This window comes from Olea europaea, chromosome 13 (genome assembly GCF_002742605.1).
Source record: "Olea europaea var. sylvestris chromosome 13, O_europaea_v1, whole genome shotgun sequence".
NCBI lineage: Eukaryota > Viridiplantae > Streptophyta > Magnoliopsida > Lamiales > Oleaceae > Olea > Olea europaea.
Genome location: NC_036249.1, coordinates 20,323,020 through 20,395,108, shown reverse-complemented (window position 1 = coordinate 20,395,108; position 72,089 = coordinate 20,323,020). Strand labels below are relative to the sequence as shown.

Genomic DNA, 72,089 nt, shown 5'->3' with positions numbered 1-72,089 from the left:
AGATAACTAAAATTTGATAGTATAATTGATTTATTGTCTAGGTTAAAATAATGGTTATCAATCCAAAATGTTGCATTTACTCATTAGCCAAATAAAACGGACAAATTCTTACTAAGAAAGGTTCAAAGTGAAAGTTACCTATTCTAATGTATTATCTTTTAGTGGCACTTTTTTCATCTTCCTTAAACTTATCGACTTCTTCCATTCAATTGGGGAATTGTTAGAATTAATTGGGTCATTTATTTGGGACAAGGCATTAAATTAAATTAGTTAACGCGGTGGGCTATTAATGTTAATTGGGGGGAAAATTCAGAAGTCAGGGGTTAACTATCACAAAATCAATTTTCAGGTGGCAAGTTTCAAAATGCAAAATTCAGCTATTAACTAATTAATTAAAAATATTTATTGATTAAATTTAATAATATCACAATTATACAATTAATGGTCACATATACATAATTATATGTCACAAATTTTTTGCTGGTCACATATTGTCAAATTAATTGGTCACAAATTATTTGAGGTCACATATCAAAAAATTTGCAGGTCACAGATTATTTCGAGGTCACAAATAAGAACTTTTCTAGGTCACAGTATATCTATTGGTCATAGGTTTTCAAATTTGTTGATCACAAATTATATTTCAGTCATAAGTTATCAAATTTTAAATTTTCAGTTTATCCACCGCCATCTACTTGCGACCACCCTCACCCTGCTTCCGTCGGCAGCACCACAACACTACCACCACCACCATCGTACCATCGCCATCGTCAACTGCCTCCACCACCATTGACTGCCAACAACACCACCACCATCAATATCTCCACCTACACCACCACACAAAAATCGTCGCCTGATCTACATTGTACCATCACCGCCAGTAGCTCCACCACCACTTATATCGCCGCTGCATCTTGCTCCAACAACCACCCACCACATCCAAATCGACTACTATGCATCCCCAGCCACAACACCACCACAATCAATGCCAACAACAACAAATATCAACCACTACCACACAATCGTCGCCCGTACCATGCCACCAACAACAAAAAAAGACCATAGCCACCTGCACCACACCACCAACAAAAACTACCATAACCATCGCTAACAACAACAAAATCAACCACCGCCATACAATCGCCCAAAATCGACCACCACCACCATCACTCCTACACCACACCACCACATCCACCAACAATTATGGGCATGTAAAGGACGATGTTTGGTAGTGTCATGTGAAGGGCCACCACCTCTTCTTATGACCACAACCACCAAATCTGCCAAACAATCCTTAAACTGTCGCCGTCACCACCGCTACATGATACAATTGCCCATTCCAATGATCACCACAACCTCTTTAGATCAGAAAGAGAGGAAAAACCCCCCAAACCGTTGTGACGCTGTGTTGACGAACTGCAAAAATTAGTTAGCGTCGAAGCTCATTCATTGAGTTCTCAATCGGCAAGCGAAGCTTCTTTGTCATAGGTTGTTGGAGTTTGAATGGGTTGTCGGCGTAGAAAAGACAAAACAGAGAGAAAAGAAGACTGAAAAAGGAGAGAAGTAGATAGGAAGGAGAAGAAAAATGATTTAGCGTTAGGGTTTTTATTATATTAATACCTGATTTGTGAATAAATAAAACTTCATCTGTGAATTTTGAATTGTCATCGTTAAATCCCCTCGAAATTATGTAATTTCCACTTAATTGGGTGAATTGGAAAAGTCTTTAATAAGAAAGTCCATTAGATATTGAAGCCCAATAGATTTTTTTTAAGTGTAAAAGAATAATATTGAATCCCACATTAAATTATGGAATGCCTTTATAATTAGTAATTGGGAAAGTTGCAGCAGGGGCTCCAAACCTTTAAAACATTAGCAGACTTTTCACAAACCTTTAATTTGTTGCAACTGTCACCCCAAACCTTTCAAAACGTTGCGACGGAGACCCTTTTGGACAGTTTTCATCCAAATGTCTGTTAATTGACTAAGAATTTTGACTTTGGCCATATTTTTAATACTTTTGAAAGGGTAAAATAGTAACTTCCATTTATTACATTAACATAAGTGAGAAATTAAATTAGCAATAAAATAGAAAAAAAAAGAATCCAATCCTCTTCTTCTTCTTCCCACCCCACCCCCACCCCATCTATAAGAATTAATAATTTGAAGGGAAAATTGCAGTAGAGGACCAAAACCTTTAAAATATTAACAAACTTTCCCCAAACATTTAATTTGTTACAACCGTCACCCCAAACATTTCAAAACGTTGCGAAAGAGGCTCTCTTGGACAGTTTTCATCCAAATGTTTGTTAGTTGACTAAGAATTTTGACTTTGACCATATTTTTAATATTTCTGAAAGGGTAAAATAGTAACTTCCATTTATTACATTAAAATAAGTGAGAAATTAAATTAGAAAAAAATAGAATTAAAAAAAAAAAGAATCCAGTCGTCTTCTTCCTCCCACCCCACCCCCACGCCACCAACCCCAAACCCAGATCCAAACCCAAAATCAATTTCCGACACCTCTACCCCCGCCTTAACAGAATTTATTATTAGAATAAAGATTTAAATTTCGTATATTGTTTTAATTTTCGTCTTCTATATGAAATCTGAATAAAAAATTTGTTTGTGCAATATTCTATATGAGCAGAGGATTTAGAGAATGGAGAAGCACAGACATGTTGATGATGAACTGGAATGTAAGCAGTTGGCTGCGTGTGGGGATTAGTCCATGCCCTCCACTATCATCATTGGCATTCCAATGGCCGAAAAATGACCAATCACCAAAAATATGAAGATAAAAGATAGTCAAAATGTAAGCCGTTTTCATTTGCATTTCTTGATTTTTGTTCCAATATCACTCTGAGTTTGGAGATTATAAATTTGACGGAAGTACTTTATCTCTGTCTGTAAGAATTTATCTCAATGTTCTCAATTTTTTCTGCGCTCAATTTTTGCTGCATATGGAAGTTCAAAAACAAAATTGTTTGAATCTGGCGAAGTAGAAAAGCTTTTAAACGATCGAGATAGCAAATTCTGTTAATCAATTCTGTTAAGGTGGAGGTGGAGGAAATTGATTTTGGGTTTGGATCTGGGTTTGGGGTGGGATGGCGTAGGGGTAGGGTGGGAAGAAGAAGACGACTGGATTATTTTTTTTCCATTTTATTTCTAATTTAATTTCTCACTTATTTTAATGTAATAAATGGAAGTTACTATTTTACCCTTTCAAAAATATTTAAAATATGGTCAAAGTCAAAATTCTTAGTCAACTAACAAATATTTGGATGAAAATCATCCAAAAGGGCCTCCGTCGCAATGTTTCGAAAGGTTTAGGTTGAGGGTTGCAACAAATTAAAGGTTTGGGGAAATTTGGGTAATATTTTAAAGGTTTGGGACCTCTACTGCAATTTTCCCTTAGTAATTTGATACTACAGCTCACCTATACCATGACATACCACTAATACCTTTAGGCAATTGCTCATGCCTAGTACCCGCGACCTCGGCCATGGCATTGGAAGCTTTAGATGCATATTATACACTTCGTATGTACACAATGTCGCTAGGAGCTAAGAGCCTTGAGTTTTTCCGAAACATAACCTTAGTTTGATGACATGGCATGTAGCTTGGTGAGGTAGCATCTATGTGATAGTGACAATGTAGTACATGGCGTTTACATGGTCGGAGGAGTGTGGACATGCTTATTCCTGTGCAACGTGTGTACGAAAAAGAGTCATTGACCATTGCGGAGGGTTGCAATCAGATCCACACAATCTGAAGTGGTGTAATTTAAGGACTCAAACTAGCTCGGACCAAATTAATGTGTATCCATTCACTTAAACCACTTGAAAAATATCTATTAAGGAAGAATAATGATTGAATAGGGTTAAAAACAGGAAAAGTGTGGATGGGCTGAGTTGGCAGCATTTGATTGGTTTTTCTTTAAAAAAATTTCAAATTGTTCATTCATGCTTAGACACTTGTCTCCCTTGTTTTTGACCCTGTTTTTGTAGTATTTCTCATTAAGCGACGCCTACTCCATTAAATCTTAAGCAAATCAATTCAAGTTAAAATTGATTACTAATTCTCTCATCTTTTAAATTTTTTTTATTAAAATTACTTTCGGCAACAAAATTTCGTCCAATTAATTCATGTCTATTCCATTTGAGAAGAATACTGTCAATAATTGGTACGACTGTCGAGTTGGAGTAGTGCATTACCGACTTTGGAAGAAATGTTGTGTCTTGCGAGACATATGTTCAATAATCATGTTGTCACCAGTGCAAGGGAAAAATGTTGTTAGGAACAACAACACTCCCAAGAATGCCCAAGATCAAACAAACTTGAAATGTGAAAAAAAAATCCCAAACCACTTCAAAGATAAGAAATTGGGAAAGAAATGATTTTCAATATATATGAATGATGAACAATGGATTTGGATTATTTGAACAAGCCTCAAATTAATCTCAAAGAAAGAAAAATGACTTTAAATTTATACCCAAGAAGAACAACCTCTTACTTGATAAATTCTATCCAAGCCCTTCTCTCTTTTTCTCTTCTCTAAAATCGGGTTCTATGTCATCTATAAAATGGAAGGAAACACCAGCTATATATAGCTGTATCGGGATGCCTAGGGGCCATGTTGCTACTTCTGATCTGCATTGGCCTAGGCGCCCTGCTTCCTCTCCATTTCTCACAATTCTCCACCTCGTACATCATTTGATAAACCTCAAATTTTGGACGAACACAAGAAGAAGCAGTAAGCGCCAAACTCGGCTGCATCATTCAAAACATGGTTGCCTATGTACCCAAAACTCGGAATTAAGCCTCCGTAGTTCACCTCCACCTTCATATATTCTTCACCTCATTTCGACCCCGCCCCGAAGGGCCATGCCCACTCGGGCATATCAACACGGACTAATGTGAAGCAAGTCCAAGCAATGCTGAAACTTGCTACCCGTTACCACTTTGGTTAACATGTCTGCTGGGTTCTCATTTGTGTGTACCTTCAAGAGTGAAATATCACCTTCCTCTATGACATCATGCACAAAATGATACCTGACGTCGATATGCTTGGTTAGAAAGAGCCACTATAGCCTGTAACATCGATCGCCAACTAACTGGGGCACCATGTATGCAAAATACATATCCAGTAGTAGATCGTCGTCTGTCTAGATCACCCGCATAATCCGAGTCCACAAACCCACTTATATGACATGTATCTCCACCAAAACATTAACCCATATCCGCGATACCTTTTAAGTACCTCAGGATCCACTTCACAGCTTCCCAGTGTGCCTTCCCCGGATTCGTCATGAATCTACTGACCACACTAACCGCCTGTGAAATATATGGGCGTGTACACACCATGGCATACATCAAACTGCCAACTGCACTAGCATAAGGTACACGATCCATGCGTACCTTTTCTTCCGTTGTAGTAGGAGACTGTTTACCAAAGAGCCTGAAATGTGGAGCCAATGGAGTCACCACCGACTTTGCACCTTGCAACCTGAACCTAGCAATAACCCGTTCAATGTAGCCTTTCTGACTCAAGAACATTCGTCGGTTCGTCCTCTCTCTTCTAATCTCCATACCCACTATTTTTCTAGCATCCCCCATATCCTTCTTCTCAAACTCTTTACCAAGTTGAGATTTCAACCTATCTATCTTCACCTTGCTTTTTGAAGCGATAAGCATGTTGTCCACATACAAAAGAAGATAGATATAGTTACCTTCTCGAAGTTTTCGAATATAAACACAATAGTCATACTCACTTCTGGAGAAACCATGCTTTAGCATGAAGGAGTCAAATCGCTTGTACCACTGCCGAAGAGATTGCTTCTATCCATATAGTGATTTTCTCAAGCGACATACTTGACGTTCCTTATCCTCAACCTTGTAGCCCTCAGATTGATGTATATAGATTTCCTCATCCAAGTCCCCGTGCAAGAAGGCAGTTTTGACATCGAGTTGTTCCAGCTCAAGATCATGATGAGCAACAATACTCAATAGCACCCGAATAGAAGTGTGCTTGACCACCGGAGAAAAGATCTCATTGTAGTCAACTCCTCTCTTTGTGCAAACCCCTTAGCCACTAACCTTGCTTTGAATCTTGTACCATCGAGCTTGGTAGGATCCTCTTTCTTTTTATACAACCACTTGCAACCAATAGCTTTCTTACCTATGGGCAATGGGACAACCTTCCATGTTTGGTTCTTGTGAAGTGATTCCATCTCTTCTTCCATCGCTACCAACCAACTCTCACTATTGTTGTTTAAAATAGCTTCCTTGAAAGTGGCAGGCTCATCATCCTCCACCGAGAGTGCATGCTCAACCAAATTTGTCTACCCATAGTGCCTCAAAGGCTCGTCTGACCCCAACTTTAGAACTTGCATGCAAGTACGGCGTGGCCTAGAGGAAGCCAAGTTATTTGCAAGCTGCTGTTGTTGCTGTGCCTGTACATTCTTTTGCTGAACCGCTTCTTGTTCAAGCCCATCATCACTCTCATCTTGAGTGTCTGCATGATGCTCCTCTTGAACATGCCTAGAGCCAGGTTGATCTCTAGGTTCTATGTCAACAATTTGAGACTTTGTAGTCTCAACATCATCACCACCGGGCACTGTAGCTTTCAACGAAGCTATCATGGAGTTCTCATCAAAAGTAACATCTCTGCTGATTATGAACTTAGAATCCTCTACACACCATAGGCGATAGCCTTTTACACCTGCCGCATACCCCAAGAATATAGCCTTCTTGACCCTCGCATCAAGCTTTCCCTCGTTGACGTGATAGTAGATTGTGCATCCGAATATTCTGAGTTTCTCATAATCTGCATATTCTCCTATCAATACCCTGTAAGGTACATCTCTATCTAACCTTGAATGTGGAGACCGGTTCACTATGTAGCAAGCATTTGCAATCGACTCTGTCCACCATTCTCTGCCCAAACCAGCATAGGATCGCATACACATCGATTTCTCTCGAAATGTGCGATTCAGTCTTTTCGCGACCCCATTCTGTTGCGGTGTATTTCTAACTGTCCAGTGTCTCGCAATGCCTTCCTTACCACAGAACTCCTTGAAAGCATCATCTGTATACTCAGTACCGTTATCAGATCGCAGTGTCTTCAATTTCTTTCCTGTTCTATTTTCAACCATTGCTTTCCACTTCTTGAAAGTGTCGAATACCTCATTCTTATTCTTCAAAAAATAAATCCAAGCATATCTAGAATAATCATCAACAAATGTAACAAAATACCCGGAACCGCCTTTGGAAGTGACAGAAGCCGGACCCCATACATCCGTGTGCACATAGTCTAGAATACCTCTGCTTCTATGTTTGCTTGGCTGGAACTGAACTCGGTGTGCTTTACCGTACACGCAATGCTCGCAAAAATCCATGCAAGGCTTCTTCAAGTTCTTTAGCAAACCTTTCTTGACTAGCAGATCTAGCCCCTTTTCAGACATATGCCAAGCCTCCTATGCCATAGCTGAGTGCACTCACATGGGTCTCCACTACTTCCACTTGTTCCAACCGCTACATCTTCTGTAACTGTAGTACCCTGAAGAGCATAGAGATTGCCTTCACGAATACCCTTCATCACAATCAAAGAACCACGAACAACCTTCTTTACTCCATTCCATGTTACAATCTTGCAACCACTGGAGTCTAAAGCACCAACAGAGATAAGGTTCTTCCGTAAATCAGGAACATGTCTAACATCCATCAATGTTCTAACCACTCCATCAAACATCTTGATTCTAATTGAACCGAGCCCCACTGTTTTACAGGAATGGTTATTACCCATCAACATGGTTCCACCATCAGTGTTTCTATAGGTAGTAAACCACTTCCTATTTGGACACATATGGTAAGAGCATCCAGAGTCAAGAATCCACTTACCGGAGATCTCTTCATCACAAGAGATGGTGTAGCACTCATCGCTTTCTCCTCTTTCTGAGGCGTAACTAACCTCTTACTTGACTTGTACCTTCCCATTGTTGTTGTTCTTATTGTTCTTCTTCCAACCCCTTTTGTTAGTACAATTCGTCTTGAAATGCCCAAGTTCGCCGCATTTGAAACAAGGCCTTTCCGCAAGAGGTCTAGAACTCGGATCTGCATCGGGGCACCTAGACACCCATGAGTGGCGCCTAGGTGCCAAGTTTCTGCTCATTTTTCTCCGGCCAGCGCCTAGGCGCCCTACTTCCTCTCCATTTCTCACAAATGTATCTCTAGGAAATTTGTTACAGCATACATCATTTCATATTTACTTCTATTTTTCTTTCTTTTGATTGTACTGATCGTCAAGTCAACAACATTGAGACGACAACATGTTTATCTAAGCTTAACAAATTTACTTACAAGTAATTAAGTCTTTGAACTGAGATTTAGAGAGTGGGTGGTTTCTGTTCCACTTGAGATGGTTTAAAAGTTCGGATTGCCACTTCAGATGAGCAGCCAGAGGTTGATATAAATGTTTGATGAATTTCTACAGCTTGATCGTCATAAATGAAGAAATTTATATTTAAAGGTTTCTTCTTTGAAATACACAATTTTATGTCCGCTTGACCAATATTGCTGGTTCGTAGATAATAATAGAAAATAATATATAACTAAGAAGTACATAATTTATATATAAGTGTACTTTGAGAAGTTTTGTCATTGTCTACTATACAATCTTTTTTGAGAATCTAAATGGAGTTATGGTCTCGACAGCTTCATTCCTTCTTGTTAATTTGCGTTAGATATCGAAATAAAGAAGCCAATATGAGGATAAAAACAAGAGAAAGCAAAATCATTGAAAAAAAAAAAAAAAAAAGGAAAGGAAGATGTGCTGGAGACTATGGTGTAAGTAAAAATTAAAGAGAAAAATTTATGTAGTTTTATTTATACCCATTTTATTAAATAAAAAAAATATTTAAAAGTGTGGTGTAACCAAAAAATAAAAGTATGTTGACATGAAAAAATTGTAATACATCTTCCAAAACCCCTCTCCACCTGCCCCCTCTGACCTGCGCTAACCTTCACTTTGCAAACCATTACCACCATCATCTCCTCCCACCATAGCTACCCCATTAGCCCCCAACCTCATTTATCAGTTTGCCTTCTCGAACAAAAGCACCTCTTCGTTCAATAGGCCCAAAAAAGGAAAGTCGCATAAATAATAGTCGTGTAGTGAAAAAATCTATTATAAGCAATACATAAGATGTTTGGAATCAAAATTCACTTGTAAGTTTGGATGTCCATAATAATGCTTAAATAGAGTGAATTACCTAAATGGTCATTAAACTTTGCAAAAAGTTTCTACGGGTTACTGAACTTTAAAAATCACACCATTCATCATTGAACTTTGCAATAAAAATCACATAATTCATAAAGAAACTTTGCAAAATATTTCCACAGGATCACTAAACTTTAAAAATCACCCCATTCATCACTAAACTTTGTAAAAGATTTTCACGATGTCACTGAACTTTGCAAAAGGTTTCCTAGGGGCCACTAAATTTAGTGACCTCTGGAAAATCTTTTGCAAAGTTTAGAGATGAATTTGGTAATTTTAAAATTTAATGATCTCTTGAAAATCTTTTGCAAAGTTCAGTTATCCCGTGGAAACCTTTTACAAAATTCAGTGATCATTTAGGTAATTCACTCCCCTTAAACAACATCATATTACAGTACAAGAAATACGAGTTTTGCCGACCCAAAAATTGGTCGCTAAAAATTCAATATTAGTGAATAAAGTCAATCCCCAACTAGAAAATGTTGGTCAGCCGTTGGTCGCCAAAAGCTAGCCGGCAAATATTTTATCCGACTGGACAACAATTTAGTCGGGAAAGATAATGGTTTTTCCTGACCATATTTTGGGTTGGAAAATGTCAAAAGTTAGTCGACAATACTACTTGACAAGAAGTAGTGAATGATAATAGTGAACATCAGCTGCCCATAGTAGTCGGTCGGCAAAAATCTCCATTCGCTGACCAAGAAAAAATGCCGTTGGTAAATATGTTTTTAAATTTATGAAATAATCAAAAATACAAAACATATTAAGAGTCCCAATTATAAGAAACTATGTATACAGAATCCACGTGTTACTGATGTCTTGTGTCTCATTTCCATCCTCAGAATCCACGACAAACTACAAGTTCACAAAGGACATGGAAGAGTACTAAAAAATTTTAATAGTTTTTCGAATTCGACTTCTGGAACTCATCTTCCTCAATCTGTTCATCAATTATGATTCGAAATATGCCACCAGAATTTTTAGAAGTTTCAAAGACTTCTATTTCGTTAATCTCAAACTACTAGGTGAACTCAAGGACGGTCAAAGATTTAGTCCCTGTTTGATAGGGATTAAAATAAAATTTTTAGTAGATTTTGATAGAAGTTGATAAAATGTGTAGTTTTTAAGTTGTGAGACTTATGAAATACATGGTTAAAATTAATTGTTGACTTTGAATTAAATTAAAATTTGAATTTTAATCGGTACCAAATAGGGGCTTAGTGTATTCATCAAGTTCATTGTTGTTTGCATTATCTTCCGGTGAAGAAGAACCTTGCTCCCTCTATTGCATCCTGATACAAAGCTCAGCCTCATCAGGTGGGAACCAGTAATTTTTAAGCTGCATAGGATAATAGAGGTTTTCTAAATTTAATTTGACAAAAAAAAAAACGTGAGAAGCTTATATCCTATCCTTTCTGCTGTAATAAACGTAGATGATTGATCATTAGACAGACGAACAATATTTATAGCAATCCAAAAACATATATTGTAATATGGAACTGAAAGTTAAAAGTTACAGTAAAACAACAAAAACTAGCTCAGGATATATATTAGCAGGAAATGGACAGAATAATAAATTTAAAGAAACATCTGCAAACCTTAAAAAACATTGGTCGTTTAGTTAAGTAAGCAGAAACTTTACCAGTGGAAGCTGCTCGAGCTCATTTTCCATGTAAATCTTTAATGTGCAAAGCCAACTTTGAACAATTTGACAATTGATTAAAGTCATTGACAAACATTTGAATGACAATTTTTTTCCTTGCCAATTGCTGCTTTGATCAATTTTCAATCCCTATCTTGTAAAATTTTCTTAGGATGATCTACTTGACAATTGCTGCTTTTATTATTTTCTTGTGCTATAGTGTGATTGAGTATAGGAGAGAATATGAATAGGAGAACAGAAGATGTAGAGCAGATGGCTGAATGGATTGAAGAAAATTTGGATCAGAAGGGAAAAAATGTAATGGTGCAGGTGTTGCAGTCCTACACCGATTTGATCCCATACTACCATTCCGAAAAGAGAATGATGAGAGGAGTAATATTCACCACTTTTCCACGACACACGAGGGATTTTGGTCATCCAAGTTTGTTTAGGACTTGAAAAATGCTTTTAAAATTTTAGTGTTATTTTTTTCATTTAGTTTACTTCGAATTCTTTTCAATTTTAGTTTGTTTAGACTAGGTTTTCATGTAAACCCTTTTAAATAAAGGGTTAATTCATCGTTTTCCATCATCTTACACTAATAAAATTTTGTAAGTTTATTTTTTTCATAATTTGGTGGATTCTAAAATTGTGTTCATAAAGTTTTTGCTTGAATTCCTTGTTTTGCACTGTGTCAAATGATCTCAGAGCTGACTTTTTCGTTTAGACTAGGTTTTCATGTAAACCCTTATAAATAAAAGGTTAATTCATCGTTTTCCATCATCTTACACTAATAAAAAATCGTAAGTTTATTTTTTTTATAATTTGGTGGATGCAAAAATTGCGTTCTTAAAGTTTTCGCTCGAATTCCTTATTTTGCACTGTGTCAAATGATATCAGAGCTTGCTTTTTTGCCTTTATATCTTTGATTCATAACCATGGGTGATGTACCAATTATTGGAAAAATAGACGATCTTACTACTCAGATCGAATAGATCCGTCAACAGTTGTTGTAGGTTCATTTTCAAATTGTTCTTAATAAGTAAATAAAGAAACAAAGTCATCAGAGTTATATCTGGTAGAGGGTCTATCTGCTTCCTTTCTCTATCTCTTGTGAATTGACATTCATCAAGGGAAAGAGCCGTAGGATCAGATTGGTTGATTATTTTCAGTTTTAGAATAAGTGTTATTTTCATTAAGACAACTTTCCTCTATAGCAGGCATAGAAGTATTTTGCTTGTTATGAGAAGACTCGACCTTAATTTGAACATATTTTTCTATTTAAAAATTTTATTTTCCTTCTAAACATGGCATTAAAGATTCATTAAAAATAACATCTTTTCTAACAATGACCCTATAAACTTTTTCACATTTTACTCATAATCTGTAACTTTTAACATTTTCATTATAACCCAATAAAACACATTCAAGCGATCAATGTTATAATTTAACAATATTTTGATGAGCATATGCAGTACAACCAAATACTTTCAAGTGAGAATAATTTACAGAATTATTGGACCAAACAGATTCAAGAACCTCAAAATCCAGAGCACTAGTAAGACTTCTATTAACAATATATGTAGCAATTTTGACAATTTCATCCCAAAACAATTTAGGTAAATTAGAACTTAAAAGCACGCATGTAACTTTTTTTTAATAAAGTCCTATTCTTTCTTTCAGATATGCCATTTTGTTGAGGTGTATAGGTGACAATTTTGTGTTTCAAAATACCATATTCTCTACAAAAATTATTGAATTCATAATTGTAAAATTCTAAACCATTATTAGTGCTTAAAGTTTTTATTTTGTGATCAGTTTGATTTTCAACTTGAGTTTTCTAGTTCTTAAAAACAAAAATGGTCCCATCTTTAGCTTTTAATAAGAAAATTCAAATTTTTCTTGAAAGGTTATCAATGATCAACGAATAATATTTGAAACCACATAAAGTGCACATAGCAGCAAGATCCCACAAATCAACATGTAAGTATTCAAGTATTTGTTTGGATTTATGAATTTCAATTGCAAAAGGTAATTTCACTTGTTTTCCTTAACAAATTGTTCACAAAAACCAAAATTACTAAGATTTAATTTTCCAAAAACTTCTTTTGTTTGTAAAGAGTTCAAACTCTTTTTGCTAACATTGCCAAGTATTTCATGCCACAGTTTTGCCATTGTAAAATTCTTAGATAAAGCAAAAGCGGTCAAACCAAGTAAGGGTTTAGTTTTCAAAAAATAGAGGCCATGTCTCTTTGGGATTTCATGATTAAATCATTGCATCTAAGAATTTTAATGTGTCATTCACCCAAATTTATGTTTAACTTTATGTCATTTAACATATCTAAGGACACCAGATTCATCTTCAAATCAGGAACATACCTTGTTCATTTCAAAAATAGGACATCACCATTATCTAATAATAGTTTTATAGTCCATATTCCACTAACTTTACAAGTAATATTGTTACTCATTATAACTTGCCCACTAACAATTTTTTCAAAATCAAGAAATCAGTTTTTATTTGGGCACATGTGGAAAGAACGTTCTGAGTCAAGTATGTATTCATCACTAAGTTTCTTCTCCGTATTAACAAGAACTAAACCATTTTCAGTCTTAGCTATTTTATTTGCTAATACAGCACTCCCATCATCAACTCTCTTTTCTTTGGACTCAATTTTCATTTTATAGCAGTCTTTGGCAAAATGTCAAAGTTTTCGACAATAATAACAATTCTTGCCGTTAGCAGTATTTTTGGACCTATTCTTATCACTCCATTAGTTTTTATTTTCAGTAAAAGACTTAGAATGATAATTAGATTTATAAATAAAAAAAAAACTTTTTCTTTTGCTAACAAATTATCTCCATTTTGACTATTAATGGACTTAGCTTTTATCTCGGGAGTCTTTTTTCAAGTTCGGATTTCTTTTCAAGAATCTTGTACACACACACACACAATTTAGTGTCAATCGAATCACAATAGTACAAAAAGTAATAAAAGATTTCAAAAGTTTTGTAAATTTCAAGCACATGCAGGCCAAAACCAAAAAGAAAACACAATAATGGAGATCACCGAACTATGTTTCAGAGATTCCTCCTACAAGATCCTTCCAGTACACACATGGACTTGGTTTATCTAAGATTCCCAAGACGTCATAAGAGCTTTTGGACGAAGATTGGTCTCATGGAGGTTTCAACGTATGGAGAGAGAAAAAAAAACCTAATTTCTGAAAAAGAAACTTTACAAAAATTAAATATCTCACCCAGCGACTTTATATAAACTCATTTTCTTTTAATTTTGCTTAAAAGTAGTTCAAAAGATTTCAGATCTGCAGTAGATCAAACACTTTTTTCTCAAATCCAGGTATCTTGCTCCTAAGTAATGTCTCTAATACTACTATAAGGCTAGGTTCACACAATATTAACATCGTGAAACAAAATAAAATGATTTTATAGAAGTAAATGTGCAAAAATTAAAGATTGAAAATAAGAGAATTATTTTAGCGTAAGCCCTAAAGGTTTGGCAACCACTTCTAGCACTTACATCCCTTGTTGAGCATCTAATAAAGTGGATTATGATCAGTTGCACTAAATAGCCCAAAATGGCTACAAAGGTTACAACATTTTAACCAATACATGGTGATAGCACAAGAACATTTATCTCTCAAGAACAAACAGTCGAGCTATGAAGAATCGTCAAGAATCTTTTGAAAACCCCACTGAAAATAATAACTCGGAAGAACCCTTTCGTTCTTACAAATATTCACTATGAATATTAAAAAACAGAGGCTAAACATTACAAGCCACAGTTTCTCAAACTGAAATTTAAAAAACAAGAAACAAATATGGAAATAGAGATTCTCTCTCTCTCTCTCTCTCTCTAAAACCAACAGCCACGAGAAAATGAATCAATCGGATGCCAAAAGAAACGGCATACAAGAGATAAAGCCCAAGAATCATCCAAAAGCAACAACCAGCGATCAAGATTGAAGTCACGTGTCTCAGTCTAGTAAAAACCTTCTTCACTAATAAAGTCTCATTTTACAAATGTGATTTCAACTTAATTTGTAGAAGCACACATTCAGAGTTTGAATCCAACAAAAATTAAAATTGCAAATGATTCTCACATTTTTAACTTTTGGTGGACAAAAAAGGGAATATAGGTATAACATTAAAAGGACAAAACACCCTTGTTGAATGGGATCAAAGTAAGAAAGTTGCTGAAATAATAATTCATTACAATTAAAATAATTTATTTTTATTTTTATTTTTTATTTTTTTACTTAAAAGTGATTACAAAGCTTATTACAAGCTCAAGTGCACAACCTATGATGTTTGGAATCAAATTTACTTCTAAGTGTAGATTCATATCTTTTATGTACCTAAATTGAACATAAAAATCATATATTTCCTTATTTTCTCAAATAGAAAAGCGAGAAATTATGTAATAATCATCAAAAAAGTTGTACAATTTGTTTTTTTGAAAATATTATTAATAATATTTTATACAATAATCATCTTTCTGGAATAAGTTCTCGATAATTAAGTTCCAAAAATTTGTTTTAACAAAAACATCAAAAAAAAAAAAAAGAGAGTATAAAATGATCCTATGCATAGAATCATTATCAATATTGAACTTAAGTGACATTAAATATGATAAATGGAAGCTTCCAATTGGTAGGAATAAAACCCTACAAAATTCACAGTCAAATCTCCACTTCTATATTCCTTCTCGAAGACAAATTTCTAAATTTATCTCCCTCGCAAACTATACATCCTCAAATAATTGGGCATTTTCCGTTTCGAAAATTGACCTTGTAGTGAGATCATAAAATTTGTAGCCCATTGACCTCTAAAAGTAGCTAATGAAATAACAATTAACAGTTTTGGAGTCTAGTTTCTTATCATTAAGGCTTGCCTGAGCTGAACAACTCCAAATGCGTAAGTGCTTCAAACTATGTACGTACTTACCTGTCCAAAGCTCATAAGGGATTCTAACGGTTGCTTTATTTGGAACTCATTCTTTGTGTCATCTCATCAACACAAAAATAAGAATCATATATGAATTAAAAACCATATCCCTACATATAGTTTTCATACATATTTCGGTCCATCATTAAATACAACCACAATAGACTCGTTCTCTACACATATTAGGCCCATACTTTATTTAGATGCCAAAATCTCAATAACTTCTTTTTGTTAAAAATAAAAATAAAAAAATAAAGGATTAACGATTAACGATTAAAATTTGGTACTAAAATTTCTTTCGGATTACTTATTTTTCGAAATAGATTAGTTGAAACAACATGTTACCTAAGTAACATCTCTTGTCTAAATTAATTTGTTTGGAATATTAGGATGGTTGTTTGTATATAATTCGTGCAGATATTGATCGGTCCAAAGGAAGGTAAATATTTTGCAGAATTACATGCATATATGTGGTAATAAATATGTGATAATTATAAAGTTTTTTTATGTGATTAATAAATCGGCTCAAAGATAGGTTTATTGTTTGACATTGTTTATTGTTAATATTTGATTACTACACAAAGAGTGACACTTACAAGTTAGTATTTGTGTTCAAAGACTAAATATCAATATTATGCCTCGTCTCTTATAATATGGTCTACCATTATTTAAATTAATTAATTGTTTAATATGAATTCTTGTGTGAGTATATTTTTTTTCTCTATTCAATAAACTCTTCTGCTTCTTCAATATCTACCAACATCAACTCCATTCGTATGTGCTTAATAGAACCAACTTTAAGGACTGAAAAAGAAAACGTTCAAATCATTCTTGGATGCACGGATTTAAACATTGCGTTAAGACTGAACATCTTGTTGCACTTACGGATAATAGTCTAATGAAAATGAGACTTTGATAAGAGTGTTCATTCAAACCACATGAGTCTTATCATCATAAAGTGTGAAATTCTAGTCTCATTTAGGGCGATGCATCCGATAAGGTAACCAATGCTAGGAAATTTCTTAATAAAATTGGAAAACACTTTACGAAAATCGATAAGGCCGAATCTAGTACACTTTTGACAAACATGGTTTCACTAAAATATAAGGATAAATGAAACATTTGAGAGAATATCATGGAGATGTCTTATATTGCTTCAAAACTAAAGGCACTAAATCTTGAGCTATCTAATGATTTGCTCATGCATTTAGTTTTGATTTCTCTTCCTTTTCTCAATTCAGTCAATTTAAGGTCAATTGTAATTGTCAAAATAAGAAGTGGACTCTTAATGAGCTCTTTTAATACTGTGTGCAAAAGAAGAAATGTTGAAGTGAGATAGAACAGAAAGTGCTCACTTGGATTGTACCTCTAAGGACAAGTTCAAAGAAAGAAAGAATAGGGAAAATACATCCAGTCCAACTCAAAAGAAATACAAAAGCTTGAAAGTAATGAATCATCTGGCTATTATTTTTGTAGAATTCGGTACACTTGAAGAGAGATTGTACCAAATATCACGTTTGAAGTGTAAAGAAGGGTATGTTGCTTACTTTTGTTTGTTCTAAGGTAAAATTAGTTTTAGAACCTAAACATACTGGTTGGATTAATTTCAATGCCACTACTCATATAAGCATGTCTATGTAGGATTGCCTAAACAATTGAAAATCAAATGATGCTCAAAGATTCAACTTTGTAGGCGTCAGTAAATCAGTTGATGTTGAAGCTATAGGGACATTTAGATTATTATTAAGGACTGATTTTTATTTAAATTTTAAAGAAACTTTTGTGGTATCCTCTTTTGGATGAAATTTGGTTTCTATTTCTATATTAAACACATTCAATTATTCTTATTCATTTTAAAATAATTAGTTTAGTCTTTTCCTTGATTCAAATCTTGTGGAAACCAATTCTTTATCAGTACATGATAATCTATATTTTCTTAATTTAATTGTCTCTTATAATGAAACATTGCATGTGAATTCACGTGATACTAAACGTAAATTAACCAATTAGAATTTCGCTTCATTATGGCATAAACATTAGGTCACATCTCTTAAAAGAGAATCAAAAAGCTTGTGTCAAAGGGATTTTTGATCCCCTTGATTTTCCATACTTTAATGTTTGTGTTAGTTGCATAAAGAAGAAACTAAAAAACATAAGGAAATAGATGACAATAGGACTTCGGAATTCACGTTCATAAATGATTTTTCTTCTTATGGCTACATGTACCTCATTAATGAGAAATCCAGCTAGATATGTTCAAGGCAGCTGAAACTAAAAATCAACTTTACAAAAGAATAAAATATGTTTGATATGACCATGGTGATGAATACTATGACAGATGTGACCGATCAAAAAAACAACATCTAGGGCCTTTTACTAAATTTCCATAGAAATGTGGAATCATCCTATAGTATACCATGTCAAGTTCTCCTAGCAAGAAATAATGTTGTTGAAAGACGAAATAAAACATTTAAGAACATGGTAAAGAATATGTTTAGTCATTTCACTTTGCTAGAATCTTTCTAGGGAATGACATTAAAAACTGCAGCTTTTATTCTCAATAGAGTTGTAAGTAAAGCAACTGTCAAAACCCTTTATGAGCTTTGGACGTGCAAGAAGCCTAGTTTGAAGCACTTGCATATATGGGGTTGTCTAGATAAGGCAATGCCTTATAGGCCTAATAAAAAGAAATTGGACTCCGGAACTGCCAGTTGTTATTCCATTAGATACTCTGAGAAGTCAAAGGATTAGAAATTGTATGATCCTACCAAGGTCAATTTTTGAAATGGGAAATGCTCGGTCCTTTGAGGATTTTGTGGAAGAGATAAGGTTAAGAATTTTGTCTTCGAGGAGAAATATTTGAATATCCCTTCTTTTGCAATTGATAATGATCAACACCAAGGACAAATTCTTGTTGTAGTAAACGCAAATTCGGATCAAGTCAATACTCTAGAATCCCCTATACACAATCAAGAGATTGTTCTAGAAGAACAAAGTCAACAACCTTATGAACAAATGTCATTAAGGAGATCTACTAGAGAAACGAAAAATGCAATTCCGATTGAATTTACAATATTTCTCCAAGAACATGGGGATGACATTGAATTGATAGAAGAAGATCTAATCAACTTTCATTGAGTAATACAAAAGGATAATTCTCAAATGTGGATTGATGTCATGAATGAGAAAATAAAGTCTATGAAAGACAATGACATTTGTGAACTTGTCTCTTTGCTTGAAGTTACGAAGCTCATTGATTGCAAATGGATATTTAAAATCAAGAGGGATTCGAATGGTGATGTGAAAATATATAAAGCTCGTCATGTTACAAAGGACTTTACTCAAAGGAAATGTATTGATTACAAAAAGGCTTTCTCTCTGATTTCAACGAAAGGCTATTTCAGGATCATTATGGTACTTGTTGTACATTTTGATCTCGAGTCACATCAGATGGATATAAAGGTGACAGTTTTCAATGGTAACATAAAGAGACGATTTATATGGTGCCATAAGAAAACTTTGTGTCAGGAGATCCAAAGAAATGGTTTGCAAATTAAAGAAATCTATCTATAAGCCAAAGCAAGCTTCTCGTTAATGGTATCACAAATTTCATCAAATAATTATCTCGTTTGGTTTTGAAATAAATGTGGTTGATGATTATATATATCATGAGTTCAGTTGGAATAAGTTTATTTTTCTGGTATTGTATGTCAATAACATACTACTTGTATGCAATGATATATGATTATTGCATGAAACTACGAAATTTCTATCAATGAATTTTGAAATGAAAGATTTTAGTGATGCCTTTTTTACATTAGGGATACAGATACACAGGAATCGTTCTCGGGGTATTCTTGGATTCACAAAAAGGCTATATTGATAAAATATTTAAGAGATTTAGGATGCAAGACTGCAAACTAATAGATATTCCTATTGCTAAGGGAGACAAGTTTTGTCTCAATCAATGTCCTAAGAATGACGTTGAAGAAAAGGAAATGCAAAAAATTTCATATGCTTCAGTCGTTAGGATTTTGATGTATGTTCATGCATTCACAAATCCGGATATGGCTTTCATTGCTGGGGTGGTAGGCTAATATTTAAGTAACCTTGTGTTGATCACCGAAAAGCAGCTAAGCGGGTTATGCAATATATATAGAGAACAAAGGATTACATACTCACATACAAAAAATGGGACCAAGTGGAGATCATTAGTTATTCTGATTCTGATTTTGTTGTGTGCTAAGATAGTAGGAGACCTACATTAGGCTATAACTTTTTGCTTATTAGAGGATCTATATCTTGGAGAGGTGCTAAGCACACACTCATAGCTCCTTCAACCATGGCAATGGATTTTGTAGCACCTTATGTGGTATCTAATCAAGGGATATGGGTGCGAAACTTTGTCACTAGGTTGCGAATTCTAGATGAACTGAAATACCACTTTAGTTATTTTGTAACAATAAATCAACAATATTGTATTCAAACAACAGTAGGAGTTCCACAATCTAAATTTATAGACATCAAATTCCTAATCGTTAAAGAAATAGTTTAGAATGATATGGTTACTATAAAATATATTAGGACAAACTCAATAATAACAGATTTATTTGCTAAAGGGCTACCACCCAATGTCTTTCATGAGCACATTGCTCACATGGGCGTTTTATATTTTGATGATATGCTGGTTTAGTAGGAGATCATAATTTAATTGAAATTTCTTTAGACACATGATTTTATTTGTGTACATTCAAGTTTATTTCGGAAATATAATATGCAATTATTTTCACTCTAATTAAAGTTTATGTTTTGATCTCATTAAATAATAACGCAGGACCAGTTCGAAATAGGTATATTTGGATCACATTACATGTAATTTTCATGCTATACATATATATTTGATCTATATCATTTGATTGTGTTGATATATATTATCACTGATAGGTTTAGTTATGATATTTGTAATGAAGACCGTTTTAATTCTATATTGATATAATTGATGGATGAGATTATTCGGAGATGCTTTTCGTTATGATAGCATAAATTTTGAGCTCATAAAGTTATGCACATTTGTAAGGTAACATATGTGGCCCAAATGAAAAATTGTTAGATTTTAATTTGTCATATGAACCTACATAGATAATTAATTGTGTATAAAAGTTATCTTAAAGTTAAGTCCGTTTAAAGTGGTCTAATAAAGAATTAAAATTATTGATTTTTGTGCATCTAGATAAAATGTGGGCCTAATTATGTGTAGAAATCGGATTCATTAGGGTTGTATTTCATGATTGACCGAAATCCATATGAAAACTATATATAGAGTTATGGTCCACAATTTATATGTTATAAATATTTTTTGTGCCATCCCATCAACACGAGAATATAAAAGAAAACATATTGATATTCGGATCCACAATCAAGATCGATAGTCGAGAACAAAATATTGAGAATCAAGAAAAAGGATTGAGGCAATCAAAATTAAAGAACAAGAAGTCAAGATTAAAGAGATTATAAATTGATCTTCAAGATTCAAAACAATGGATCAAGGTAGGTTCCACATTAATTAATTCTATCAGTAATTTGCCGTGGAAATCTTGACAATCCACAAAGTTTAAGTTTTATAAATATTCAACATTTTGTTGATTGGCAGTTAATCAATTGCTCTCTAAGAAGCTGTTTGATTATCATTTTTTTTTAAAATACATTTTTCCCTCTCATTTTTTCAATAACATATTCCTCATTAAAATAATATTATACGCAAATAAAAAAGATTTCCTCTTTTTAACCACGCATTCTCCATCAATCAATTATTCCAAAATGCATTATTTAAGTAGAATATGGCTCAAACACACCCTAAATATTGAAGTCATATTTTAGCTTCTATTGGTGTAATTTAAAATCAGATTTTTAGTAGATTTTGATAAAATTTAATGAAACGTGTAGTTAAAAAGTTGTGGATCTCATAAAACATGTAAATAAATTAGTTATTGACTTTTACTTAAAAATTTTATCAACTTTTATTCTCCTCAAACATGGGCTTAATAGATTTTTGAATGTTTAATGTCTTTCACATTATTGATTAATTGGTGAAGAATTCACATGTTAAGTACTAAGTAGTGAAGTCATGCCTTTTTAGCAAAAACAACCATCATTTTGAGAGTCGATAACATGTTAATTAAGAGCAAATCGAATTTATAATTTGACCAAGAAAATCGCTTTTTTTCCTTTAATTTCTTTGTTCTATTCTAAGAAACTACGAAGAATTCTTGGAACTAAAAGGAAATCCAATTAATCCCAGTTTGGTTCTACTGAAGTCATGAAGAATCAAAGCCCTAAGCACAATGTCGATGAGTCCAAGAAAGATGAACAAAACGGCACATGGACACCCAGTAAACGCCTAAAGACTTCAAGAAATGGAGATGATGAAATCCTACAGCAGAACAACTTGAAAAAACATAGGGTTTCTATAATAGCCACATGCAACACCAAAACTGAATCGAAAGTTGACTTTATGAAAAATTTTGTCACCCATTTTTCTTCGTTAATCGTGTTCATTCCAGAATATACCAAAATACCCTTTTATATATGAACTGGGATTTTGCCTCAACCATAGTATCGTTGCATAGTCTCTTCGTCTTGCCAAGTGGGAGGTAACAGGTATATACATATATGAATTAGTCAACATCTTAGACACCATGCATTTTACCCCCTTCATTCACCAAAATAAACACTTATATTGAAACAAATTGTTTAAGGATATTTGTATTCTCCGATATTTGTTATATTTTTTAGGTGCATAGATGCATACCCGGTTCCTCTACCTCGGCATCGGAGTCTCAGCCATCTCCTCTACTAGTATTAATCTCACTGGATTCAACTTCAATTCCAAAAACAACTTACTATTTTCCTTGAGTTTCCATCTCGGACCATGCTAGAAGTACAAAATAGGATACAAAATCGTTTACAAAATCCACAAGTGGGCCAGCCACCCCTCCAATAGGGAGGCGCCACTTGTGAATTTCGTAAACCATTTTGTACATGATTTTGTACAATAAGAATAATCCTTCCATCTCAACTTCCCAATCACACCCACCGTTTTTCTTGAACTTGCCAAAGCTAAACTCAACTTTCCAATCACACCACCGTTTTTCTTGACCTTGCCAAACCTAATATTAACACTCGGCATAATAAATAACCTTCAACCTTATTTTCTGCTATGTCGTCATCTTCTTTGATGTGTCTCAACTTTCATCAACGTCATCTTCTTCGTCTCGACTTCAAAGCCAACACCCTAAATGTACCATGGAATACATAATTCCATAGCCAATCAGCGGCAATTTCTCCTGAAGTACAGAATATGCATGTGATTACTGATCAAATTTCTATATTATTTAACCTTATTTTTCAAGATAAATCAAACATATCCTAAGCACGACCCGATCCTATTTATAGTTTGAAATTATATGCGATTAAATCAAATGATTATCTCACAAAATTGCACACACCACAAATGTTATCTCTAACGCCTATTGTTTTTGTGGCAATTATGTAGTGTTCTAGACCTAATGTGAGTTTTGCAATACTATAATAAGTAACTAGTTATCTAATTGGTACCTAAACAATCAAATAACAATATAAGCATGCATAACCAATCAAGAATACAAGAATTTACTAAACTACTTATACTTAGAATTAAAAATACATGTCGAATGGTTTCATCATCATCCAATATAATAGAGAATATATCCTAACATGTTCATATCTAAACTACACAAAAAGTTAAGAAAAGATATCATCCAAATCAAATAATAAAGGTAGAAGCTTTATTAATCAATTTCTTGAACTTCTTCCTTCAATTTGAGTCTTGAATCTTCCACTACTTGTGTTGCTTTGTCTTGTAAACTTTTGCTACTCTCTTGTATGATTAAAAAAAAAAAAAAAAAAAACTTGGTAAACAGTTGTAGACGGCCCCCCTTACATTAAAAAGGTGTTAAGAAATCATTTTATACATAATTGGATCAAATTAAGAGAAACGGATTTTTTCGTCTTTGAGACATCCATGCATGGGCGGATGCATGCGCATGGTTTAACTTTTCGGGATCAAACTTGTAATTTTCTCCTAGAATTTGTTCACGAGTACATTTTGGTCCTCCTTCATTCATTTTCATCTCGTTGTCTTCAGTTGCTGTTCAATTGACTTCTAGCACTCTCAAATCTTTATCATGAGGTCTGATACGACTTTAGAGTATTCACTTAATTTCTTGCAATTTACCCCTTGCTTAGCCCTTTTCCTCCAATTCCATTAGTTTCATCAATATTTACCTGAAACACAATATACATAGAATTAAGACAAAATTCATAAGACATCCAACAGATATTCTAATTTAGAGACCTAAATAAATGTTCTATTAATATTTGATTATCTTTCTTGAATAAGTCTTAATACTTAGCCAGCCGAAGTAATTATCACTCTTATTCTATTTTATTAAGGATGACCTAACCGGATCGAATTTGTACAATTACTGAATGTTTAAGAAGACATCAAAAAATATTAACATGATTCTATAAATACAATTATGATCCATATTAAACTCAAGCGATGACATTAAAGGACGATAAACGAAATCCTCCCGTTGGAAGGAAGAAAGCACCACAAAATTCACATCAAATCTCCACTAAGTAAATCTCATGTTACAATGAATTGCTAATAAAAAACTATCAAGTAAAAACTATACAAAAAATTGATGTCCCGTCATTGAGATCAGTTTCTTGCTTTTCTCGATTGGATTAATGGCACAAAGAAGATTTGGTTCACGTCTAGACAATAGTGAGAAGTTAACTCTCGGCCTTGATAATGGCAAGAAGACGATTGAACATCTCAGGGGTGATACCAGGCATCGATATGGGCTCCAAAGGATTGTATTCCTCTGCGTAGTGATTGAGTACAGTCTTTAACGTTGGAGATTTTGAAACCGGCACCCAAAATTTCTTGCGCTCTTCCCCCACGTAAACTGGGAAGAACCCTCTCCGAAGACGTCCCTTCTTACGTTCACTTTCTTCGTTCTTGAAACGTAACTTCTTCATCAACTCACCGAACTTTGCAAAGAGAGTCGTCATCTTCTTTATTTCAATGCACTTTAATTCTATCAATCAGATTTGAGGAAAACAAGAACTTATATTGAACGGTGTTGGATTCGAAAATCTTGAGAACAAAGTGAAATTTACGACAGAAGAGCAGATATATTTATAGCAGTAAAGGCATGGATCATATAGGATTTCTATTTCTACCCTAAAAGGGATTTGCAAATTACGTGTAGCTTTAAAGTCAAGATATACTTGAACTATATTTGAATTATGCTTAGAAATTTGGAAATTATGCGCAGAGATAAATTTGTAAACTAGTCCTTTTCTTTCCTTCATATGTTCCGAGTTAATATATTTAATTTTGTTTTTATATCAATTTAAAGACTTTATCAGCTATATATTGAAAACGATAATGTGTTATTTAAAATATATTGATGTTTTCCATATATTGTCTAATAATTCATCTTGTTGGACAAGTTGTATATTCTTGTTTGTCCAAAAAAAATTAAGAAAAACTTTTTGCTGATGTGAGTAACAAAGATTCTTATGTTACATGAAAAATATGTTAGTTCAATAGAAGAACGAGCATTACTGGATGAGTCGTATTTTTTTCAATAAAAGAGAAGGTGAAAAAAGAAAATAAAGAAATGACGTGTTTTGTAGGGTTGGACCTTGGAGCCTATTTGATCCCCATTTTATAGTGAGAATGTATTTTGGAATAGTAAATTGATGGAGGATATGTGGTTAAAAATAAAGAAAAAATTTAGATTTACGTGTAATATCATTTTATTCAAAAATATGTGATTGAAAATAAAAGAAAGAAAAACATACTCCAAAAATAATGTGAATCAAACTAGGGCTTAATATATTGTACGAAATGAGAATTCATATAACACCACCATCAAAATTATTTACATATATTTGTTTATGTTAGAATTATTGATTGATATGCTCAAGTAGTCTGATTACATAACACAGAAAAATAACAAAATTTTTAAGTTTTATGTTAATCCATCTCTATTAACCTGATTTTATTTGTTAGTTAATAGTTCTTGTAATATAAAATTATTTAGTTATTTTAGTTCTTGTAATCTAAACGGACACAAAACTCAGACAATTTAAAAAAAAAATCAATTTGAACTAAAAGTCTAAACCAACTAACCAAACCGAACCAAATCGATTCGGTTTGGTTTGGTTCGACTTAAGGGTTAGAGTGTGTTAATTTGGGTTGAAATTAATCCAAACCGACTAATTTGATTTTGGTTCCAAGTTGGAGTCGAAATCGATCCAAATCATGCCCAAGCCTATTCATATGTTAATATAAATAATAGCGTTAATCCTTAAAATACCCTTATCAACTTTTTTTTCCATCTTGTGGCTCCGTTGACAATGATATAATATGTAAAATACCTTTTATAACACTTCCAACTAATTCAACAATGAACTATAGTTTAGACCATTAATATTTTAAAAATACTGCAACATATCAATTTGACTAAATATATTGGAGTATCCAATATGGAGGGATCCAAATTATGACTTCATAATATAGGAAGGGGAATCACCGTCTCTTGTTGTATATAGGGCGGGAATGAGGATAATGATCTCTGTCCTGAAATCCCAGAACCCACCCGAATTATTTTATTTTATTTTTTTATTATGTTTTTCAATTAAATTATATTTTAACATCAAATAATAATATTAATTAAATGAGATGGTAAATGGAGATTTTTTTTTAAGCCACCCACTTCATTTTATCCTTGTCGCGATACCCAAAAATCCTTGACGGGATGGGGATGGTAATGTGCCATTTCAATTCACTCCATTGCCATCAGTAATTTTCAAAATGAAATGTCCATTAATTTACTTTATTTGAACACCATTTTGACTGTGTTTATTACTTTGCTATAGGTAAATATATTTTGAGTATCTCATATAAGGCATATTTTTGAAGAATTGATAGTTTAAATAATACGTTGATTTAATTAAAAGTAGTGAAAGGGTATTTTAGGTATTACATTATTATTAAAGAACCAATAAGATGGGAGAAAGTTCTTAAAGATAGTTTAAACATTGCCGTTATTTACATTAACACATTAAAAAATAAAGGTGATCAATGGAGGTATGCATTATTCAAAATTTTAAATAAGGGAGGTTTATGTATTTTTGAAAATGTAGGGTGATTCTTTGAAAATCTCACAAATCTTAAGGGATGCATGTGCTATTCAAAATTTGAAATATTGAAAGTTTGCGCAAGTTTTTGAAAGGATGATATTGCTTTTGAAATTGTTATAAACCTCAGATGAGATATGCATTATTCAAACTCTAAATATGAAAGACTTGTATAATTTTTTAGAAGAGGTAGGATATTTAGTCGTCATTACTAGGGCTGGGCAAACCAACGAAAGCCATTACAATCGGTCAATCTAGCCCAACCCAACTGGTTGGGGTTGGTTTTCGTAATAAATTAGGTTGGGTTCGAATTTGATAGTCAAAATTTAAGTCGTGTTAGGTAGCGGGTTACTCAATAAAAATCGATCAAGACTCAATCAATTAAAAAATATAAGATTTATTTACAAAACCTAATGAATCCCTAAAATTGATTAAAAATTTCAATCTTCTCTTTTTTCGCCTTTGGACACTTACCTATGACCAATACACAACTTCTTCCTCGGTATTTTCTACCAATCATAGAGGACCGTCGCTTTCTCTTCAAGGTCCTTTATGTCAAAATCAAAAAATCATCACCATCATACAATGGCTCGATAGCCTTTCACAGTTCTTTACTTTTCTCGAAGTTTCGTGCGAATGGACTACATCAAAATATTTTAGGGCAATTTTATTTTGAAGACAATTCTACAATCGAGTACTTATGATGTTGGCAATCATGTCTTTTAATGCAATGTGTTTATTATTGTATTTGTGGGGCTTGTAGTTGGGTACTTTGTTTTCAAGGACGGGCGATGATGAGGATGTGATGGGGGAGAAGGAGGAGAACTCATATGAAAATTTTTGAATCCTTGAAAGGAAAAAACCGACAAACCCAATTCAAACATTCCCAACTTCGGTTGATTTCGTTTGGATTGGGTTAGATTTCAATCATGCATGAGTTGGTTTGATGTAATTTTTCACCAAACCAAACATATTGGGTTGAGTTTGATTAAGGCTCAAAATCGATCCAACCCAATTCATGCCCAACCCTAGACTTATAACGATCTACTTAATTTGCCATGAAAAAGGTATACAATGCCATCCGTACAAGAAGTGGTTCTTGGTTTACAAGAATCCAAATCGGGTGAAACAATATCTACTGCACTACTTGGGGTTGAATGTCGAGCGGACAGGGTCATGTCTAGAGTCAAAAAAAAAAAAAAAGGTTGAACCCCAACCTTAAGGGCCCCCACCGACCCTGTCCTGGGCCATCGTGGAGGAGGTAAATCGCAAGATGTGCCTCCCAGGAGTCAGGGTGGAGAGCACATGGATAGGTCAAGGCTGTTAACCCATATGGTAACTCCCGCTTGCAACAAAGCCAATTCCACCTTGCGGGGAATCGAACTCTGCACACTGCCGCGCTGAGCCCTATCCGCCCTCCCCTTTGCCACTAGGAGATATGCCCTGAGGGCTGTCTAAAGTCAATATTGTGTATTATGTTGCATGTACATGTTACTTTATTTTCTTTAATTAGAAAGTGAGATTTTCCATGATAAGAGCATTTTTTTTTTCAATTCTTTAACTACAAAATACTCTTCAATATTTAAAAATAAATTTTACGAGATTCTATTACTTAAATTATATTTGAATTGATTGGTCATTGATATACAAAATATGTTAAATGAAAGACGAAAATATTTGTATTCTCTAAATTTAAAGACACTTTTAATCTTAATCATTTTATGAACCATAGTTATCATACCCAACCTATTAACAAAACCAGCCCGATTCGCATCGATAGGACTAGCTCAAGAGCAAACTAATCTAATAAATGACTGAATCATCTTGACTAGCCGATCATTAGTTACCGGGCACAATCAATCAATATGATCTGGATTTTATAATTATTATATGAATAATGCTATTTATTTTCATTAAAGATAAATCATATTCAGTGGAGAGAGATAAACAACATTTTTATAATTGTTAGAAAATAAGAATTAATTATATTTTGAGGGGACCTATTATTAATAGGGAATTTTCATAGATGTCACCAAATTTGTTAATGCTTCAAAAGTTGTCAACATTAATAATGGTGCTCAAGAGTGTCACTTTTTTATGTAAATTGTCAAAATCTCCATTGGAGATACCCCTTTTTGGTGCATTTAACGTCCATTGATGTTCATTAATATCATGATTTGATGATCAGATTATCGTAAGGAAAACCAATGAATATATCTATAATCCAAGATTAATGTTATTGAGCCCCCACTAAAATTATAATCACAATCTATGTAGCTCATGTGGCATTAAATGATATGTTAAATGAAAGGTTAAATTAAATGATTTATTTCATTTAACCTATTATTTAATGTCATATTAGTGCCACATAAACTAAAGTTATAATCACGTGAGACTAAATAGCATTATTCATAATCCGATGGGTAATAAAATTGTTATTCTTAAAAAAAAACAAAAAAAAAAACAAAAAAGAAATCCGTATTAATGGAAGCACCAATTTTCGTACTCCTTCCAATCCTATCCCAAGTTTCTTAACATCTTCTCCAATTCAATATCAAGAAGAATGTATTGTTGGATTAATCTTAAATTGTGAGGGGTTAACATTTACAAATTATTTAATTTTTTTATCTTATAACTTACTATTTTATAATTGTTAAATACATCATCTTCATATTAATTTTTCAATTTTGCTAATTATTATTTATTCCTTTGGTTCGATTTTACAACTCTTTTCAGTAAAGATCCTTAATATGTTGTGAAAGATGGCGATAGTTAATAAAGTATTGGGTAAATTATTTGTCAAGATTTCGTTTTGGTATTTGAGCATTGATGAACACATTAATGCTATGAAGAATGTACTGTTAACACATCACTTAGATGTTAATCCTTATGTGGTAGCTATAATTATCGATAATTAAACTATCAAACAAAATTGTTGAGATTGACAGTTAAAATGTCGAATTCGACACTTTGTAATTGTCAAGAAAGACATTTAAAGTATTGTTTTCACTAGTTTGCTATTATTTATTCGTAGGTGCAACTTGTATGTTAATAAAGTCTTATATGCTAATTGTGTCAAATGCTTATCATTGCTTTCTCCAGTTGTCATGTAAGAATACTAACTTGAGATTCATCGTGTCACATGATGGACATTTAGTGTGTGTAGATGAAGAGTGCAAGTGGTGATGAAACAAAACCACTTTAATCTTTTTTTTTACAAGGTGTCCAATTCTTGACTAATCCTTGGGTCAGTGATCCGGCCCCTCTTCACACAGTCCAGTTAACCGCGGGATGTGCCTCCAACTAGTCAGGGTCCGAGCCCTCCCCAACTGATCTGTCAAAGTGCCTAGCAAGCCTATCCAAGTTGCGCCTTGCCTTCCAAGAATAATCCTTGCCTTCCAAGATTTCTCTTGCCTTCCAAGAATAAATCCTTGCCTTCCAAGAGCTCCATGAATCGAACTCACGACCTCTGATCTGCCAGCACTGAAAAAGCCCGTCCTTTGCCAGTGGAAAAGTGCCCCGGGGGTCAAAACCACTTTAATCTTAGTTCTAAGCAATATCATCCCATTCATGATCAATGCACTGAATATTAAATTGAAGTTCAGATTCCTAAAATATGAATATACCTCCAGTCGAAATACGCTGAGATTAAGACATGAGTTGGTATATATCAACATTAATTAAAGAGATACACATGACTCAAATGTTTTAGGAGTGAAGCTAGTCAGACAAGCTAGAAAATAGGGATTAAGAGACAAATTGATTTGACAAAAAGTGATTGGTTATTTTTCTTTAATTTTTCAAAGTGTCCAATCATACTTTAGCACGTGTCTACCTTGTTTTTGAGCTTGTCCTTGAAGCATTATTGATTTTTTAGATGGGTAAAAATGTTTAAAAATGACGTTTTTCAAGTGACAATTTCATGTCACATGGGTGCAATTTCCTCTTATTATTATATTTGATGTTAATTCATCCATTAAGAAATTCATGTGTCCTCACTCCTCACCTGAATTTAAGAAAGCACATTTTTACACAGAAGGAGTAGCTTTCTTGGTTTTGACCATTTTTCGACTATTGATTCTTCTCACTGTTGCATACACTCCATTCTCTCAATCAATCATCCAAATCTAAACGGAAAAGCAAATCCTCAGGCCTCTGAAGGGACCTCCGACCACCAGAAAATCCATAATGATTCTTACTGCGAGAGCTGGAGGTTCGCGGTTGAGACAAATGATGCCGGGATCTGGGACCGGTTTCCGGCGAGGTGTGAGGGATTTGTGAAGGACTATATGACCAGCGACAAGTACCAGTCGGATTCCGAGGCCGTCGCCGACAATTCCTTGGCGTATGCGAAGACGGTAGAAATTTCCGGCGGCGGGAAGGACGTTGGATCTTTGACATCGACGAGACATTACTTTCCGAACATTCCGCACTACGTCAGCCATGGATTTGGGTAACTCTTGATGCATTTTAAATCATGGATGTTGTATATCTCTGATGTAGGATAATGGTTTGCTCTGTTGATATCCATGTCGACAACAAAATGCTGATTGATAGAGTAAGACCTTCAACAGTTAGCTTCTAAGATTAAAAAGTTTAACTAACGGTGAATAAGTAGTTTTAAAATAATTTATATTCTTGCTTACTTAGAAGAGGATAGGAAGGCAAACTGTTGAAGATGGCATACATTACTCCTCCCCCTTGTGCTATAGTCTCAACCCTCCTGCAAAATTAGTTCTTCCTTGCTCTGGAGATTATTCTGTGCCATAGAAATTAATGATAAATTTTGCTGGTTGTCCATGGTATTAAAAAACTACCGTATTCTTTGTGATATTGTTCCTTTTTCATGCCTGCCTATTGTAAGTATTATGCCATAAATTCAATCGATTTAGATTGTAAACGCTTTTAATATATTTAATGCATTTAATTTTGGCGTGATCTATTATTTATTTAAATTAATTTTGTGATAAATAATATTAAATAATAGAATCCGAATATCCAAGTTTAAGTGATTTGTTAATCACAATGAGTTGTGATTGTGAGATACAAATTACATATAATTGGATCTTGAATAAACTGTGATCATACGTAATAACGAGATACGGATATCGTTAATACAGTTAGATCATCACGTGTAGCATTTCTTACTTGTGAAGTAAGTAGCTGATCTCACGAGTTAAAGTGTGGTGACACTTAAATAAACACGTGAATGTTTTGTTATAGAACAAAACATTGGAGACCCGCTAAGAGATTCTACATAGATAACTATCTGAGTGTCAGTGGTTAATCTCTAACGTTCGGTAGTGGAATTGGTCTTATAACTTAAGGTCATCATAGTACCTTGTATGAGGACAATCATATTTTGATGGTGTTGGATGTAGCTCTGTCAAAGATCGCTAATACGACATCGTTCGAGTATGTCAAGAACCATATGAAGGTTGTGGATGACCAGTAGAAGATTCGTCACTCTTAGATAGTAAGAGATTGTAATCTGCATTTCGTTAAATTAAGTCAATAACGAAATCTTTGGCCAAGGTATACATATAAGTTGAAAAGAAGTTTTTTACTCATATTGACTTAATAGTATAATGAAAGATATAATCGATAATCGAGATTGACACACTTCCATATCTCGTAGTTGATCGGATCATATTGACGAAGGGATTATAATTTCATGGTAAATGAACAGTTTTGATTTTGTCATACCACGTGATATTTTTCGTCACATGTGTTGCCTTGATACATTGCTATATGTCAATTTGGGATGGCGAGTGTGAATTTATGATAAATTAAAAGGGTGTTTAATTTATCAGTTTTGATTAGATCAAAATAATATTTCACGTTGTTAAGTATCGTGGTCGAGAACCTAATGGGTCGCACACAAAAGAGAATTGGAAGATTGCAAATTGCCAATTGATTAATTTAACAATCGTTGGATAAATTAATTAATTGAATTTGTTATTTATATTCCCAAATTAATTAATTGGATTAATTAATTCACGGATCGAGTTTAATTAAATGGATTAATTAAACATTGGACCAGATCGAGCTGAGCCCGTTTGGGTTTATATAAATACATTGCTAGGGTTTGAGGTCCATAAGGTTTTCAATATTCTTGCTGGTACAAGAGGAAAAATCCAAGTAGTTGCAGTCTATTCTCTGTATGGATTTCATTGGAGGCTGGACAATTGGACAGCTATGGGAGGCAGATTCAAGATACTGGAAAGGAATAACGCGAAGGAGTTTGCAAATCAAGAAAATGTATATTTCTTATTGTTTACGAAATAATTCTTTCGATTTAAAACTACCGCAAGTGTACGGATCGTGACAAATAATAAAATGGATTTTTAAAAGTCCGAATATCGTCCCACAGAGATTGAGTAGTTCAATTCTATATAATCTAGCCTTAACCGAGTCTAATTGAGTGAAAATATGGTCCAAATGCAAAAAGCCCTAATTTCTCAATTAGGAACCCTAATCTCGAAATTTCTCTAATTAAACGACTCAAACACTCAAGTAAATGAAATTATGCAAATTCAAAAGTTAATTTATGGAAATAAATCAAAATAAAGTTACTAGGATCACGAATCCCCAATTGAAGCTATAAAAACCCTAATTTCATAAAATCAATGACCAGATGGAAATTTGCCAATTCAATGTTCCTAAATCTATCCAACATATTCTCTCGATATATATTAGACCTATTCTTGCACATCACCAGCCTATATCTCTATGGATTATGCAAATATACAATAATGCATGTGGTTTTGTGAACAATTAGAAAATTGCATAAAGTATACGGGTATATCTCTATCCCCTATCGGACCCTATGTTGATTTACACCTTATTGAACATATTCCACTTCTCTTGAATGTAAGAAATAAGTCATCAACACTCACACAATCATTGGCCACTAATTGTCGAAAAAAATCAATGCATATAAACCAATCAAATTGTCCAAACGAGTCTTTATATTAAAATCATGAAATATGGAATTAAAACCTAGCCTAGAATATTCATAACTACAGAATAAAAAACGAAATTAATAAATTGAAAGAATAGCAGCCGTATGAAAATTTCTTGAAATCTTGAATAAAGCCTTGAAATCGCTTGAATTCTTGTGGAATCGGCTTCAAGATCGTGTTTCTTGCCTCCAAAAGTTGTAATTTTCTTCTCCCTAGACGTTCTCCCCTATTTCTAATGAATTTTGGCTTTTATATTATGTCCTCACGGAGTCCCAAAAAAGTTTCAATAAAAAACGCAAGTTCAGAATTTTTTTTGATTTTAATAGCCATGCGGCCGCATGATGTTAAACCATGCGACCGCATGGTTCAAGTGAAATGGCCCATGGAATCCCTGCAACCTTCTGTGCGGCGGCAAGGTTGTAACTTTCAACTTTGCTGTTTTGGTCCCTGAACTTCGTTTCTCTTTTCTTGATCTCTTTTCTTTCTTTTCTTTGTTCCATCATCAAATATTGACTCCTAATTGACCTTTGGGCCAATCAATTCCTTGATCACTTGCTCGGCTCATTTTTTGATTAATTGCAATTTAGTCCTTCATCTTTCAATTTTCTTCAATTCAGTCCAATATTACTTCTTTCTTCCTCTGATCGTCTTGTATCATCCTCAAGCTCATACTTGGCATATTTTCATTCTCGTTCTGCACTTTAGCTCAACTTTTCAATATTTGCACCTTTGGTCCCCGAACTATCGCTTTGTTTCGTTTTGGTCCTTTTTTGGCTATTTTCTTCTGAATTCCATCTTTTCCATAGAAACACCTACATTGCATAAATTTAACGAGATTAAGTCACAATTCAACTACTTTATCCATATTTAAGTCATGTTTGTGAGCTAAATAAGTGTGTAAAAACACACTTATCACTTATCGCAGTTCTTATCTAAATACAAAGTTGAATCTTGAATCGGAATTGAAATTTGTTTAATTTCATTGTGCATGTTTAAATAAATTCCCAACAGTGATGATGAATCTTGAACTATGAAATGAAAGAAAATTTAGTAAGAACATGATTGTGTGTCTTGACTAGCTTTATGAAGTTTAAATTTAACTAGCAATACTAGTGAAATGATGCTTGCTTAGCTCATGGAGAATAAATATCCTATTCGATGAAACCTCTAAGCAAGCCCTGAATGAGCTCAAGATATGAATTTTTTTTTTTTTTTTTTTTTTTTTTGGGGGGGGGGGGTAAATATCCTATTCGATGAAACCTCTAGCAAGCCCTGATTGAGCTCAAGATATGATTTTTTTTTAAATTTTTTTTTCCCTTTTTTTTGGGAATCTATTCAAATCTTAGCCTCAAATGTTTCGCCCTTCTTTTCTGCTGCTAACAAGGTTTTGACATATGAAAGAATAGAAAAATACAGTCACCATATGCAACCTGAGACATAGAGTTCAATGGATCAATTATAATGGAAATTGTGGTGTATTTCTAAGTATGACTTGATGAAGTTGTCGTGAAGCTGAATAATAATCATTTTAAATATTAATAGCATTAGCTATATTATTTTCTGCCCAAAGTGGTAATGAGTTGGAGCTCTTAAAACTAATGAGGTTTTGAAATTCTTCTCACAAAATTCCTGTATGAATGACTTCGATGTAGTTATGATTCCTTAACGTTGATGAATTTAATTGGATAGTTGTACGAGGAAGAAGTAAATTTACGATGGATATAACTTATTATTTCAGACTATTGTTAATAAGGGAAAGAGCGAGGAGGGGAATTTCAAAGGTTGATCCATTTCACGAGCTTACAGTAAGGCAAATGAGGTTAAATATTTCAAAAGAACTATAGGGCACTTCATCTTAAATAACCAAAGGTGTATTAAAATTTGGGGTTCCACTTTAGAAGGTCAACCTTATTAAGAAAAGTTGTCCAAATTCTTATATGTTGGTCTATATTTTGATATTTAACCGATGTGAAATTTATGTGAGCAAACCAATCTCGAAATCCATTTGTTCATTTTTAAGTTTTAATCGGATCGAATTATTCGTTAGAATTTAATGGGTTTTGATACTAAATTGAAACTTGGAGTTCCATCATAAAATGTAAACATTTTATCTAATAAATGGGTCCTTTCAAGAAGTCGGCGTTTGTTACACTTATTGGCTTTAGAATTACAACGGTTATCCTAGTAAGTGATACTATTAAACAAACTATAACTGAATCACACGATGCACACTTAGTCACACAAAGCCCATAAGAACGGCACCAAGAAACCCCAAACATCATCACCACACATCTACCAAAAATATGGATTTCAAAGAGCCCATTAAATTTTAATGAGCAATTCGATCCGATTAAGATTTAAAAAAAAAAGGATTATAAGAATTTCAAGATTGGTGTACTTAAACGAGTCACCATCTTACGAGAGTATGTTGAGGGATAAAATTCTATATCGAATAAAGATGAAAGTATAGACCAACTTATAATAACTTGAGCTACTTCTCTTAATAATGTTGAAGGTGGAACCCCAAGTCTCAATAAGGTGTTGATTATTATCTTAGAATGTGAAACCTCCCCCAAATGTATGATAATTTCTAACATTAATGCCATGAGTACATTTATCACTGGAAGGAAAAAATATGGCTCGTTGTATGAAAGCAATAAGCCTGCTAAAATTCTCTACATTTAGTTGAGTTTGGCGCCTGATCTGTGGAAGACGGAGATATGGTGGAAAGATTTTGCGGCAGGAGTCAAGTCAGAAAATGTTCTGCTTCCAGACTCCAGAGACTGTTAAATACCCTATGAGAAAGAGAAATCGTGTTCACATAATGAGATGGCATGGTGGAAAAGAAAAGAAAAGGAAGAAGGAAAAGAATGAAGAGTTTCACTTGTTTCAAGAAAAATTATGATTTTAGGAAGCTGTTGCTATTGGGAATTTACTTAAACATGCAAAGCGGAATTTAACAAATTTCAATTCCCATTCAGGATTCAACTTTGTATTTAGATAAAAACTGTGATAAGAAATATACATTTCTTTTAATTTACAAACTCCTTCGCGTTATTCTTTTCCAGCAGCTTGAATTTACCTCCCACAACTGTCCAATTGTCCAGCCTCCAATGAAATCCACACTGAGAATAGACTACAACTGCTAGGGTTTTTCTCTTGTGCCAGCAAGAATAATGAAAACCTTATGGATCTCAAACCATAAGTATATATATAAACCCAAACGGACCCGGCCCGATCCGGTCCAATATTTAATTAATCCAATTAATTAAACTCGGTCCGTGAATTAATTAATCCAATTAATTAATTCGAGAATATAAATAACAAATTCAATTAATTAATTTATCCAACGATTGTTAAATTAACCAATTGGCAATTTGCAATCTTCCAATTCTCTTTTGTGTGGGACCCATTAGGTTCCCGACCACGATGTCTAGCGTCGTGAAATATTATTTTGATCTAATCAAAATTGATAAATTAATACACCCTTTAATTTAACGTTAATTCACACTCGCCGTCCCTGATTGACATCTAACAATGTGTCAGGGCAATACATGTGATGGGAAATGTCACGTGGTATGACAAAATCAAATTCGTTCGTTTACCGTGAAACTAGTATCCCTTCGTCAATACGATCCGATCAATTATGAGATATGGAATTGTGTCAATCTCGATCATTGATCATATCTTTCACTCCACTATTAAGTCAATATAAATCGAAAACTCCTTTTCAACTTGTGAGTATACCTTGGCCAAGGATTTCATCATCGACTTAATTGAATGAAACGCAGATCATAATCTCCTACTATCTAAGAGTGACGAATCCTTTATTGATCAATCACAACCTTCATATGATTCTTGACGTACCTGAACGATGTCGTATTAGCGGCCCCTTTCAGAGCAACATCCAACACCGCCAAAGTATGACTATCCTCATATAAGGTACCATGACGACCTCAAGTAGTTATCCATGTGGAATCTCTTAGCGGGTCTCTAATGTTTTGTTCTATAACAAAATATCCACGTGTTCATTTAAGTGTCACCACACTTTAGCTTGTGAGATCAGCTACTTACTTCACAAGTAAGAAATGCCACACGTGATGGTTTAACTGTATTAACGATATCCGTATCTAGTTATTACTTACGACCATGGTTTATTCAAGATCCAATTATATGTAATTTGTATCTCACAATCACAACTCCTTGTGATTAACAGATTACCTAAAAATTGGATTTTCGGATTCTATTATTTAATATTATTTATTACAAAATTAATTTAAATAAATAATAGATCTCGCCAAAATCAAATGCATTAAATATATTAAAAGCGTTTACAACCTAAATCGACTGGATCTATGGCATAACGCTTACAGTTCCAACTTGTGGGTTTTAATAGTCTTCTCTGTGGTGATCATAGAAATTCTTCTCCGTTTGCCATAACTATTAATGGAAATTCTTTAAGCATTGTAAATTTTCTATTAAAATAACCCAACTTTCCATACTCACAATGCCATTCCATTGTCAATCCCATTTTCGATCATTTTTTTCTCTATGTTCATCCCATTTTTTGATTGAGAAAAATTTTCTATCACTTGCAGTTGTTTTTGCATGTTTTATTTAAGTACGATATGTGGTGGTTTTATCTTAGTATTCCAGTTAAATTTTATAATATTGGCGGTTTCCATATTGCATATCTAAGGCTGGAGAAGTTCTTTTTAATTTTTTGGAGACGTGCTTTAGATCAGGGTTAGTTGCCCATTTCCAAATTAACATGTTTTGCACTTAAAATTACTTTTCGAGATAGTGAGTTCAGAGTTACTTCCTAGAAATGTATCTTTAGCATAAACAGCTTGGCAAAATAAGCAGCTTGGAATTAACTTTGACTCACTTTTAAGCACAACCAAACATGTTCTTAAGTTAATCAGCTCCCCATGTAACTAGAATTTGGTTCATATGCTTTTCTACTCTTGTGAGGAATTGAGCTATTAATTTTGCTAATGCTTATTAGCTACTGACATATCTGATACATGCTACTCACGGTTTCTTATTGATTGCATTTGGACACAGATCAGAGATCTTTGATGAAGTTTCTTTAAAAAACTGGCTGGATATGGACGAGGCACTAGCTATGCCTGCACGTTTTAAGGTTGTACAAGGAGCTTCAGGAACTGGGGTTTAAGATAATTTTATTGACTGGTCGGTCTGAATCTCAAAGGAATGCTACAGCACGTAATCTGAATTATGCTGGATACAGCAACTGGGAAAGGCTTATCTTAAGGTAACACAATGATCTCATGAGTTCCTACTAGTTCATTTTCTACATTATTACTGTCTAATCTCATCCAGTATTGTGTACCAAACGTGCAGAATTGGTATTTGGTACCTACTGTTTTTGGTGAGCTTTGGTGTATACTAATATATGAAACAATTACAAGAAGATGAATGACTGATTTATGATATTTTGTGGATGAAATAGGCAAAATTCTGATCATGGTAAACCAGCAACCATCTATAAATCGGAGAGGAGGAAGCAGTTAAAAGACAAGGTTACAAAATTCACGGGAATTCTGCAGTAGCTAAACGATCTTTCAAACTCCAAAATCCAATGTACATTGCACAATACTGCAGGTATAAAGTTGAAGAATTCTGTAATGTGAAATTGTAATTTCATTGCTTCATTGATGCTCAGAAGCGACGGCTGCTCCTGTAACACTTTTAAGACCCTTTTTGTGATATTTTCATGACAAAAAAATGCTGTGAATCTTGCTACTGTATATTCACATGTTGTCTTTATTCAAGAACAGTGAGCCATTATTGCTGCAGAGGACGAAAGACTTGATTTAAAGAATATATGATGTGAACTTATACCCAGTGGTCGGATCAGACAAACTTTTATTGTGGGGGAGAAAAACAAAGTTGCAAAGTGTTAAGGGACACATCAATAAAGATGAAATATGGACCAACTTATAAGATCTTGAACTATTTCTATTGACCGTTTAAGATGGAACCTTAAGTTTTAATACGGTATCAAAGTCCATTAAGCTCCAACGAGGGATTTGATTCAATTAAGACTTAATAAATGAGCCGCTTTCACCTCTATGCTAAGTTTTGCATATAAAAAGTGTGCATGGAGGTTGTGCGAAAAGGCAGTCCTAGTACGGATGATGAGCTACTAGCGGAGTATCCTATAGGTAGCATCCAGATTTCAAGATTGGTCTGTTCAAACGAGCCACTATCTTGTGAGACATGTTAAGGGATTTAATCTCAAGTCAAATAAAGATGAAAATATAGACAAGTTGACATTTTAAAATGGAATTTCGAATTTTAAATACAAAGATTTTTTTCAAACGAAATAATCGTGGGTTGAGATTGCAAAACCATGGACCGTGGCTCAGTGCCTAAGTGATATGGGTTAGATTTTGAGAGTGGAAGAAGAGGAGAGAGGTGGTTAGAGTTTGACGACAACTGACAAAGTCGTAGGCTTGGGTAGGTATGGAAATTTAATTGATGTCCAATTTTGGAAAATGTCACGAGACAGGACGAATGGGAAATGAAATTTGGGTCCTGTTTTACTCTCTTCGAATCAAGTCACTGTTTAAAAATTATTATTTCAAAAAAAGACTGTTAAATAGAGGCTAAAATTATTATTTTTTATACTCATTTTCAATCACACATTAAAATATTTTACACGTAAATTCAAAATATTTTCCTATTTTTTAATTACACAATCTTAAAAAATCACAATTCAAAACATTATTTTTCCCCAATTTCTCTTTATAATGACCATGAAACATGAGCTTAGAGAGATCTTAAAAAATATTAAAATTTTCAAAATTATTGTCTATTTTTTAATAATCACACATATTAAAGGACCTAGAACTTTTATTAACTTTCAATCACGTATTTTATCAACTTTATAAAAATCTATATAAAAAAAAATCTAAATTTTGTCAAAATCAAACATTGACTTAATATGGCCAGGCATCCGATGTCACAGACTCACTCATTACTCATTCTTTGGGCTCCATTTTTTTTTTTTTTAATTTCAACCACACATTCTTTCATAAAATAATATTACACGTAAAATCAAAAATTTTCCTTATTTTTTAACCACCCATTTTTCAAAAAAATTACTATCTTAAAACACATGGATAATTCTAAGTGTATATAATTTAGTTTATCAAATGGTTTACCTATTTTCACAAGCACGTGGACCCCACATGAATAAAATAATCTCAACATGTGGTCCCCACACCCCTATTCTGAGTGTATGTAAAGCATTAGGTAAAAAAAATTAAGTACATCTAGTATGATCTAAAACACATTACCTCCAAAATCTTATTTTAATGAAACCTAAACAAAGGTAAATACGCAACATCTTGAAGCAAGCACCCACGTTATCAAGTTGATTTTGCCAAAAAGAAATTAGAGGTAGACATTGTTCCATTTGATTCTAATTTCAAGAGAAAAGAATCAAACTATGAACCATTTTTTGGATAATGAAATTAAATGTTTTTTTAAAATTTATTTTTAAATATGAAACCATACTGGAACCGAACCATTTGGTTTTGGTTTGATTTGGTTTAGTTCTGATTACATTATTGATTGAGAAAAAAATAGAAAGAACATTTGGGAAAGAAAAAATCGAATGTTGAGGCTTCAATTTCAGAAATCCATGGGCTGTGGTGGCTAAGCGTGATAGTAGATGGCAGGCGATATATGTTGATATCCATGTGAGAATCGGTGTATCAATTAAAAGTAAGAGAGAATGAAAAATGAATGGTCTCTAGTTTCCACAATAAGAAATCAGAAATCAAAGGTAACATGGCCTTTTTATCCTGATTCTCAAATGAATTTTGAATTTTTTGGATGTGAATTGTGATTCACTAATTTGTGAATATATATAGATAAAAATGGTAATAAAATTTAAAAAATGAGTTTGGTTCTTGGTTTTAGAACTAGAATTAGAACTAGAACCAAACCAAAATCAGAATCAATTAATTCTCAATTCTAAGAACCAGAACAATTATTTTTTTGGTTTGTTCTAATTTGGTTTGATTTGATTTGATCTGATCAAATGTAAAATGGATACACTCAAGTAGCTCACCAAAGCTTAAACTTTAGTTAAAGTTGATCAAATAAATATTTTTTAACAACTCATTTAATAATCTAAAAATTTCATATAATCCATAACTTATAAGTACTGCAAAACAAGCACGTCACCATATCACATCACTCATCAAGGTTCCATAGCTTATATATAGATCGGCTCAGCCTACTCCATTGATTAGAGGTGCATGTTATATTTTGCCAGCCAATTTTGATGCAGCTTGTTTCAGGTCAACCCATGAATTACGGACCACAAGTTTAGCTTCCCGAGGATAAATATCTCAAGGCATCATTCTCCTCATTCTTAGGCCAGCAAGCTCGAATAATTAGCACCCACACATGCCTATGGGGAGAATGTTAGACAAAAAACCTGCATATGATCACATAATTAGGGTCTGTTTAGGAGTGATTTTTTCTCTCAAAAAATTGATTTTTTGATCGTTATTTCACTATTTCAGCCGCCATATTTGACTTCTTCTCTCACAGGTGGACCTAACTTTTTTCCTAACGATCAAAAAATCAATTCTCAAAATCCCTCTCAAACAGGCTCTTAGTGTGCTCTAGTAAAATAGGCCAATAAGCCCAGCTGTTCATGACTCATCGAGTCGCATGGAAAGAGGAGCACCTTTGGTGCAGGACATTCTCCTCCATTCGAATTTGCTTATGCCTTTGTAGCATGAAGTGAGCTTCAAATCAAGACACATTCCTTTGATTGCAAGAATAATAACAACACTATCATCTCATGGAACGGCATCCACATGGTGCTTCCTAACACATCTATCCACAGTAACTTGTACATACCGTATTTGACGCCAACCTTCATTATGTACCCTACAAGCATTAATTCTTTGGATGGACGGCATTTTAGGCAACGCCATTAAACATATTTAAGCAACAACATAATCTTCATCATTGTGTTGTGCAATTTGTGCTCCATGAAACAAACTTGACGAAGCACATAGACCCATTCGCACAACGTCGCCATTCTCATCTATCATCCCTAAAACTTTCTTCATCAGTTTTCGCTTGCTTGTCGGCACGATCTATGATCCAAAATCTCTTTTTTTTTATTTATTTATTTTTTTGGCTAAAAAACACAGTTCGATAATCTCTCGAAACCAACAACAGTCATTCAAACGATCTCTCTTTTTTACCAAAATTATGGACTACAAGTTTGACCTCGAGGTTTCATGCCTCAAAGCAGCTTTCTTTTCATTCTTAAGTCGACATGTCCGAACATTTAGCAATCACACACACTTATGGATAGGATATTACACAAATATCTGCATACAATCACATTATTAGTGCACTCTTTAGTAAAAGGGGTCATACACCTAACTATTAGCGATCTTGTCGTGCTGTATATGAAAATGAACTCTCTCCACTATGGCATGATATTTTTTTGGAATGCCTACAATTTTCTGGGTTTGGCATGATCCGTGTTGTACTTACAAGCATTTACATTTTTTTTTTAATTTAAAAAGAAGTTTGTGGGTCATTTTGGCCCTAGAGACGAGTAATGCAATTATTAATTAATTAAAATAAGCCCTATTTGACATGAGAAATTTGGGTAAAATATATTTTGGAACAATAATTTTTGAGAGAATTTGTGATTAAAAAATAAGAAAAAAATCTTTAATTTAAATATAATATTATTTTATTAAAAAATGTTTAATTGAAAAAAATCAAAATCAAAATGTATTAAAATTTTAAATAGAATTCAGAATAGGGCTAAAATATCACAATTAATCACAAATGCACCGAGCTCCACGGATAGGAGCTCGGTTCACAAGGGACTCACAGTCCTTCACTATAGGGATTGGGCCCACATGCATTATTAAAAAAAAAGGTGGAACCTGTCCCCACCTCCTCTCTCACGTGACAGGGCTTGTGAAGCAGGAACATGTACCTCCATCTTTTTCCATCCCAAATTGTGACAGTTGACTTCAATACTACCGTTAGAAAAACTTTTATTATTTTTCGTATATGCTTGCCAGGATTGTTTTAGACCACTGCAAACCTGGACAATAGAGCTTGTCTCATCGTAAAAGTAAAGATATAAATAAATAATTATCCAACAAATCCTGAACTGAGAGAAATAATAATATATTCATTTCAAGTACTTTTGGCTGGCATATCTTATCCAGAAGGCCTAATATTACAGAATTTTGTGAAAGCAAAACCAATAAATGGGGAAGGTCTACATCATTACTTCTTTCAATTAATGATAGACAGCCAATACTAATCTGTTTTGCCCCCCCAAAAATTTGCATCTCTTTCCCAGGAATACAATTGTATGAGAAGTCAAATCCTATGTTCAAGTTGGCACAATCTTGACTAAACCCAGAAAAGAAATTGGATGACACTGTCAAATTCAATAAGCTTCTCAATTCACAAACCAAATCTGGTAATTCCCCAGAGAGCTTGTTGTTGGCCAAATTCAACACTTCAATTTGGCTCAAACATGATATGGAGTCAGGCAAATGACCCATCAATGAATTTGAACTCACATCAAGAACTTGTAAATCACTCCATAATCCAACACCTTCTGGAATGCAACCTGTTAGTTGATTATTTAGGAACAAGATTTCCTTCACTTGAGAACCCACGTAGCCTAAACTGAAAGGGATGTTCCCACAGAATTTGTTGTTAGCCAAATTGATGACAGAAGCTGGAGAGTTGCCTAAATTCTGTGGAAGTTCTGAATCAAATTGATTGTTGTTCAAGAAAATTGCATCAAGTTGTTTGTTGAAGAGATCATCAGGAACTGGCCCTGAAAAACTGTTGAATCTGAGGTCTAAATACTTGAGATTTGGAATGTAAAGAACTGTAATAGGAAAAGGGCCTGAGAATCTGTTGTTACTGAGATCTAATTCAGTGAGAGATGTGAACTCTTTAAAAGATTCAGGGACAGTGCCACTGAATCTGTTACTGTTGAGATGAAAAAGAGACAAATCTGTAAGTGCAGAGAGTTGTTTAACAAGAACTCCTTGAAGATCAGCATGGTTCAGATCTATGGCAGCCACAACTTGGACAGTTGATCTTCCCATATAATCTTGAGAATCTGCACAAAAAACCCCTTTATAAGCACACACATTTAAGCCAACCCATGTCTTCAAAATCCCATTTGGATCATCAGTAATTGCAGATTTCCAGGCCTGAAGAGCAATGTATGCCGCATTGAGTTTTGACACTTGTGGAGCACCGGCTGGAGGAGTATTTGGACCGGTGCTGATACCTCCACCCACCCAAACGCCGCCGCCGCCGCCACTGCCTCCAACTCCAACGCCAATGCCGCCACCTACACTTACTGCAGCCTCAGTAACAATCAATCTGAACCAAAAAATTGCTAGAATCAAGATTTTATCCATGTTCAGTACTGTAAAATCTTGATAGGATGACCTATTTCATTTGTCTGGTTGAGAGGATTAGGTTGAATGCATTGATGGTGGATGGGAGATTTAATTTTACTGCTTATATACATATTTACATTTTTGTGGGGCTCAATTATTTTTGACAAAATTAAACAAAAAACAAATATAATAATAATAATAATAATAATTTTGCTGTTTGAGACGTAAAATTCAAGACCGTGCCATGAAAGTAGAATGCAGCTTTTCTGTCCTTTTACTACAGTACTTGACCAGTCAATTGGTGGAACTTGTTAATGGGTAATTAATTATGCACTAAGATTAGAATCCTGTAGATTTTGTGGCTGAAACATGAGCACTTAAACAACAATTTAGGATTATTTAAATGATTAAATAACTTGAATTTTAACGCATTTTGAAATATTATTATTTCGTAAGTTGGAATAGATAAAAGTAATTTTTTCTTCTTCTTCAATTTTTTTTTTTTTTAAATAGTTTGGGATTGATGGATCGAAACATTCACGTGAAATTTACACAGTGGATGTGTTTGCTAGATGGGCTACACTATTTTCCTCGGGTGTAATAACATTATGTTTTAAATTGGAAAAAGAAGCCATCAACACAGCAATGCTAAGGGTACTTTTGATTGCAAGTATAAAATTTGCATCGAAAGAAAATAAATTCTAGTTAATTCAATTGTTTATAACTTAATTGTATAAAAATTGTCAATTAAATGTGTTTGATTGATTTAATTTTCAATTTAAAAAATATTATACTTGTTCACTTTTTATTGGTGGATAGATGAGAGAGTGAATGAACGAATGAATTTTCTAGAAAATAAAATCCAATTCCCTCTAAGCAAAATATTTTCCTCGAATTTTGGGAAAATATGATTACGTGATCAAAAGTAGGAAAATATTTTTCATGAAAAAATGACAATCAAACAGAACAAAAGTAAAAATTTGGTGAAAAAACACGTTTTTCATGAAAAATATTAGCAATCAAACGCACCTAAGAGTATTTTTTATGTAGATTTTTTAAAAAGTAAATTTTGATTTAAAAGGAGGAAAAAGTTTTCGATTCACGTACAAATTTATGTTATTGGTAGAAAGTATTATTGATAGTTCCTTTTTTCTTTTCTTTTTTAAAATAAGTTTTAAGAAATCTGAACCAGACGAGCTAAAGAAGACGACTCCTTCCGTAGCATGAAAAATAAGACTATGAATGGCCTATACAACATTAAACGTTACTACAATTAAACTCCACACTCGAAATGATCAAGCAAACAACAGTGGTTACTTCCCCTTTCATCGTGGCATGAATATTTACTTTCAATTAGTTCCTCATTTTTAATTTAGACAAATGAAAACTAATTATTTTAAAATTTGCTTATTTATTTATAAGTAACTTGCTAGCAACTTTTTAGAATTTAGCCAAACATTCACTCACATGTGAATAATGACTTGTTGGCAGTATTTATTGAGCACTACAATAATTATTATTCCTAATAGGCCAATAGGAAGATATCAGATGGTTTGTACTGTTCATTTATTGTGGTATAAATTAAGCCACTTCCTTTAATAACACAATTATTATCTATTTTGCCTTCAAATAGAAGTATCTATTTATATGGATTTTTTAAACATGTTTCCTTTCCATATACTCTATCGAAGTTCAACATGTAGAATTTAAGCATTGAACGACGATAAGATCTATCCATTCGTAATATTGTAATCGATTTGATCATTAAGTTCGCACCAAAACCAAGAGAAATTCATAGTTTTGCAGTCAAAACACATTCGTCAGTTTTGTGTTCACATCGGATACTAGTTTTGTCAGAGTATTCTTAGGACAAATGCACAAAACCTTTCATTAACGGGAAATCTTATTTTTGAAAAAATTTCTCGTTGTTATGTCGGCGTTCTCACAATTAATCATTTCTTTACTGACACATTAAACTTCAGCTTTCAAAGCCTCGTTGCTTTTCTTTTTCTTCCCAAAATTATAATATTATAATGGCTCATGTGATTCACCTAACTTGGGAAATATATAGAGGTTCAACTAATGTAAGTGCAAATGATTGCAAAAGAGGTCCAATATGTGTTTCATACATGCGCAAATGTCACGAAAATAAAGGTTATTCGGTTGATAGTGACATCATAGGCGTGCACTTTTAACCTCTAATTGGGATTTGGGTGGCTGCCATCTTCCTTTTGTCCCACAATTTAGGTGTTCTTCTCAAATCCCTTGGAAAAGAGAAGGAAAATGGGGGAAGAGAAGCTTTTTTATATTTTTTTGATTGTAAAATGTAATACCATTCAATAAATATCTCTAGATACAAGATTAGTAATGGAGTCTCTCTTATCTCCACAATACCGAAAGGAGAAGAAAATTCATGTTCGGCAATGGCGTGGACCACACTATTTGCCTTTATACCTAACAAAGGATCAAATTAATGAAATAAAAAGAACACGGTAAATTAAAAAATTGAACCAAACTAATTGGTTCAGTTCGATTTTGAGTATGTTCTTAATTATTTTGGTTTTTGGAACCTAGAATAGGCTGGTTAGAATTTTAGTTTTGGATCTGTCACGAAAATCTCTCGATAAATATTGATTATGGGCTCAGAAAACAATCAAACGAATACCAATCAACCGACTCGACCCAACAACCCTCAACACCTTTGGTGTTGCCTTAGTTTTAACACCACAAAGGAGACACTTGGTGGTAGTATTTGCAAGTTACAAATGGAGGAAGGAGAAACAATGGTTGAATCTCTCTTTCATTCACACCAAAACCGGCCCTCCCTTTCACCCTCCAAGTTGGCTACCTCTCTCTCTCTCTCTCTCTTTTGCAACAATACAGTCTCACCGATTAGGGTCGCTTCACAGATAAAAGATTCTAGACATTTAATCACATCTTCACTCGTGATTCAAATGTTACACACAACATTCCCGGTACAAATCATAATGTACTCCTAAGTTTCTATACTCCACATCACCAAAAGATACACAACACACTGTTAATGTATCCTAATCCATTATGCATACAAGCAATTACACTAAATAATCATATTATCTCAAATTCATGCATATGCACGTATCAAACACATTGAAATATAGTATATAATCATGCAACAAAATTTAGACAATCACACATATGCAGAAAGGATCATACACAGATGCACATGCAATAATTAGGGCCCTGTTTGAGCCCCATTATTTTCTCATTAAAATGAAAAAATATGACTGTTATCCATCACATTAAGCCACCATATTTAACTTTTTATCTCTTGTGTGGGGTTCATAACAACTATATTTTTTATTCTCATTTTTACAATAATGTGGCTCAAACATGGGCTAGATTTATTCTCAATAATCCTCACTAGAGTCATCACTCGACCCTAAAGCAAAATTTGCCTCACCTCTCATCTTACCCTTCTGCTTATCTTTCTTCTTAGGACAATCCCTAATAAAGTATCTAGACTTACTACAATTGTAACACAGTCTACCACTAGACTTGTATCTTCCCTTGCCTTTCTTCTTACCATCATCATCACTCAAGTCACTACTTGAATCATTACCGTCTTGAGTTCTACCTAAATTCATTTGCTTAAATTTCATCATATTCCTCATCATATGTAACTCGTCACTCCTCTTATCCTCTTTTTCAGCCTTAGTTTTCATCCCCTTACTCTTAAATGAGTATATGACAATCTCAGGTGTTAAGGTGTCCCTACCATACTTTATTGCATTCTTAACCCTTCTTTATGACTCAAATATGGAATTAAGTAAGATAATAGCCTTATATGTTTTAGATAACTTTTCATTACAATTAACGATGTCTTGAACAAACTTGTTAAAAACATCCAGATTATCGTCAAGATCCTTTGAAAAATCCATTTTAAAGTTCAAAAATCCTTCAAGCAAGTACAGCTTATTAGTAGTGGACTTAAGCAAATATGAGTCCTCCAACTTCTCATAAAGTTCTTTTGTAAAATTAAGTTTTCCAACTTTTCTCAAAACAGTATTAGATAAGTGTAAAATAATTGAAGTGTATGCAAGTTCGTCATACTCTTCTTTTATGCTTCTGTTAAGTTTACATGAAATTTGTAATCTATGACTTTTGAAATTTTTGTTGGACCAAAATACCTTTCATCTTTTGTTGTCAAATTGAAATATTATCTTTTCCATTAAAAATTTCAACTTTAAAGTGTGAAGATATTTTTAAGAAAAATAGAACAACCAAATCACAAATAGGTCACAGAAAGTTATCATACGACTGATATATATACATCATTCTAAATTTTTAGGATTTCGTAAGATTCACGATCTTAGATCAACGGAATGTTCGACCGGGTCAAGCTTAGGTGTTCTAATATGATAATCAATACAACACGAAGGTATGTAAACAAAAGTTCGAATTCTCACGCAATGCAATAAATTAAACACAAAAGCAGTTATTAACTTACAATTAAATCCAACATTTCAAATATGACAAATAACTCTTAAATTTCTAGCACAAGTAATGTTACCCCTCACGGTAACCACAAACCTAATGTCATTTCACACGATGACGCGCTAATGCCGAAATTTAAACTGAGATAAACTAATAATACTAAAGCGGACCAATCTGAGTCCGTAAATTATGAGACACGGGAATTTATCACTTTAGGACTACCATTATTCGTTCTAAAGCCTCTAGCAACTGAGGCAATCAACGAGCCACGATCGAATCTCGAAGGTCCAAAGAACAACTTCGTCTAGACTCTATTGCACAACCTGAAATAGCAAAACTAACAACACCAAAATGTCATAAATATCGTTAGGAACAAACTGCCTGAAGAGACCTCAGCCAGAAAAGGTCACATGTGTCGTCACGCATCGTCTTTCCTCTTTGCGCGTGGGCTTTACGCGATGCCACCGACCACACGCACTTGACCACAGGGACCGCCTCCACTTAGATGTTATACCAGTAGTCTCCGTTTTCCCAAACTCCTTTTGAATTGCTCTGAAAACAAGAAATTTGGGGTTGATTTTTGACAGTTTTTGGACAATTTCTTCGATCTGATTTCTGCTGTGTTTCTGCCTCTTTTCAGATCGTTTTATGGTGTATTTCACAAGCCAAAACCACCACCTTGAAGCTATGATACCAAATGTTGCGGAATCTCTCTTCAAGGATCTTTAATTCGATGTTTTTTGGGTTCAATCTAACATACCGTTCTCTACTAACAATCAATTCAATCGGCTCCGATCCACAATCAATATAATTCACCTCGGCTGCTATTCAATCTTACTCATGAAGGACAAGAAACAATCATAATTTGTGGCCACAAAAGAAAGGAGAAAATACTACAAAAGTACGCTATGAATGAACCACCAATTAAACAGAGTAAACAAGTATTTTGGACACTTTTAGGGGCCGTTTTTCAGACACCAAAGCGGGCAGTCGAATTTCTCTTATTTTTTTCACAAACCACACTAGAAAATAGATAGGGTTGTAGTCTTATATATAATCTAGGGTTATGCTTTTAATTGAACCAAAAGGGAAGTAAACATGCGAAAATTCAAGTCATCCAAAAGTAAATACAATTAGATCAGGTGAAGCTCATGAACTCGATTGTTAGACTTATTTCATTCATTGACCTATGCCTATGAACTAATTAACTCACATTAACATCATAGCCCGATATTTATTAGGTAACAAAAACCCAACACAATCCAGAATTTAGAACTAGAACAAGTAAAACTATTTTTAGTTTTTAAAATTTTTAGAATTTGTTAAAAAATAATATTTTCTGATGACCCAAGTAATCCTTTTTCTACTTTTTCATAAACTTAACTCTTCTTTTTCAAAAGTTTGGTTTTGGGATCGAATCCAACCAAATTGGAACCAATTCTGATTTGATTTCCATCCTTCAATTGGAACCAAATGATTTCATTATCAAAGAACCATTGATTTTCGATTTGATCATGATTCTCTCAACTGGAACCGAACTGCACCATGCCTGATCCATCTCTACTCTTAATTGTTTGGATAGATGGGTTGTTTACTCGTTTTCCATATTTATTTGGTTTTTCAATTTTCATTACTTGTTTTCTATATTTAATTGGTTTTACATTCTCAACTATTAAAATCATTAAATATAAAAGGAATTAGGCATATACAAAAAATTGTTCTCATATATCCTAAATTAAAATGAAAAAAAGAAAAATTAGAAAAACAAGAAGAAGAAGACAATGTCAACCCTAAAAGCTATAAAATTAAAGCGATTGATATGTACCAACTCCAATAATAGAGGTTTTTAAGAGAGTGACTACTCGATTCTAATTGAGAGTTAGCACTTGTGGTTCAAGTTAACTTCTTAATATGGACGAATTTAATTGAAACTCGCCTATTTATATTTTGTACAGAAAATATATTAAAATAAAACAAGAATTAGGACTTCGCTAGGTTATTACTCTATAAGAATTATTTTCAGTCCACAATATTTATTCTCTACTTGCAATTGAGAATTGAAATGGTTAGAGAATAATTCAACCCTTTCCACTAAAGAATTTGAAAATACTCCTAATTTATCTAGAAGTTTCATTATTATTATTATTATTATTAGGGTTCGCACAATAATTTTTGTTAATGGGCACCACATTTAAACTGCAATGAAGGTTCTATGATTTGTTCATTTTAAAATTTATATCCCTAACTTTTTCCGTCCGATTTTTGTTCTCAAATTTCTTATTAATTAGCACATTTTATCTTTGATGATGACAAAAAAAAAAAAAAAAAAAAAAAAATTCATTGGGAGGGAATAAAAAAGATTTATTTATTTGGCTTTCATATTTTTAAATAAGCAAGATAAACAATTAATACAACAATTTGAAAAAAAAATATTTTTCCCACACTAGTTGAACATTTTGGAGCGATATCTGTTATCAGTTACAAAATATGTTATTAATTGAAAGTTAAAAATAAGATCGAGAAGATTTTGCAAAGTCAAGGAGATAATTCTCATTCAAGAATGTAAACTTCGGCCAAGCGCAAAATTTGACTTTACTGTCTAACCAAGCTTTACATTTTTTTATACCTATATATGATTAGGCTCATAAAAGCTTGAAAATTGATCTTGCCACTAAACATGTTTTACGCTTTTCAGAATAATGATTCAAAATCAAGATTTTTTTTTTATAAGAAAATAACCAAAATCTCGACTGATATACAAGCCTCAATTTATATATTCTTATTTATACTTGAATTTAATCAACAATATAATCATTCACTTGCCTGATAGAATGAGCATTAGAATTAACGACTAAATAATTGGATAAGCGATTCTAAAGACATTCCGAAGGCAAGGATGGATTTCATTGAGGAGATAATGAAGAGACGGTGACGATTATACAAATGAAAGTATAACAACCTAATTAATATTAAGGTGAAAATATAATGAACACTAATCAAATTAACCCTTTCATTTTTCCTTTTTACATATCTTTCATTTATTTGTATAATTAAAAGCAATCTTAAATAGTTTGCTAGAGACTTCATTGTTATAAATGTGAAATGTTGAGGATTGAAGTGCTAAAAATGAAAAGTTGGAGACCTACTTATTTATTTTTATAAAACATTGATGATTCGAGTCATAATTTTTCAATAAAAAGTCCTCATACTTACTTAAGAGTTAAGGTTATTGAAGAAACTTCACCCGCTATTCTTTCGAAGGCTTCGTGTTTGCCTAAGCCTCAAAAGTTTAATTATAAGTAAATATAATAATTAACGTTTTTATTTGTCAATATTTGAATATACATAAATTACCTAGTTTTAATAAAAGTGACAGTTTCACCCAAATTTAAATTATACATGTTTATGAACAATGTAAAAATTATTTTCATTATTATAAGCTAAGCCAAACATAGTTCATAGAAAAAATAAATAAATAAATAAAATTAGATAAACGGAAAGGAAAGGCAAGTATTTGACTTTCGATTCCCTTGGCCTTCTCCATTCATCAAACTTACGTTTTTGTTCACAATTTCCTCTCCAAAATGCTGTCACTATGCAATCTACTCTCGATGATCGATAGTTTACTCTAATCTCATAACTATTTTGCTTCCCAATTCTTACTGCACTTTAAGTTTCATTAATCACCGATATATAATCAATTAATTTTCCAATCATGGCATAGATCGATTGAGTTTGACTATCTCCAATGGAAATTTCAGGGCTTGGTTCATAGATTGTGCTGATTAGGTTTTTATTTCATTTTCTTCAATTTCTTAGTAGTTTTGACTTAATCAAATCAATTTAGTTGGATTTTGTGGTTTTTGCGATTTTTAATATCGATCGCGATGAAGATTGAGCAACTGGATGAACCGATCGATTGTAGTCTTGATACCAATTGCAGTAAGAATAGTGAAGAGGATCAAGAAAGAAGGCTGATTACAGTTCGGGTGGATGCTAAAAGAGCTCTAGTCGGAGCTGGGGCTCGGATCTTATTCTACCCGACCCTTTTGTACAACGTCTTTCGCAATAAGGTTCAAGCTGAATTCAGATGGTGGGATCAGATCGATCAGGTATAGGGCATGACACTAATTTGCTATGTTTAGACTGTATTTATTATTTATTCATCAGTGCTTCTCTATTAATTTCTAATTTTAGTGTTTGGGATTTTCTTGTCTTCGTGTGTGTGCAAAATACAAGAAAGTATCAATATAGGATGGAAGGCAGAATAATTAGCCTGTTACGCATGTGGTATAGTTGCAGCGAATCAAATTTTACTCATCTAAGTTGCAATTTAAGGGATAGTGGAAAAATACGCGTATTTATTTACATTTTTCAAGAACAAATGGAAAGCTTAAAAACACATTTTTCATGATGAAATGGGTAAAGTTAACATAAATTAGATTGTCCATCGAATTTGAAGAACTCAAACAACTGCTTGCAGAAGAATGTTGTATTTCTTAAAAAAAAAACACTTTTGATGTTATATTCAGTGCCTCCCTCATCGTCAATTCCCATCACACCCAATGCTGATGTCAAGTAAATTTAACATATCATGTTAGAAAGCTACCACTTTTGATCTATAATTTGAACTGAATTTATTTTTAGACCTTGCAAATAAGTCTAATAAAGTTGAGGCAGTGGATGTTTGGATATGTTCTTAATCTGATTATAACCTTGTTTGCTGTACTATGCTATAGAAGTGAGGAAAAAGGGTTTGATTGCTACTCTTCTCAATTCATTATATGTTTATGCAGTTTCTCTTGTTGGGAGCTGTTCCGTTTCCAAAGGATGTGCCTCGGCTTAAGCAGCTTGGAGTTGGAGCTGTGATTACTCTTAACGAGCCCTATGAAACTTTGGTATCGACATCTTTGTACCATGTAAGTAATTAGATATTAGACATTGTTTTCTCTTCCTGGTGTTGGATACTATCATCATCTACGTTATTATTCTGGATTAAAACTGAAAAATTTTGTCCTTCAAAAATTTTTCAGTATACAAAATTTTTCAGTATATTATCACCAGTGATGTTCTTCTTTGTAGTTGGTATTTTCTCTTCGTAAATCAATTTTGGTTCTTATGGTGGTAAGATTTGATGATATTGGTGTTTATTGACTGCATGCAAAATTGATGTGTGAATGTGGTGCACAGGTGCATGGTGTTCTTTTTATCCTTAGATGACCAATTAATTTAGTTTCAGCTGAAGCTTGGTATCTGTAAATTTTATTTTATTTTTTTCCCCAGCAATTCTATACAGTGGTTTCAGGCATCAACATGTGATCTAAATCCATGCACATTTGGTAGATTATTTGGAATGATCGTGCAACGTATATCTGAAAAGGCTGGTTTGCTTTGGGAGTATTTTAATTTGCCTTTCAAGCTCAAACTGTTAGATGGCATGTTGGGACCTATTCCAACTGATTAAGTTTTCTCAAGTAAACTTACTTTTGGCACTCCATTGTATGTTTTAATCATGCTATTCTCTTTTTTCTGTGTCTGTGTTCTGGCATCTATAGATATATAATTTTTGCTTTACCTATATTCTTGTTGAAATGGTGAGTACCTCTGTAGATTTCATTCTACTTATCTTTACCTCTGAAGTTATTTGGGTAGATAATAAATAATGATGATTTTGTACCTATGGTTCATGTTGAAGTCGTGTTTGTGGTGCTTTGGATAAATGAAATATTCTGCAGTGATATATCATGAGAAAGTGCAGAATAATTTAAAAGAATAATGATAAATACTGTTACATATAGGGATGGCAAAATGTAAAGCCCCGCCTTGAATGGGGCAAGCATTCCCCCAGTTATTTGGTGACCCAGAGTGTTTAGGGTTGGGCCAGGATGGCATTTTGCCATCCCTGTTCCCTTTGTGCTTAATGGACTGCACTTATTTAGACAAGGAATGGTCCTCTTTGAGGGTGTACATTTGTTTCCTTGAACAAATGAATTTTTACGTTGGAAAAAGCATTACATAAATCACCCTCAAAACATATGCAAATGATCGATTTAGTTTGTTGTCACTTTACCCTAAAATTGCTCTTACTTTATTGTTCCTAGGCTCATGAGATCGACCATCTAGTGATTCCAACTAGGGATTATCTCTTTGCTCCTTCATTTGCTGATATCAACCGAGCGGTAGATTTTATCCATGGTAGGTAATCTTCAATGTTGTCTCGTTCTATATTTGTAAAGTATGATGTTGTTTTAGTACTTCATCTTTAATTATTTCCTTCTCTTTCTGGTTACAGAGAATTCTTGCAGCGGTCGAACAACATATGTCCACTGCAAAGCTGGGAGGGGACGAAGCACAACCATTGTGCTCTGCTATCTGGTGCTGTACCTCTTTCTGAAATGGACTTATAACTTTATGTTACACAGCAATTTAACTTCCATCTATTTTTGGTTTGGCACAATTGGTGAACTGGGTTGATATACAGGTTGAATATAAGAATATGAGCCCCGTTGCTGCGTTTGAATATGTTCGTGCTAGAAGACCCAGGGTTCTCTTAGCTCCTTCCCAATGGAAGGTGAGCACAGAAAGTCTACCAGTTTACAAATTAAAATTTCATTTAGGATCTAACTAAATTCCAAACTATTTGTATACTGGATAAGGAGTTAGTTTTTCAAGGTTTCTGTTCATGACTTCATCTTCTTTCCAGGCAGTCCAAGAATATAAGCAGCAGCGGATGTCGTCTCGTTTTATCTGTCCCTCGGGAGACGCTGTAATTATTACGAAAGCAGATCTGGAAGGGTACCCTTTTATCAATGATTCTGGTAAGGAGCTTGCAATTGTGCCCAGAATGCCGAGGACTAATCCCATGATGGCTAGGTTGTCCTGCCTCTTCGCATCTCTAAAAGTTTCAGGTGGTTGTGGATTTGTCGCAAGGCAGATGACAGAAGCACGGGCGTGCTGATTCCCGACCCTTTTACAATCTGCGAATCGTACAGAGGAGCATGGTGCTTGAAGTCGAAACACCCTTGTATGTATTTGTAAGGAAAATAAGGAATAACGACGGAGATACTTTCAAGACTTCTTAAATGTTGTATATAACTAGTAGTTCTGGTTGCGTATATTTGTATGGGATTTTGCTGTCCATATGCGAAATGGATAAGATTTTAGCTTTTTTTTCTTGTTCAACATTTCAGTTATGGAGTCCACTTTTCCAGAAGATCTTCTATTTCAGTTTTAGAAAGAAATACGTGGCTTGTTTGGCAAAGTGTTCTACAATATTTTGAACCATTTTGCCGTCCATTTCGATCGAGCAAGCGTGCATCAAACAAGAGTGTGTGTGTTGATTACGTCCGAAGAATAATGCAGTAGTTATAGCAAATTGGAGTGTCAATTCCACAGGGATATGGAAGAATTGTTTAAATGATTTGACTAACTAAGGTTTCTGTGGTTGTGAGAGAAATTTATCAATTTAAATGAAATTTAAATATCAAAGTGTGAGATTAGTAAAGCATCAGAATTCACTCACCCGGATTGGATCAATCAACACCAATTATTCATGCATCTTACTCAAAAATCTAGGTTCCTCTAACATATTTCCACATTAATCTATTGGAATCAGATTCAAAAGCGACCATATACACTAAGCAGAAGGCGGTAAGGAATCACATCAATGAGATTAATTGAAATTGGAATTTAATAAATATTCGATCAAACTATAAAAAGAGCATGACTAATTCTATGAAAAAATTAATAAGAATTAAACCACTTTCAAAACCAATTCATGATGAAAAATCTAGATCAATTTAATTTTACTTATAATTCTAAAATTTAGGCTTCCTAAGAACATATTCTGCTTTGATTTATTGAAATACAATTCAAGAAACGATTATATACCTAAAGCATAAAACAGTAATCAAATTACATCAATAAATCAATTGAAGTTTAAATCCAACAAACATTTTCGTTATTCAATGAAAAAAACATAATTGAATCCATGAACAATCTAATAAAAGCTAAACAAACTTTAGAAGTATAATAAGGTAGAAATCTAAATCCCAAAATTATTCGACAATGAAAAGTATGTTACATGAACGAAGAGTTGTTAAAATCCCCAAATCAGATCGAGATCTTTTGTGGCTTTACCAAAGTTTTTAGCCTTCCATGGAGTTCTTAAGCCCAAGATGAGAGAAAAGAGATAGGAGATGATAAGGGCGTGTTCTGGTCGAATTAGGGTTTAAAATCGAGTGCCAAATTGTTTCCAAAAGAGGTTGAACAGAATAAGGAAGATTCGACCAAAAATTTTTCTGTGCAACTACTTTCAGTATTTTGGCCATAACTTTCTCTCCCAATGTCCAATTAAGGCAATTCAAAGTGTGTTAGAAAGTTAACACAAAGGGCTACAATTTTTCTAGAATAGCTCTTTCCAAATTTGAACGTTTACTATGTCAAAAGTGGATCTCAATTTCTGGCTAAAAATCTAGAAAATCCTTATGCGGTCGGAATTTGATTTGTGAAAATATTATGGTCATATTTAACTTCTTTTGACTTCTAATTGCACTCAATGGACTCCTAGTTTTCTTGAATAATCATTCTATCGACCGTCTCATCTTTAAATTATTTGCAACTTGGTTGTTAAACTTTCACTTTAGTCCTTTTTCGTTCTTTTCTTCTAACTTCCACATGTATCCATCTATTTGCACCTAAATCAAAATATAAGGGTACTTAGGGCATTTAGATGTCAATTTATCAAGATAAAGCAAGTATAAATGGATGAAAACATGACAATTTTTGCTATTATCATATATATGTGTGTGTGTGTCTATATAATAATCGAAATAATAACTTTATATATGCACGTAACAAATAATTGAGGAAAAAAAGTTAGCTTAATACAGATTATTTGTCGGAAACTAATATTTCATAATGTAATTTCATTACATTTATTTATTTGTGAACTCGAATAAAGAAAAATAATTCTCTTAGAGCCCAGGGCCACATGGGAGAATAATTCTCGTAGTAAAGCAGCCAATTCCCCTTCATATTTTCCACTTTCTCAAAGAGAATTCTATGAAGTGTTAATTGAAGCGACTTTACGTAATTAGAACAAACATATAAATTTAAGTTAAAAAAATAAATAAACAACAAATGAGAATAAAGGGGGTCTAGGGTCAATGGGTCAAATCGAGTTTCAACATGGATTGACTCAGATATTAAAGTAATTAAATAAATAAAATTTTAGGTAGATATGTATTATTTAAAACATTTACGTTTTTATATAGATATATAATTTCTAGAAAATTAATATTGAGTTTGAAATTATTTTAAGTTTTTAAACATTTTTTAACTTATTTTCCTTTTTTTCTTTCCTAACCGTTTGGTCATATTAAAACTAAATGGGCTTAAAAAGTCATAACCCTACATAAAAAATAGAGGCCCAACATGGTTAATAAACCTAAAAATTTATTTGAAATTACATCCCATCACGATTTTAAAGATCACTATTCTTAAATAGATGAAAAGTTTAATTAAACAAAAATTAGGAAAATAATATATAATAATAATATTATTATAAAATTAAATAAATTTAGCCCATGTTTAGTGGGAATTAAATTAGATATTTTATAGATTTTTATACAACTTTTTGAAATATGTGGTTGAAAAGTTATAACATCCATAAAAAATGCACGATGCACCCACTTTGGTGACTATTCACCGTGCAATAGATGCTTTGATGCTACACCTGCACCTCTGCGGCGACATCATGCCCATCACTACAAGTAGAAACAAAAGATGATTTGGAAAAAAAGACGTTATTGTTGTTTGTTGCGGTTTGATTCAACTTGCAAATGGTCGTACTGCAATCGTCGTTGCTTTTAATGTGACCGTGGTTGATCCACAGTTGTGCCAATCTATTATTCCCTTTTTTCTTTTTCTTTTTTTGAAGTTTGATTTCTGTTGTTTATGATGGTTTGTGTGGTTGGTGTTTGCTGTAGTGATTTTTTTTACGATTGTTGTGGTGTGTGGAGGTGTTGTGGTTGCTGTAGTGGTGATTTTGAGGTTGCTATGGATGTGGTGGTGATTTTGTAGTTGTGGGGTGATAGCAGTGACGTGTGTAATATCAGTAAGGTGGTGGTGCTACTGACAGTGATGTTGAGTTGGTGTGGCTACGGTGGAGTGGGAAGGAAGAGTGTGACCTATTATTCGAGTGTTGTGACCAATTATTATGATCTAAAATAATGTGTGATTGAGACTAAATTTGGAATTGTGACGAGAATTTGGTGAGTTGTAATCAAATAATTTGACGATTTATTATTGAAAAATATTAGTGACCAACTAATTTGATAATTTGTGATTGAGAAACAGTATGTGATCAATTAATTTAATAGTTTGTGATCATGAATTAAGTTGTGACCTATAAAATTAGTTATTTGTCATCGATAAATAAATTGTGATATATGATTTTTTTTTATTTGTGATGGATCAATAAATTGTGACCTATAAAATTTTTGATTTGTGATCATGAAATAATTTGTGACTAATTTATTCGACAATTTGCAACTAATTAATTTGATAATTTGTGACCAATTAAATTGTAATCAATAAATTTCGACCTCTATATATAAAGATATCTAATTTTTGAATTTTGAAACTTAATATCCGAGAATTGCTTTGTTGCATACTTAGAGTCTGTTTGTGAGTGATTTTAAGAATTGATTTTTTGACTGTTATGAGAAAAGTGGAGTTCACCTGTAAGAGAAGAAGTCAAATATGACGATTGGAATAGTGAATAACGGTAAAAAAATCATTTTTTTTGGAGGGAAAAATCACTCTCAAACAGGCTCTTAATAGTCGAGATATGATTTTTTTCCGAAAAATTTACGCCAAAGACTTTTGTTTCTTATCAATTTTTTTTTTTTTACAAACAGCGTATTCTTTCTCCTTTGTTCTAGGTCGCTTCTTCCTTTTCATTCCTTTTCAATAGGTTCTTCCACATATATGTGCCTATGAATTGATCGATGATCTTTGAAATAATTTAGGCAAATTTGAGAAGCATCTTTAGCAAATCCTTTTTCCGTGGCTCTTTTTTTATTATCAAGCAAATCGGAAAAGCTGGATAAAATCATGTGCAGTTCACTGGTTTCTGGTTAAACCGATCATTTTACCGACTTTTTGTTTGTTTCTATATTTCCAGTAGCTAGTCTATAATCAAATCGATGGCTGGGCCGGTTCACAATTTTATCCGATCGAATCTCCCGAGCTAGTTTGATTTTGATAACATTAATAAGAATACATTAAAAGAAGATCAACTTAAATAGGCATTTAAAAATTAAAAGAATGACATGATTTGAATGAAATCTATTACAAGAGTTAAAAATAGGTAGAATTCCATATATTCTTGTGTTTGAAATGTACATGAAAAAAGCAATTTTTTTTTTTTTTGGAGAATAAATTATTCTGAGGCAACAAGTGTAATTATACTAACTCAAGGACTGTTTTTAATCATTATTATGACAATAGTGTTTCTGAGATGAAAATAAACGAACCCATATACCTTATTATGGCACAACAAATATGATCTCCTGCCCAATTATAAACCCACATGGCACAATACCCCTAACGTTTACATATTTGACATATCCCTAGTCTTTCAATTTGTTATGAATTGATTGCAAGATAATGATAATAATGAAATAAACAAGAATAAAATAAGAACACCAAGGTTTATGTAGAAATTCAAAATGATAAAAAATGACAAGCAAAGGAGGAGTATTTCACTATAATCAATAATGAATGTGTTTACAATATCAAGATGTCAATATTCTCAATAGAGAATCTACGCTTTTTAGATTTCAGGATGTAGTCGAATGTAATGTAGACATAAAATCATGTGGAACATATATAGGAGCCTCTTTTGGAGTTAAAGTTGAAGAAGAAATCATAAAATCCACATAACCCGAAAAAATTCCGTCCAGGTGGCGCTTTGACGCCAACACTACACCTCCTCAGTGCCTCATCATAGGTCAATAGCACCATGGAATAATGAACTTGAGACATGATCTATGCCTTCATTTGATTGATGACAAAAGCCAGATGATAATTTAAAGTAGGCAACCAAGATAATACTAACATCCTTTGCATTCAACATATTGAACGTATGAAACACCTTCTTAATGTACCATTTTTTTTACTAAAATACAATTTGCCAGCTTTCCCATCCCTCAAGATCTCCATACCAAGAATCTTTCTTGTTGCACCCAAGTCTTTTGTCCCAAATTCCTCATGGAGATGAACTTTTACTTTTCTGACATTTGCTTTATCATTGGCTACTATGAACATATCATCAACAAACAACAAATATGTAATCGATCCACCATCTCCCTTGCTAAAGTACACGTAAATATCATAACTGCTTCTAATGAAATTATGAGTAGTCATGAATTAATTGACCTTTTATACCATTGTCTCAACGAATGCTTCAGTCAATACATGAACTTATTCAACAAATACACGTAGTCTTCCTTCCAGAAACTACTAAACCATCTGGTTTTTGCATGTATATGCTCTCCTCAAGTTCTCCATACAAGAATGTTGTTTCAACATCCATTTGCTCAATCTCCAAATCATTCTTAGCTACAACACTAAGTAAAGCCTAAATTGAACTATGCTTTACAACTGGTGAGAACATATCCATGAAGTCAACAACTGAATTCTGACTGTAGCCCTTTACTTTAAATCTCTCTTTATACCTTACATCTTCAATCTCCGATGTCATTTCCTTCCTTTTGAACTCACTTGCAGCAAACAACCTTTTTTATCCTTACGTAATTACATCAAGTCCTAAGTACTGTTTTTATTCAATGATTCCATCTCTTTTGCATACCAATCAACCATTTGCTAAAATTTCGCACAACTGATCGCCTCTGAATATGTTATAGTTTCCTCAATGGAATCAATACTGTCTACCACACTCAATACATAAGCTACTAAGACTATCTCTACATACTTTTGTGGAGGTTTAATTTGTCTATGAGGTCTATCTTTAGCAATCGAATACTGTGGTGTAGGCAAAGTGTTATTGTTTGTCAGCTTTAAACTAGACTGTTTTGAAGCTCTGATTGTTCTCCTAAATCAATTTTCAACTGAACCTAAATTGAATGATTCTATTCCCCAGTTTTACAAGAATCGTAAGAGGCAAACCATGAATTATGGAAAGTTCATCAAACATTATATCTCTTTAACCATCACCTTTCCTATCTCAAGACATCACAACTTATAGCTCTTCACATCTGATTTATACATAAGAAAAACATCTGATTTATACATAAGAAAGATTCAATTTCTAGATCTAGGCTCCAACTTTTCATTATCCATGTGAATATAAGCACAATGCCCAAAAATATTTAAATTAGTATAACAAGAAGGTTTTCCAAACCATATCTTCGTTGTTTTTTTCTCAATAGCTACTGAGAGTGAGCAATTAATTAGAAAACAAGCTCTACTAGTAGCTTCAGCCTAAAAAATCTTAGGCAACTTAGAGTTTGAAAGCATGCAACGAACCACTTACAAGGAATCTGAGTCACACTACAACACATTTTGACACAAAATCCCTAATTCCCTGTAAATCACCCAAACCTCAAGTTCAATTGGGATCCCTCTTTACCTTTTTAAAAATTTTGAGACTATGACAACAATTAATTATTGTTTATTCAAAAAGGAGGATAAGTTCGTTATTTTATTATGTTTTAGGAAAAGAAGAAGAAGAAGGTGTTGTATTTAGCAAGGTTTGAATAATTTAAGAAAGTTTTGCCTCAAAACGAGAAGTTAGAATGATATTCTAAAAAATGGTCAGACGTCAGATGATGTAGGGTGCCGGTAACCCAAAGGTAAATAATCATATTTGGAAGAATCCAAAAAAAGTAGATTAGGCCATGTGATATTCCAAGAAAAAGTGGATTAGCCGAACTCTTCCAAAAAGCGAATGTTGACACTTGACAGGACATCTCATTTTCTATATTGCATGTGGAAAGTGACATGTTCTTCTCTTCTATATATGAACCTCCCCTTGGTACTACCTTAATTTCTAGATTTTCCAACAATATTTATTTAAGCAAAATGACACAAATCACTTTTTTTTTTGAAATAAATCTTTATTTTTTTAATAAAACCAATCTAGGGGGCAAGATTCGATGAATAAAAAGTTAAACTAGCTGGCTTCAATGAGTTTTGGATGCTCTCTTTTTTGACTAGTGCTTTGATTCAGGCGAAGATTTTGAGAAATATATGATGAGACGCATAAAATTTTAGACTACAATGAAGAGACATGAGATATATGTTTTTGTTTTATATCTTAGCTTTCTTATACTCCATGTCTTTCAGTGTGGTAAATTCCAATTTTGCTTCTTTTTTTCCCCTCGAGAGCAAGCCTAACATTTGCCAAAGTTTGTACTTTTCTTTTTGTTATGATCAGTTTGGGAAATTCAGTCTAACATATTTTTTATTTATATTTCGTGGGATCCACAACTCCTACTCAATTAAAATGTATATATTTCATTTAACCCACAAATTATATTCATTTAAATTTTAATTTAATCACTTACCAAACACTCGTTACATGTATTGTTTTGTAATTAAAAAATTGTAATACAAATCAAATAAACATAAAAAGCATATCCCGTCAAAAGATGGGAAATATAAGAAAAGGTTCAAGAACTACACTTCATGTGCTTTATTCTTATCGTTATTAATCTAACATATCGAGTAAATTTGTGGCCGAACTCCAAACTCGAGAAGTTAGTTTTCTTCATAAATGTGGCCAAACACATTGCCCCGACGTATTCTCTTGGCCTTGAGTAGCCTACCCCAGAATCAACTTGTTTCATCAAATTCATGAGCCGCTGGGTGGACTCTGTTCATTTTAAGATCTAAAAGATTAGTCTTGTCTCGTTTCAGAGTTTTGAAATTTATTTTTCGAAATTTTAATCCATATTCCATCGAGAAACTGCGATGAAGCTGCATGTTTATCACATGCAAGTCCCATAAGAAAAAAACACAGATGAACGTCACCTCACTTTCTCTCTAGGAATATCAAGCATATCTCTTCTTTTAGATTATGCAGAAACATCTAGCATCTGGAATAGAATAAAGCAATAAAGGGTTTTTAAGTTTAACAGTAACAAATGGCACTGTCTTCATTAAAAATGTGAAAAATAATATTTTTATATAAAAGATAATTGATTTAAAAAGGTATACTATGGATTGCATGTAGTGTCTGAACCTGCATGCATGTATCAATCTGTGTCTATTACAGTAATATTTTCCAAGTATCAAATGAGGAATACGACAGTCTACGAAGTTTGACAAATATTACTCAATATTTTTAGTGTTTTAAAAAGGAGAAATTTTGGTTGTACAGAATTCTTCTCACGGAATAAATCTAGAAAACTCACATGGGTGAGTCTCATGTGAGCTTTTTATATTGAAAAAATATAATCACCCACCCCATGAATAGTGTGTGATATGTAAAATGTCTGTCAAACTATTTTCTGTAAGTGTAGTGCACTTTTTTAAAAAGTATGTTTACGTGCAAGGTGCGGTTGAAACGTCTTGTCTTGTCGGTAAGCGTGAAGTTGACCAGTTAATGCGAAATTCTTTTTTAATTTTTTAATTGTTTATATATATATATAAGGGTTAATTATTTTTCCATTTCAAAGTCGGTATGCTTTTCCTTTCTCCAGCATGGGAAATAATATATATATATATATATATAATCTTTTATTTGACTCTAGTTTTAAGTTTTTAAATGACTTTATTTAAAAAATAAAAAAAGGACTTTATCCAATAAAGAATTAGATAAGATTTAAGTTATGGTACTATTTACATTATGTAATTATGATTTTGAGACTTGTCGTTTTGTTGAAAATTTTGAAAGTATTTATGAAGTTTCTATATATTTATTAAGTAGGATTTGTCCATTTGAAAATTGAAACTATGAAAAATAGTCTCACTTTTGCATTTCGAAAATTTGAAAATTGTATAATTGATTAATTGTAAAAATTATTAAGTAAATATATTATTTTATAATTTTAGATGTTTGGTATTTATTATTTTAATTATTAAAAGATAGATGATTAAAATTCAAAATAATATTAAAAATAAGAAATAGCTTTTTTTAAGCCTAGGCCTCGCTTAAGTTTGTAAAATTTGACACTTGACTTTTACACTTAGCAACACTTTATGCTTTTCAGAACGTTACTTTTAAATGTTACAACACTAAAAAGCACAAACTTTTGATCATGAAACATTACTCTACTAAGATAGCTTACATACAAATAATATTATTGATTATGTGCATGGCTCATTTTTTTCATATGAATGCTAGGTGATGGAGTGGAAGGTGATGGACTGATAAGTTAGAACCTGTAGCAAAATCAACTCGTCCATTAGGTTAGCCGTAGATAGATTGGGGGTGTGGGGGCAAAATCCCTGCAGTATAGTAAGATATTGTAAGGGTAATTTTGAATTTACAATTATATATGAACAACATATTGCAATTATAATCGAAATTAGTGGATTATTTGCACCATACAAGGAAGTAGACATATTATCGAACAACTTAAATTTCTATGTTGATTTTATTGTGCATCTTCTTTTCGATTTATTTGTCTATGTTTACACAACAATTATCAATTAATAGAAAATAATGTTCAAATAGACTTAAGAGACCTATCTTTTGATAACTTGCCGATAAACTAAACGAATAACTTTTAAAATGGAACAATTATCATGAGCCAATGCATCTTCATTTACTCAAGGCTCGAAGTTATTACTTGTTAAGATAATGTTGTTAGTTGTTAGAATTCATAAGCAATTAAGAAAATAAAAAGGAAAATAAAATAAAAAATAAAATAAAAATAACAATAATAATAATAATAATAAAACTATCCCTCCATTGTTCTTGGTCTATGCTTGCTAGCCAACTCTGGTCAAGCCCTATCCCTCTACGGATGATCCCATGTCCCAATAAACCAAGCCTCTGTTGCTTTAGAGACTCAATCAAAGTAGAAAGAGTTTATTTGTCAAAATCCAACAGTCGACTTTGGTGACATTGTTTCACAAAATGATAATCACAAAACCTTTTAAATTTCGTTGCATTTTTAACGACGAATTTCCCATATCATTTTGTGTTCCTCCGTTTCATATACGAGTGTCGTGGGCAGTGCCAACCATATTAACAGATGCGGGTCTGATCTAGTGCTAGAACAAAAACACGAAGCATCACAAACAAAAAATACAGTTTTCTAATGCAATATTTTAATCTAGTCGTCCTTATCACGAAAAAGAAAAGTGGTTTCGGTCTAATTCTTAAACCAAGAGTAATATCAGCAGAGTCACTTTACTATTGAAAGCCATTAAAGATTTTCTCCAAATTTCAAAAGAAGTGTGACAGTAACATTAGGCATACAATTTATACATTGTATAGGGGAAACTATCCTGTTTTCGCCTTGCAAGTATTCCACTACTCATAATATACAAAGTTTTATATTTTCTTTGCAGTATTTGACCAATATTTTCTTGTAAAAAACTTGTAAAAACAAATTATACAAATAAACTGAAAAAAGAACAAAATAATAATAAGAATTACAAGCATAAAGATAATATAGTAATCATCATGGTGATGATTTTCATGCAGGATGAATATTTGCTTTAAACCTTTGTTCCTTGTAATATTTGTGCAGCCTTTCTTGGTTTCTTTAATTCCTTTTCTCTTTCTTTTCTCTTTTCTAGTCTTTGCTTTCCCTTTACCAACATGGAATTTATTGAACATATAGTTCAGTTGAGCCATCAGCCACGCAGGTAGGAATGAGAGGAGAAGAAGATTGATAAAGGGACATATATATATATATATATGTGAATTGTCCCTTTATCTGCTCTTGTTTGGAAAAGAACTTGAGGAATGTTTCGAGTAACTAAAATTGATCAAGGCAATGATTTTGTCTGCTCAATGAGTTATGCTTCTTCTTTTACATAGTACTGTTGCTCTTACCCGTGATGATGATGATGATCCGGGTTGTCCGGGTCGGGCCAGAAGGTTGAGTACTTCAGCCATTCTGCTTCTTGCATGTTTATCGACGATTCCTGCTATGAAAATACAAAACGAGAGCGTGTCAAGTTTTAGGTTTTTTTTCATATGATGAATACTGTTGAACATTTAAAAGCTTAACCTCATCTAAAAATTTAATTTGATATAAAAATTACAAGCTTATTTATTTAAATCTTGTCATCAACCCGCCTCACAACATGCAGGAGGTCTAACTCGTGATGAAACTTGGCCCCTGATTGATAGCCATTAAAATGAGTTTATTTTTTTTTCTTTTTCTTTTTTTTTGAGGAAAAATAAGTTTTGAGATAGTGATTTCTTAGAGAATATGTAGTTAAAAAGTAGAAATAGTTTTTGATCTAAGCATAGAATATTTTATTGTGAAAATGTATGGTTGAAAACGAGTTTAAGAAAAAGAATATTATTTCAATGGTTGTCAAACAGGGGCTTGAGCCCATTACCGACCACCTCCCCTGAAAACTCGGTTTCTTCTGTGTATGTGTTTGAGAGAGAGACATAAATACATACAGAGAGAGAGAGAGAGATTTATTTTCTTCTGTAAAGCTCTCGCTTAAGGTCTTCTTGACTGGTAAAGCAAAAGCTATAAAACGACCTTCACGACAATTACTTGCACACACACTCAAAAGCAAAGAAACCACAACTGTATATAAGTATCATAATTAATTAATTAATCCAACATTCCAACCCCGTATCATATAATACATAACTACATATTAATATCTTAATATTTAATTTTAATTGCAAAAGAATAATGTTATTTAGAGTTATGTAGTAGGCATCCTACGTGATTGCTTGTTATTTAGGATAAAAAAAAAATTAACATATCAAATAACAAGCTTCTACGTAAGATGATTATTGCAGTCGCTGACTATAAAAGCATTGGCTGATATGAATATATATTACAATCTTAAAATGTGATTAAATTTTTTCGAGTTATAAAGAAAAAAAAATCAAGTAGCAAAAAATGTGATTAAATTTTAAAAGAATCTTTCATTTTAGCCCATAAGAAAAACACTGTAGGATGAGAAAAATATATTCTTGATAGTACATAATTGAATTCAATTTTGATCATTGTAACGAAGTTCGAAATTAATTCTTGTCTCGCTAAGTACAAGCAAAAATTTCCCAACCAAAATGACTTGATGCGGTCATTATTTTTCATAAGATTCATGACAATTAGTTAAAAAAAATCTTAAAACATAAACAATAAATTAACCCAATCATAGTTCTTTTGTCACGAATGTTTGTGATGGAGAGAGAGAGAGAGAGAGTTTTAGAAGGTCGCTTGACATGCAAGGCAAATGAGTAGTAGTACTTGATGGACCACCACAATCCCTTTTACTAAATTCATAATGTATCTTTTTCATATAAATATTTATTAAAACAAGGCTTCAACACTGAGCTCTCTAATTAATTAAATTAACTTATCCAATTATAAACCTAAATTACAGACAAAAATATTGATTATTGGATTTAATTAATTAATTTATATATTATTATATTAATAAAGTCATTTTCTTTCTTCTTTTTTTCCTCACTAATTTTTCGACAATTTTATGCATTTCGCAATCATATAACAATATCAAGTCTCTACACATGAAAGGGGTAGACCCCACAATTTAGAAATTTGTGTTCCTTTAGAAAGATTTTACTATATACCCAAAATTTTAAGTTTGCAAATAAGGTAATTGGCACAAAATGTCCCTACCTTTATGGTTTATTGTGAAAAACGTCCATACATTTCATTTGTTGACATTTTTGCCCTTATTTCCATATTTCTTTGCGGAAAATGTCCTTTTCACCATTTTTAATGTAAAATGACCAAAATGCCATCCCATTTAAATAAAATCCAAAAAAAGAAAGGAAAAATAAAGAATAAATTACAATCTTACTCTTAAATGTTTAAAAAAGTGCAAGTAAGTCCAAATAATTATTAAAAGGTCTAATAGCACAAAACGTTTTTAGGTTTGGTATATAGTGTGAAAAACGTCCCTACGTTTCAAATTGGTGAAAGGGGCGTTTTCCACAATGAAATGTGAAAATAGGAATGAAAACGCAAAAAAATTGAAACGTATAGACATTTTCCTCAAGAAGTGTCAAATGTAGGGAATTTTTTTGAAAAAAATAAAAAAGAAAAAAAAGAAAAATAATAAAATAAAATCTAAGAGAGATTAAGACTGAAAGAGGAAATATTTTTGAAGAGAGACAGAGAAGAGAGAGGAAAAAGAAGAAAATATGAAGGTGGGATTGAGCTATAAAACCTGCTTTAACAATGGAAAACACCAGAATAGTTACACTTTATCTGAAACCAGTGAGATAAAAGAAAAGGTACCTCATACCTTGTATACCGCCTTTGAATCTCTTTCCTAATTTAAGCACCACCTCGTAGCTGGTTTCTTCTGTGTATGTGTTTGAGAGAGAGACATAAATACATACAGAGAGAGAGAGAGAGATTTATTTTCTTCTGTAAAGCTCTCGCTTAAGGTCTTCTTGACTGGTAAAGCAAAAGCTATAAAACGACCTTCACGACAATTACTTGCACACACACTCAAAAGCAAAGAAACCACAACTGTATATAAGTATCATAATTAATTAATTAATCCAACATTCCAACCCCATATCATATAATACATAACTACATATTAATATCTTAATATTTAATTTTAATTGCAAAAGAATAATGTTATTTAGAGTTATGAAGTAGGCATCCCACGTGATTGCTTGTTATTTAGGATAAAAAAAAAATTAACGTATCAAATAACAAGCTTCTACGTAAAATGATTATTGCAGTCGCTGACTATAAAAACATTGGCTGATATGAATATATATTACAATCTTAAAATGTGATTAAATTTTTTCGAGTTATAAAGAAAAAAAAATCAAGTAGCAAAAAATGTGATTAAATTTTAAAAGAATCTTTCATTTTAGCCCATAAGAAAAACACTGTAGGATGAGAAAAATATATTCTTGATAGTACATAATTGAATTCAATTTTGATCATTGTAACGAAGTTCGAAATTAATTCTTGTCTCGCTAAGTACAAGCAAAAATTTCCCAACCAAAATGACTTGATGCGGTCATTATTTTTCATAAGATTCATGACAATTAGTTAAAAAAAATCTTAAAACATAAACAATAAATTAACCCAATCATAGTTCTTTTGTCACGAATGTTTGTGATGGAGAGAGAGAGAGAGAGAGTTTTAGAAGGTCGCTTGACATGCAAGGCAAATGAGTAGTAGTACTTGATGGACCACCACAATCCCTTTTACTAAATTCATAATGTATCTTTTTCATATAAATATTTATTAAAACAAGGCTTCAACACTGAGCTCTCTAATTAATTAAATTAACTTATCCAATTATAAACCTAATTTACAAACAAAAATATTGATTATTGGATTTAATTAATTAATTTATATATTATTATATTAATAAAGTCATTTTCTTTCTTCTTTTTTTCCTCACTAATTTTTCGACAATTTTATGCATTTCACAATCATATAACAATATCAAGTCTCTACACATGAAAGGGGTAGACCCCACATTTAGAAATTTGTGTTCCTTTAGAAAGATTTTACTATATACCCAAAATTTTAAGTTTGCAAATAAGGTAATTGGCACAAAATATCCCTACCTTTATGGTTTGTTGTGAAAAACGTCCATACATTTCATTTGTTGACATTTTTGCCCTTATTTTCACATTTCTTTGCGGAAAATGTCATTTTCACCATTTTTAATGTAAAATGACCAAAATGCCATCCCATTTAAATAAAATCCAAAAAAAGAAAGGAAAAATAAAGAATAAATTACAATCTTACTCTTAAATGTTTGAAAAAGTGCAAGTAAGTCCAAATAATTATTAAAAGGTCTAATAACACAAAACGTTTTTAGGTTTGGTATATAGTGTGAAAAACGTCCCTAC

At 32.9% G+C, this 72,089-nt stretch overlaps 2 protein-coding genes and 1 pseudogene across 2 annotated transcripts; 2 read left to right on the top strand and 1 right to left on the bottom strand.

Annotated features, from left to right (window-relative positions):
- The first annotated feature begins 29,909 nt into the window (after nt 1-29,909).
- On the top strand, nt 29,910-39,924 carry LOC111408530 (annotated as a pseudogene).
- Nucleotides 39,925-43,492: 3,568 nt separating this feature from the next.
- On the bottom strand, nt 43,493-45,709 carry LOC111408529 (leucine-rich repeat extensin-like protein 4). Its single transcript, XM_023038276.1, has 3 exons — nt 44,345-45,709; nt 44,131-44,241; nt 43,493-43,504 (listed from the first exon to the last, which is right to left on the bottom strand). The coding sequence occupies exons 1-3, from the start codon at nt 45,590-45,592 to the stop codon at nt 43,493-43,495; spliced, it is 1,371 nt and encodes a 456-aa protein (XP_022894044.1). The 5' UTR covers nt 45,593-45,709.
- A 7,846-nt stretch (nt 45,710-53,555) lies between these two features.
- Nucleotides 53,556-57,263, top strand: LOC111407822 (putative dual specificity protein phosphatase DSP8). Its single transcript, XM_023037511.1, has 6 exons — nt 53,556-54,162; nt 54,847-54,969; nt 56,152-56,245; nt 56,343-56,425; nt 56,532-56,621; nt 56,754-57,263. The coding sequence occupies exons 1-6, from the start codon at nt 53,938-53,940 to the stop codon at nt 57,006-57,008; spliced, it is 870 nt and encodes a 289-aa protein (XP_022893279.1). The 5' UTR covers nt 53,556-53,937; the 3' UTR covers nt 57,009-57,263.
- Nucleotides 57,264-72,089: the final 14,826 nt, after the last annotated feature.

What these genes read in the sequence shown, in the direction of transcription:
- LOC111408529 (XM_023038276.1), bottom strand. Translation starts at nt 45,592, where the DNA reads ATGGATAAAATCTTGATTCTAGCAATTTTTTGGTTCAGATTGATTGTT. An exon ending in ATAAGATATGCCAGCCAAAA is followed by an intron (nt 44,242 to 44,344) that starts GTACTTGAAATG and finishes TCTATTGTCCAG; the next exon opens with GTTTGCAGTGGTCTAAAACA.
- LOC111407822 (XM_023037511.1), top strand. Translation starts at nt 53,938, where the DNA reads ATGAAGATTGAGCAACTGGATGAACCGATCGATTGTAGTCTTGATACC. An exon ending in GGTGGGATCAGATCGATCAG is followed by an intron (nt 54,163 to 54,846) that starts GTATAGGGCATG and finishes ATGTTTATGCAG; the next exon opens with TTTCTCTTGTTGGGAGCTGT. An exon ending in TATCGACATCTTTGTACCAT is followed by an intron (nt 54,970 to 56,151) that starts GTAAGTAATTAG and finishes TATTGTTCCTAG; the next exon opens with GCTCATGAGATCGACCATCT.